This window comes from Pezoporus occidentalis, unplaced genomic scaffold (genome assembly GCF_034315485.1).
Source record: "Pezoporus occidentalis ecotype Australia unplaced genomic scaffold, CSIRO_AGI_Poc_V1 ctg87, whole genome shotgun sequence".
NCBI classification, from domain to species: domain Eukaryota; kingdom Metazoa; phylum Chordata; class Aves; order Psittaciformes; family Psittacidae; genus Pezoporus; species Pezoporus occidentalis.
Window position 1 is genome coordinate 1,983,377 of NW_026916231.1, and position 72,089 is coordinate 2,055,465.

The 72,089-nt window shown below is 39.0% G+C and overlaps 1 pseudogene; it reads right to left on the minus strand.

Annotated features, from left to right (window-relative positions):
• Positions 1-23,110: 23,110 nt before the first annotated feature.
• On the minus strand, positions 23,111-28,744 carry LOC134156503 (MKI67 FHA domain-interacting nucleolar phosphoprotein-like; annotated as a pseudogene).
• Positions 28,745-72,089: the final 43,345 nt, after the last annotated feature.

Genomic DNA, 72,089 nt, shown 5'->3' on the forward strand with positions numbered 1-72,089 from the left:
GAATTTGCTTGGCTTCTGTATAGTCAGCACTAATGTTTAAAAAAAAAAAACAAATGAAAAGCAGATAAGAATGGATAAATAAGGCAATATATATAGCTGAAGAAATAAGTGTTCTGGGGAACCAGTTATAACACAAGTGCATGTCACAGCAAAAGTCCGTTGGTCTCCTCCAAACAGCAAAAAGAAAGGCTATATTAAAGAACCAGGTTTTCAACTGCTGACCTTTGAGATTGAATGCATTTGTAAGGGATATGACCCAAAACACACTAAAGTCGGTGGAAAGACTTTGTTGGCTCATACCTGTCTTTTCTTGACCTTGTTGCTGGTATCTCTGCCTCTTGTTTTCTTCAGCACAGACAACTGCACGGTGCTCTCCACTGCAGGCAGCTTCCTCACAAGTCTTTCCTCAGCAGAGATATGTACTGAGTTTCAAGTTGGCCACTGTTTTTTCAAATTTTTTGATAGCACGGCTTTGGGTTGTGCCTTGCTATTGATTTCTGGGGGCAGAAGTTCACTTCTTTCAGCTCTAACCTTCTAAATTTGCTGCTTGTAGACCACAGGCTCATTGCAGTAAGCAAAGACACAAGAGCTGGAACTCTTTTGGCAAGGTACCAATGAGGATCAGAGCCTTGGAAGTAATGTCCTTCTCCAGCTGCTCTGGAGCAGCCTAATTTGTGAACATCTCTATGATTCTCCAGATCGTCAGATTTTCAGAGCTGGCTATGTACAAGGGCAGCTCTGTTGATTTTGGGGTTGAGTCGGGAGAGCCAGGCTGGCCTTCTTTTCTGTGTCTCACTTGGAGTGTTGCCAAAGCAATATTTGGGTTATTTTCTTGGGTTTTCCTAAATGTCAACACTGTAATAAAAACAATGGGCCAGACTTTGAACCCTTATTCAGAACAGATCCTCCTCCTTGTCTTTTCTGAGCCTGGGGAATTTATCATTCAGTCTCGTAGCAGTGCCACTTGAAAAGTGGTTTGTTTGTTGTTTGCTTTCTTTTTTTTTTTTAAATAATTTGACAAATGTTCTATTTACATAACAGATTGGCAAATAGTTTGGAGAGAAATTGCTTTTGCTAGCTCCTCAGATTTCCTCATCTAATACTGCTTTCTCAGAATATTGTCTGTTAAAAGGATTCCCCAGCATTTTCAAGTAAGAGATAATAACTCATATTACCCAGGGACAATGATGTTGAATTTAAAATAACAGCCCTAAAGAAAAAGGTTATAAAAAAATTATTACATATCTGTAACCAGCATACAATAAGGATAGAAGCTTTTCACTAGTGATTTACCTTATTTTCATCTATTTTCTCCTCTTATGGTTTATTACTACTGCAGGTTAGATTTTTCATCTGGCACCATCATATCCATCCCTGTCACCCTCTTCACCATCTTTAACTTCTTCCTCACTTCTAGTGTCTTCACCATTCAGCTTCTTTGAACTCAAATCATCATTAGCTCCTTTTGTGGAATTTGCAACACAGTCACCATTCAGTGACAACTTCTGGATTTATCTGATCCCATGCTGTCTTAATCCAATGACAAAGCAGTGCTGCTCTAGGACTTCTTTATCTTCCTGGTAGGAGTTACAGCAGGATCCCCTGCCAAGAGCCATAAGGGCTACAAACACTCTTTAAAAGGCTTGTTCTCTACAACATCAGGCACCTGCAGTTCTGACATTCCTCCTGGTACCACTGCAAAAGCAGCATTCATTTCTCCAATCATATCCTTCATTGCTGATATTCAATAGCCTTTGAATGTACCTAGGGCAAGCATTCTCCTTTTGCATACCAGCACACCTGGTCTCCTGCTCCAAACGATGTACAGCCAATCCTTCATTAAGTCTGAAGACATCCATCCTTGGTTTTGACACCTAACAATTATTCCAGTAGGCAGCTGGTCCTTCAGTATTGTTTTCCGCTTCAGGATCACATACGGTGGCAATTTTGTACCATCTGCTAACACTGCCAGCATTACAGTAATGCACATTTTTTCATTCCCCAAAGTTTTGATGATGACGGATTTTGTGCCTATTTCTTCAATGATGTTATTGGATGTCTCATCAAAGGAAACTGATGTCTCATCTGCATTTCCCATTTGGCCCAGCAGATAATCATGACCTTTATGTGATCCAATCACATATTTCTGGAATGTAATGAATTTTTGGTGGAGTCGGAAGGTAGATGTTGGCAAAGCAAAATCCTTCTCTGCAGGCAGAAACCATTATGACACATCATCTTTATGCACCAGCCATTGCTGGTCTTGTTTTTTTGCCATGTAATTTGTCATGCTTGTGCTATTGCTTGAGATTTCCATTTAATGATTTCTTATGTAACTAGTGCTCTAGCCCTTTTTTTTTTTTTTTTCTTTAGTGCACACAGTCTGCAACTTACCATTCTACTTAAGCAGGAGGGCTGGACTAGATGACCTCCAGAGGTCCCTTCCAACCTCAACTATTCTGTGATTCTGTGATAATTCATGGAAGTGTCCTTTTTCAGGCACTGAATAATTTCTGCATTGAGTTAGTGCATAACAGCTTCTGTTTTGATTATTTCCATGTTGGCACTTTTGCCTCAGTAACATTATATTTCCTCTTTGACTCACAATTGTGTTTTTTTTTCCTGCATACTATACCACCATGAGTTTAAAATCTGCATTGTAACTCCTACTTATCCATTTTGGTATGTTCCTTCTTGCACGTGTCCCTCTTATGTCCAGATATTTTGCACTTGGCAGATCACTTAAAAATAAAAAAGTCACAGTGGAATTCGCTGATCTACCCCACACTCCTTCTCTAGTGAGTGAGAAAACCAACAGCAAATCAGTGTATGGTCTTTTTTCAAACTTTGGGCTGCTTTGGTCATGTTTGTGTGTGTAACTAAGGAAACTTCCACAGTGCACTATTATGGTATCACAATAATGCAAAAGGAAGAAACCCTCCAATTTGTAGATTAAATTTCTGGATGACACCCCCCCCCCCCCCACCTTGCTTTTGGGTAAATGGAGTGTTGTTTTATGCTTCTGGAATTGTGGTCAGATTTAGTCAGTGGTTTTTAATAGGCAGGAGACCATCGACACAGTCTGTGTATCCACTGAAGAATAGCTATTTTTATTTATTAAAATACTTAAACCAGGTCTGCATTGCACATGACCTGTGAAATCTTTTTTTTGGCCAGCTAATGTGTGTGCTCTGGCATGGGCAGAGGTTGACTGAGCAATGACTCTCCGTGATGAACAGGCCTGATGCCCTATCACTGCATATATGTCTTTGGTGTACTGGCCAGCCACCCCATTAATGTTTGTGCACCTAGAAAGTGACATCAGGTCTCTTGCCTGGTATTTCCTTGCTGTAGACTATAGGACAGTTATTCTGGCCCTCTACATAGACATTTCACCTGAGTAATATACAATAAATATTTCATACATAAATCATGTAATGCCAGATGATGAATAAAATACTGTTCAAAATAATCCAAATACTAGGTGTTTTCGATGCATAGAGGAAATAATTCAGAAATAGCATTTTAACAATGAAAACATACTGACTCAATATATTTTACTGTATTTTTATATTTTTGAAATTCATAGAAGAAATACAACTGAATGATCTGCATTAGCAAAAAAATCCAAGCAAGCAACTCCTTGTCTTTGCATATAATTGCTTGAAACTAACCACTAGCACAGTTTAAAAATAACAACAAAATAAATTGATAGCATTCTACACTTCTGCTACCTTAATCCATAACAGTAAGCAATGAACTCAAATTTTTTGTCACCTGGTGGCTAATTCTGGATAATAAATTGTGTGTCGCTATGAAGTGCCTCATAGCAATGGAATGTATTTAACTTCTTTAATTAAGCTACAACTAGATCTATTTTTAAAAGAGCGTCGTTCCTTCATTATTTTGGTGTGTCGGATTTAACTTCGCAAGTTACAGAGTAGAACTATTTTATAGACTTTCTTTATTATCTGAGAGGTAGACAAATAAAAGTGGACATAAAAAAGGTTGTTTGTTTTTGAACGTTTTATTGCTCCAGTTACAGATAGTACATAGAAGTGTAAAAAGACTGTGGCCCATATTAGTTCCGCTATATATTTCTGGTTTTGCTCTTTAAATTAAAAAAATGTGGAGGCATGAAAAACAGATGCTTTCAACCCATTTTCCTCCAAAGTGAGAAAAAATATGTTTGTTTTGAGGTGCTTGGAAAAATGTATATAGGGATGGATAATTCTGAAAAGATTCTCTACTTCCTAAACAATTTCTTTGGAGTTGGCATAGACCACATTTTAGTTCAGAGGCTCAGGTCTGCATTTTGAATGAGTGTTTGATGCCTAAGAAAACATAGGTTGTGTTTGGTGCAAAATCTGCCCTGCAATGTAAACCCTCAAAACAAGACTGTATGTACATCTGTTGCATGTTGCTTTCTGGGAAAAATCTTAAAGCTGGAGGCCACTGAACAACTGCAGATCTGCTCCATGCTGAGTACTTCTGCTTTATAAGAATGCAATGTGCTGTGAAGAGGGAAATGACTGGAAGCCTTCACTTGGCAGGTCTGCATAATCTGGCTGCTTACGATTTTAGTCATATAGCAGTACAAGTAGAGTTTAGAATTTTGTGTTCATTTTTCATGAGATATTATCTGTATATTCATAATAATGAAAAAAAAAGGACAGCTTGCAAACTCCTTTGTGGGTGTTCAGATTCCTCTTCTTTATTAGCTTCTTATTCATTTGTATTAATATCGTCTCCTTTCTGGGGGATAATTTGCTAATTTTCCCCTGGTTATTTCTTAAAATTTTAATGTTTATTGATTCTTTTTTAATTTGACTTTGCACTAAGATTATTTCATTTTCAAATGTATTTCATTTTTAATTTTATTTCAAGAGACTTTAGTAATGCAGTGTTGAAAATGAGTACAAGTGTTAAGGATATTAACTGAAGTAAATGTTAGATTATCAGCAGAGCACCAGAATTCTTGCTTAATGTAGTTTTGCACTGGCACATCATGCGCATATGTCATTTTGAGCATTGGCACAAGTAGACACTCTATAAAGTATACAGATACAAAACCTGTTAGGTTTGTGCTGGATTTGTGTGTAAAAATGGGATTTTGCCTGTAAAAGTAACCTAGTTTCCATGCATCTGACATTGTCATACTCAAGTTTGATCCCCATCAGAATCAAAGGCATCATAATTTTTAAATTTGGCCTTCAAGGTGAAGTTCAGCAGGCTTTATATTATCTCCACTGATACCAGTGATGGTGTGTCCGATGGCATTCTTTGTCTTTGCAGTCTAGAAATCTTTACTACAATTGCTTTGATACAATTTCATTTTGGAAACAAGAACATTTTACTGGGAGAGACATATGGGGAAAAAGCTTATCAATACACCAGGTGCATAATTAGAAGATAACATCACAATACAACACACAGAAAAGAATCAATGTAGCAGCCTGTATTCAAAATCAGTCTCCCTCCTTTCAGAGTCATACTACGGTGGTATGACAACCACCGTGGTGAGCTTCTACTTTGACTATGCAGAAACATCCCCTAAGATGTACAGCACTCAGCTTCAAGATAATTTAAATCAAACAAATAGCTGTTTGGGAAATCAAGATGAAAAGAAAATTTAAAATTAAGAAAACATAAATAAAGGGCTAGCTGTAGTTACGTTTTGTAAAGGAGTAGTTAAAAGAAAGACCTAAAATCAAACTTTCCCTCACACGTCTTACCATTCAAAAAATAAACATAAATTTGTCTTCAGCAAAGATTGTCTACAGCTAAGAAACATTATTCTGCTATATCCAAGTCAGTACTTGAAGGGAAGTACCAGCCCCTACAATGTGTAGGATCAGTAATGAAGTCCAACTGTAGATCTGGGAACCTGGGACAAGGGCCAGTCTTCATATAATGAGTCCCAAGATTATTTGGACAGGAATATGGAACACTTACTCATGGAATCAATAGCTCATTACAGTATCAAAGACAGACAAAGAAAATCATTTGGGGTAGGTGATTTTTTTATTATTGTTTCTTCTGCACTGGGAAATTTTATATGACTAGAGAAGGGACTTGCATTGATTACCTGGTCCTGGGGTGAAATGACTTCAAGGTGATGAGTGTTGATGCAGATTTGAATTAGGATAAAATTTCCTTGCTGGTGTGCAGTTATAAAGATATAGAGAAAAGAAGCTTTTGTAGTATTCAGATAAATATATAGTATGGCAATACTGCAAAATCTCCATTGATACAAATGTTTAAACTCTCTCACTTTTAGACCACATATATTTTCTTCCCTTTTCTATTCTTGTGATATAATAGCTTGAAAAGGATTACTTTATAAAGACATGTGGAGGAATGTCTCTTAAAAGCAGTTGCAGTTTTCAGTGTAATATTTTGCTTCAAAAACCTAAAGGAATATTAACAGCAGTGATGGCTTCTGCTTGGACTCATCAGTCAATAAGTAAGTCAACAGAAATATGCCATTTGAGCTGTACGATACACAACTTACACATTGCTTATGAAATACATGCAACAGTGGCTACAGAGTGTAAGAAAGTTATAATGAGAAATTATACAATAAATGTTTTGGAAAAAAATTATAGTTTGTGAAAACAAGCAAACAAATGTATGTTTAATTATTCACATAACTTTAATAAGGATAACAATTCAAAATCCAGAGGAAATGCCCACGGTATTTGAACTATAAGATTAAAAAGCATCTATAAAATATGCAATTGGCTGTAAATATAATTAGCTCCTATTTTAATTGAGCATTAAAGTGGCTCTGAGGACCCAGGACTTGTTCTCTGTTGAGCAATGGAAACTTGCCAGTGGTTCTTTGCATGACAGTCAAAGCACCTAGTAGAAATGACCACCACAGAATGTTTTAGTCATAACTACAGGTAAGAAATAGCTAAGCAGTGACTGCTGTTATCAGAGTTTTCCATGGAAAAGATTCAGCATGCTCTAAAAAAGTATCTATCTGTCATGTGACTACAATGTCGCTAAGTTATGACAAGGAAATATCTGTGATATGACAGTGGCATCGTACAACTGTCAATATAAAGTAAGTGCGATGGGATTGCTCTGTACTCTAAAGCAACTGTCATGTAATGGGGGCTGTGACTAGGCTGTAATAGCAATGTGACTGCAATGTGCCAGCAGAGTGACTGATAAGTAACTCCTAGAAGAGCTGACTCCCAAGTAAAATTGGCTTTAATAGTTTTGAAGTGCTGCGGACCCTATTTGCAGTGACAGCACTGCCCATCAACTTTGGTGGGCTCTCAGTCAGTACCTCATGAGAGGCCAAGCCAGTTTATTGCTGCACATCTGATAGCCTTTAGGGCCATCCTGAGTAAAGTATTCTGCTACTCAATCAGATTCACACCACAGTGAGGGAGCTGACGCTAGGTAGAGCCTCGTGATCGATGATCCCGAAGGCAAAGGCAGGCAACACTGGTGGGTGGACAAAACACAGGGTTGGATCGGGCTCCCTGGATGTGGTGGTGGGAGGCCTTACCCCCAAGTCACCGTCCCCTCACCCCTGGGACGGTGTTCCCTTATGGTAAGCAGGACAGGAGGTCTCCGCTGTCTGTGGATACTTTGGACTAGACCTTTGTGGGTTCATGGCCTCCCTGCTGGTCAGCCCCCTGGCTCCCTGGAATTAGACCTCAAGGATGGCAAGTTTGCAAGTAAGGAGACAGAATATTACCAATTAATTAAGAAAAAGGGAAAAATGATTATGTTCATATCACAGATGGAGATATTGATGTTCAGATTAATTGATTTGCCCTGAAGCTATGCAGCATGTCATTAGCAGCCTTGTGATTACAGTAGAGTTGGTTGAAAAATAGTTTTTGTGGATAGTCTTCAATTTTCCAATATATCAAAGAAGAATTTTTATTTTTTTAATATTTTTTCCAAGAAGGCGGCTGTTAGGGGTTTTCCATTATTTTTAGCCATTCAGATTCCATGTCTCCTCCCCTCCCTCAGATTTCCTTATCTTTCAGTTTGTCTCAAATAATATTTGGAACATTACAACTAAAATGAGAAAAAACAGAAGAAAGGTTAAGGGTACTTTTAATTTTCTTTTATCTTTTGGAAGTGCAATGACTATCTCTGCTTTGGAAGAAGTTCCAGATGGAAAATTAAAAACTACATTAGAAAGCCAAGTTTGCCTTATTTAAACTGAAGGCATGGACATTTTTACATCAGTGAGACTGAAGAAAAAGTCAGTGATTCCATGAGAGGCCAGATGACTAATTTGAATCCTCTTGCTGGTCATTGTTTAACATATAGGGATCAAATCTGTTTTATATTGTAGCAACTAAGAAAGGAAAAATAACCTGTATTCAAAGTAATAGGCCTTAGCCCAGAATATTCTTTCAATGCGAATTATAAATTGTATTCTGTGTCATTTACCAGAGATCTGGCAAATATGTCGTGCAAGTACTTTTGTCAAATTTGCATACCACTGTATTGTTCTGATGATGCATTTTCAAGCCTATTATTTGCTGACTTCTTTTCTGCATCCTATCTATATTCTGGTTTGCCTAATACTCACTGGATGGACCTCAGCAGCTTTGTTGGAGTGTGGTTTGTAGCTTAGCAGGTATTTTAGAGAACATGTTAATTTGGAGAACATTCTCTGCTTGGGAGATTGTGGAAAGTGAACTCTGGACCCAGCAGACTGTTAAAGCTCAGGGAGGAACCGTTACAATCTGTCATGCTAATCCTTGCAGCCTTTTGGGTCAATACTCTGAGCACTAATGTTTCCTTAGATCTATTGTGTCAGTCCAGCTGCCTTGCATTCATATTAAATTTATGTGTTTAATATGTTTATGAGATTTTAATTAAAAAAAGGAAAAGGATGTGCAATTTCTGCCAAAACTCAAAGAAATAATGCAGTCAGATTGCTGTCCCCTTGCACTCCTACCTTCAAGAATCTCAAATATGTTAGCTCATATAATGGATCATTGGTATGTATGTCATTGTATTCAGGTCACAAATCAAACCAACTGTGTTGGAAAGAAATGCAAACATCACTCAAGTGGAGAATAATATTTCATACTAAACAAAGGAGGATGGGAATTGAAGTTTATCCTATCTGAAAATGGTTCTGTTTCTGCATACCAATGCCTTCTATCAGCAGAAACACCTGCAGTTACCGTAAGGTCCACCTTTCAAAGGGAACGTTTTCATCTTTTCCCTTTTTCTTTAATATAAAGGACCCAAGTAAGTATGCTGATGTTCAATTAATTGTAAAGGTTTGCTGCTGAAAAGATTTACTTGTGGTTCAGCAGTGTAATCATCTGTTGGGCATTTGCTATAAATTATGGGTGTCTGCTGTTGTCTCCACTAATTAGTACACTAACTTATTATTAAGTCCCTTAAACATTATATGAGATCTAGGCTGTGCACAGAATTACTGGGGCAATGAGAACACTTGAAGTTTTATTGCACAGCTACAAAGTGTACAGTAAATGTCTGCGTGGTGGACAGTTGTAATGCAGAAGACAAGATGGAATATATCTCCTTTAGTAACTGCTCTACCCATCCATAATTATAAAAGCCTTTTATTTTGAAGCCTTCAGTGTGCCAGTTCAGTCACTCAGGCACCAAATAAAGGTCTTAAGCACAATAATTCAAAGCAACTGGTACAGTAGTAAGTGAAGTTTTAAACAACAGTAGACAAGTTGATTAGAGCCTTTGGAGATGCATGCCCTGAATAAAGGTTAACCTTTGTGAACTTTGAATACAAAGCTTTCAGATGAATTTTATATGAAATCTAGTGACAAAGAAAGGCACTATTCAGGAAGGGCTGATTAATTGAGTTGCACTTCATTGTAAACCCCTGACAATGATGGAAAATAAATTTAGCAATGTGCTTTGTAGCCATACAAGTTGACAGGATCTCACTAAAAAGCAAGAAGCAGGCCACATAAAGGCCCTGTTGAAATACCTCTGAAGATAGTCCGGTGAGTGAAATGTAAAACCAGGATTTACAAATATTACGTAAGTGAGCACTGTTACTGCACTCAGGCTGAAAAATCCTGTTCAAATCCAATAAGTGGTTTAAGATGTGTAAATAGAGGTTTCTGCAGGGAGTCAGGCATTAGAAGCCACCTGGAGCATGTGGTAAAGATTGTATCCATCAATACAGCAGCTGGGCTGAAATTATAAAGAGAGCTGCTTTCCATCACGCTTGTTTTAATGCATACATTTCTCCTGTCACTAGCACCCCAGGAAAACTACTAACTACAAAAATGAATGGTACCCATTACCTGGTATTCATACTTGTGACAACAGAGACAACAATCACAACACAACAGTAAGCAAAAAAACTGATATCCAAATTATTTTTAAGTTGTTGCAGTGGAAAGATCTTGAGAACCAGTTGGTAATATTTTAATAACACCGTAGGTTAGAAGAATGAAGCAGGCATCTGGCATTCAATCCAAAGTTTCCTTCTGCTCCACACATTCCATCAAATCATGCACCAAAGGAGTTTAAACAAAGCAAGATCTGTAAAAAAGAAGGGGAACCCTACGCAGCGTTCAGCTGCATGCCAACACCAAGGAAAACATGAGAGTGGTTTTCATTGTGATTGTTTAAAAATAGCATGGATTTACCATAAGTGTGCTCACTATGCATAGAGTGCTCTTTAACCCTGCATTACTGTGGGACTGACAGTAGAGACAGGTAAAGTAGGCAGCTGCTTGCCCCTGGTAGTAGCTCAGGGCAGCAAATAATCATCTGCAGTTTCCTTCTCAAAATGGCAAGAGATTGGGTCAGAGAAACATGGTCCTCAAATTGCAAAAAGCTACCATGAAACCAATGTGCAAATGAGACTCAGAAACAGGAAAGGAAATCGTTAAATTGCTCGTTGTGAAGTTCTGTTAAAAAATAATAATAAAAAACAAGCGAGCCATATTGCATGTGTAGGGACAGACTGTGCCACTAAGTCACAGGCCCAAGCCGTGGGTGGTGTAGAGTAGCATTGTTCCCCACCAATTAATATGAACATACTCGCCACATGAAACTGCGTGTGTTCCTTCCTTTGCAAGTTGTGGCCTCCTTCTGCCTGCGCTTCTGCTCCCTGACATGGCCAGCCGTTGTGGTGAGTAGCAGCACCTGCTGGTGTTCCAGGGGATTTGGGGGATTGCAAGTGTCACTGACATCTCTTTGCAAGGAAGGAGGGTGAACTGGGCTCCCTGAGTGCTTTCTGTCCCTTTTCTTGTGCATCAGTTCAAGCTTCAGGAACTCCCAATGCTGAATGTACATTATTATCTTATTCCATGTGGACTTGGAAGAAATACATTAATAGTGATGCTGAGTGTTCAGCAAGTAGCAGGTTGTACAGCTAGATGGGTAAGATGCAGGTTGTGTAGCAGTTCCTATGCAAACCTGACACATGGGGTTAGGCAGTGAGGCATCAGTCCTTTGTCCCAGATCTCACACAGATAAGCAGCAGATGTCTAGAGAGAGGGGACCACCTCAATTTCTTATATATTCCTTGCCTGACTTCTGAAGCATAAATAATGCTTCTCTTTACTGTCTATGACGGGAACAGCTAATTTGTATTTAAGCTTTACCAAAGTGTAGCTTTTCCATCAATTAATGCTTTGCTGCATATGAGGAGAGCTGATAACAGCCCAAATTTTTTCACTGTTTATTTGCTTGTTTCCTCAGCAGCCAGTGTGATTTAAATGTGTTAATGAGGGTGCCACAGCCTTGCCCTGAGTGATTAGTGGACCAGACCAGCAGAGATGTTTTATCTGTTCTCCAACATATCTGAGCTAACACCAGTGATAGGGATCTTAGGTGGGAATTTGGTGCATGGGTAATCCCCTGCCAACGACCTCCATGAGCACACAGATACTAATTAACATCCGCTGGGCTCCCTCTAAGCCAAATACCTTTGTTCAATGTCTCTCCCTCACCCCAACTGCAATGATACAGTTTTCAGTCCCTCAGTATTTTCTAAGACTGCTTTCTGTATTGACGGAGGAGGGGAGGGAAGAGTGGGTTTTTTTCCTGTGTCCTTGCTTCCAGTCTGTAGATCCTTTCATTCAATGGAAATCTGTATCTCTTTCTGCTGCCATGGTGATTCAATGAGTTTGAGATTATTTTGCTAAACCTGCCTCTCCCAGGAGACGATGGTTTGATTCTCAGAGTTCTTAGACAGGTCAAGAATCACATTAGCTCAGGTCAAAAATACTCACAGTACACAAGGAGGTGAGTTTCAAGATCTTAGCAGAGCAGCAAAAAGGACTTCCTCTTGATTCTTGTGATAGATGTTATGATGCTGCCAAATAAAAGCAGTTTTGCTGAATGAAAACTCACGCTGGTGCCTGCAGTCAGAGACAAACCAGAAGTGGTGCAAACAGTCCACCCAAGGAGAAGGATTAGGAAGAACATGATACGATAGCCTCAGGCATAATAAAGGGAGAGATGGCAGGTGAATGACATGCTTATATCACATATGTGAAGCCACTAAATTTGAGAAAAAATTGTTGTGAGATAGCTACTTGGTAGCCCAATAGCAGAAGCACATTTATGCTTTGAATATCCATGACCTGTGTTTTACAAATACCACTAAAAAAGGCCACTGTTTTTGGTTTGCGTGTGCACACAATTAAGTCCATTCAGAAATCCACTTTACTCTGACCTGTTATTTATGTATACACCAGTCAGCTACACACTGCAGCACATAGCTCTTTCTGAGCATGCAATCTGAAAGTCTTACCCTTCTTATCTTGAAACAGAACTGGGTAAAAAGCAGAATTTTTAATCACATGGCAAAGATGATTCTAAAACAAGTGCTCTATTTTGAAGTGTAAATAATTAGAAAGCTGCCATAAATTGAATCATTTTCTGAAAAAAAATATTAAAAGGGACTTTGTAATAGTTATTTTAGAGTTAAGCCCAATATTAGAAATAGTCTATGTATGTTTTCAAGATGGCGACTTATTTCTTCCTAGGGAAGATGTACTAAGTGGAAGATTCCACAGAAGTGATACTTGTGAATCATTGTTTTTCATCATCAGAATTTCAGTAAAATTTATTTGACCCATATCTATCTTGGAATGGTCTCAATGTGCAAACTTCATGTTGTGGCTAATTTATGTTTTAATATCTTACACATCAATCTCTATCTAAAAACTTCAAAGCATTTTGCAAGCAATATATTATGCTACAGTCTAATGGTAGATGTTATTATATCAATTTTACAGATAGTTAGAAGAGCCCAGGTTTTACCAACTGATTCGTAAACCTCTTCTCAGTCTCGCTGTGAACATACAATAAATCTTGGCTCATTTTGAAGCTCATTTGTGTGGTTTTATTCATGACAGTGGTTTTCTACAGCTTTAACAATACCTTCAAATTCTTTAGTTCAATGCAAATCCAGGATCCCTTTGCAAGAACCAGGATACATAAAAAAGTATTCACCTGATCAGCTGTTCAGCCTTACTTGTATTGTCATACTTGCGTGCTACTGTGAAGAGAACATTTGGGGGTAGTCTGCACTTCAATTTATAGAAAGTTGGTTACTTCACGGGACTGCTTGATGTCTTTTTCCTCTGTGACCATGAACTTTAACTTTGTATGAATACAGAATATTGCAAGGAATTTTATTTAATGCTTGTGTCATGCCCTGACTTGTTCCAAATGACTTCTTTCTTCTTGTGTTATTTTTAGCTGGCAGCCTTGTAAATGCAGACTTGCCAGTAAGTGGAGTTCAAGTTCAGTCTCAAAAAAGCAAGGCTTTTAAAAATAAATGTTGACTAAATATTCATTTCAGAAAAGAAAACATTCTTGGATGAAGCAATGTCAGAGTTTTTTATTTCTGTGATTTAGAAGATGCAGGGGAAGGAAAGAAGTCAGTTGAATTCCTTCCATGTAAGTTTGCAATTTTGTTATAACAGTTAAAGTCATTAATATGTGAGTCATTCAGAGCTGCAAACCAGATTTGCCTATATATATGACAATACATACCTGAACTCTCAATGGTAATAGTGCTGTGGGTTGCTTGTCTTGGAAAGACTTCTTTTTTTTTTTTTGACATAATTTTTACTATGTACATATATTTTTACAGGAAATTTTCTCTGTTTCTGCTATTCTCAAGGAAAGCTTACAGGGAAAAACTGACATCTCTGTCTAGCCCTGGTAAAGTTATTAAGGGATTAGATTCCCTTGTCTAGGAGAACAGACCAGCTGTCACTCACCCAGCTTTCAGCCCAGCTGGGACTGGGTGCTGTGTCCTGCTGCAGAGAGGGAACATCGTGGGTTTATTCTTCTGTAAATCTGTGGCTGACCAGCACAATGGTCAATATCCACTGTGACACAGCTTGACAAGGGGAAAACCACAATGCATTTCACAGTGGAAAAGGCAGTTCAGAGGTCTATAAAAAGTGTTGATGGCTCCAGCTTACACATTTGGAGGACCCTTAGCAATCAGGTCCAGATGTTTAGATTCATAGTCCGTCAGCCCAGAAAACCTGCCAAACCAGGGATAAAAAATGAAAAGGTAAAACTTTAGACTAAAGCTGGAGATTTGTGGCTAGAATTTTTTCTATAGTTAAAAGTCAGCTTTCATCATCCAAATTACAATAATTTTTAATCCTAAATTATGTTGGGAAAAGATTATCAGAGAGAATCTTTGTTTTCCAGTATACGAATAGCCCTTTGGCTGAAAATTGAACGCAACCAGCCATTTCATTTCCTTATCCGTTTTGCACTGTTCCTTTTCCTCCCTGACTAGTGACTGCCTAGATAAGGCTACACGTGAGCAATTGGTGAATGGCTCAAAAGCTAGGCCAGAAGTAAATCTTTTCTATGCATTTCTTCTCATATTTTCCCTTGTGAAGGAAGGGAAGGAAGACTTTAAAATATTTAGGCTTCCCTTTTCTTCTAAAGGCCCTCTACTCCTGTCTTGCTGGAATGGGATTGACCTGAAGTGTTATAATTCTTCAGTAAAAAGTTGAAGATGGATAAATGTGGCCTTCTCTACTGTAGGGGAGTTTGTAAGGGAGCCTGAACCAGTTCCAAAATTGTTATCTCCGGACCAATGGTCCCACCTGAGCTGAACGCAGTGCTTATAATGCCAGTAACACAGGATCTGATAAACTATAGCCATGATAGTACAATGTCACCACAAGCAGACACCTTAAAACTTGTACTTTACCTTTTTATGAAGGAGTTCTTTGAGAATGTGAATCATCAGCCTGATGTACTTTTTAACTCAGGGGGCACTTCATAACCAAAGACCTGATTCTGCTCAGAAGGAAAAAATTGTGAGCCTTCTTAAGTAACTTCAGTAACAGTTGGATTTTGATTTTTTTCCCAGTTTTTATTTTTCAAGACGAGCACAGCCAATGTGGATATTTGCTTTCTCAAATCTGTAGTATATAGAAGGATAGATATTTTTCAAAGCTGCTATTTTTCTTACTCTATGAATATGTTGCCATACCAGAAAGAGTCACTAAGAGTGGACTTTCCACGAGAAACTCTGTAGCATTAAAAAGTCACAGTCTGTTGGATCATGCTTTGTCTATTGCAGGATTTTGCATAAGCTTTTATATATTGGATTGACTAGAAATGTGATTCTACCTGCTTTGATGTGCATGGTCTATATTAAATGTAATTGTGCCTGTTTTGATATGTATGTTTCAACTGAACAAATATTCTCTCTGCATCTCAAAGCTCGAGATATTTATAAGCAATGTGGTTTGCTTTGTTAGTACAAACTTTTCCTTCTCTCTAGTGTCCCTAGTCACTCATAAATAATACAGACCATAGTACATTTTGATTTTTCCAACATCTCCTTTTTGCATTTATCTAGGTTTATTTTTAGCATTCACAGTGAACTGGTAAAAGTTAAAACTAAAATAAATAATTTCGTTAATGTGAAAGACAATTTTTTAGGAAAAAATGTAACCAGGATTGATTAATTTCAATTGAGGCTGTGTTTTTGTTCCATACACTTTGGTTCTATATTAAAGTACCAGCTTAACTAGTGGTTGTGGCTAGATCTAATTAAATGTAATAAGGACGATGATCCTTTTTACGTTGGCACATAGATACCGGCAACTTACATGTGTATGTTGCTGTATTATGCCTTAGATATCTTGAAGCAGAGGAAATATAAACATGTCTTTACTGTGCATCTGGTACTAATGTAGGAAAACAATATCCTACAGCATGATAAACATGGAGGAAAAAATAAACCCCTTCATTTTATCTATAAATTAAATTTTACTACCATGAATACCAGCTTCTGATTTTAAATTGGGCTTGGCCAATTTTACAGAATCATGGAATACTCATGGTTGGAAAGGACCTTAAGATCATCTAGTTCCAACACCCCTGCCATGGGCAGGGACACCTCACACTAAACCATGTCACCCAAGGCTCTGTCCAACCTGGCCTTCAACACCGCCAGGGATGGAGCATTCACAACTTCCCTGGGCAACCCATTCCAGTGCCTCACCACCCTCACAGGAAAGAATTTCCTCCTTATACCCAATCTAAACTTCCCCTGTTTAAGTTTTAACCCGTTACCCCTTGTCCTGTCACTACAGTCCCTAATGAAGAGTCCATCTCCAGAGTCCCTATAGGCCTCAATCAGATACTGGAAGGCTGCTAGGAGGTCTCCGTGCAGCCTTCTCTTCTCCAGGCTGAACAGCCCCAACTTTCTCAGCCTGCCTTCATACGGGAGGTGCTCCAGTCCCCTGATCATCCTCGTGGCCCTTCTCTGGACTTGTTCCAACAGTTCCATGTCCTTTTTATGTTGAGGACACCAGAACTGCACACAATACTCCAAGTGAGGTCTCACAAGAGCAGAGTAGAGGGGCAAGATCACCTCCTTCAACCTGCTGGTCACGCTCCTTTTGATGCAACCCAGGATAGGGTTGGCTTTCTGGGCTGCAAGCGCACAATGAAGCCGTGTACGACCAGCACCCCCAAGTCCTTCGACCCCCAATCTCATTGACCAGCACCCCCAAGTCCTTCTCCGCAGGGCTGCTCTGAATCTCTTCCCTGCCCAACCTGTAGCTGTGCCTGGGATTGCTTCGACCCAGGTGTAGGGCCTTCCATTTGGCATGGTTAAACTTCATGAGTTTGGCATCAGTCCACCTCACAAGTGTGTCGAGGTCCCTCTGGATGGCATTCCTTCCCTCCAACGTATCAACTGAACCACACAGCTTGGTGTCATCAGCAAACTTGCTGAGGGCGCGCTCAATCCCACTGTCCATGTCAGCGACGAAGATGTTGAAAAAGATCGGTCCCAACACGAACGATGTTTTGCCTCCATCAAGGAATATTCTGTCAGGGTTACTCCTGGAAGCCCCTGAAACAGCACATTTTCTTTCTGTAACACTGAATCCATTGAGGTTATCCATGTATTTACAGTGGTTTTCCTTATGATTCTTTTTCTGGGAAACATGCAGACCTTATTCACTGTGAGACCTCACCTGGAATATTGTGTGCAGTTCTGGTGTCCTCAACATAAAAAGGACATGGAACTGTTGGAACAAGTCCAGAGAAGGGCCACGAGGATGATCAGGGGACTGGAGCACCTCCCGTATGAAGACAGGCTGAGAAAGTTGGGGCTGTTCAGCCTGGAGAAGAGAAGGCTGCATGGAGACCTCATAGCAGCCTTCCAGTATCTGAAGGGGGGCTATAAGGATTCTGGGGATGGACTCTTCATTAGGGACTGTAGAGATAGGACAAGGGGTAACAGGTTGAAACTGAAACCGGGGAAGTTTAGATTGGATATAAGGAGGAAATTCTTTCCTGTGAGGGTGGTGAGGCACTGGAATGGGTTGCCCAGGGAAGTTGTGAATGCTCCATCCCTGTCAGTGCTCAAGAACAGGTTGGATGAGGCCTTGGGTGACATGGTTTAGTGTGAGGTGTCCCTGCCCATGGCAGGGGTGTTGGAACTAGATGATCTTAAGGTCCTTTCCAACCCTAACTATTCTATGATTCTATGATGATAAGCACTGCAAAATGCTTGTTGCTATCTATTCCTGAATTTGCTTCTTCTTCTGTCTAATCTGGTTCTTTTGTTCAGTTATGTATTTACAAGGTATAAATGCCCCTAGAAAGACAAAGCCGGCTGAAAAAAATAAAGGATGTGTTTCAAGAAAGCAATGTTAGTATTAGTTAAAAGGAGCAAACAGAATCAGGGAAAAAATTATAATTTAAAATTAGCCCAAAGCAAGACTAAGTTATGCCAAACTTTATGCAGTTTAGGTGGCAGACACTTGCCATTCTTGTTTTTTCTTGTTATTGTACAACAAAAACCAAGTACTTATTAACAAGTACTTATTATTTTTAATAACAGTGTAATTTATCTTCTTGTAAAATTCAATTAATAAATAAAATGAGTGTGTATGCATCTATTTTTTTATATACATGTGTATATCAATGCACTAATATCTACATACCTATGTGAAGAAGCAGATTATGTTCTCATCTCTACAACTCATTCCCACGTGACTGTGAAGAAGATGTACTAAGCAGAGCTTCTGCACTAATTTGCCTTTTAAGGGGTTTGATCTGAGACAGACTTTTCATGCATGCCCAGAACTCATTGCTCCATGTGACATCAATGATAGTTTTGGTTTGAATGTACCAAGAGCAAGACAATGCGAACTAATCAAAGAAAAGGGTCTTGGAGGTCTCTGATTGAGTACTCAGCATCAGTGCACACTTCTAGGATTAGTGTCTATGCCCCATGTCCCCAGCTGAAACATAAAGAGTAGCCATTCTGTCATTTCACATGGTTGTTATGAAGATAAGTGTGATTGAACAAGATTTGGATAACGTGATGAGCACTGGAGAAACATTAATCATTCTGATTTCAGAAGGTTGTTTGAACAATATGCATCAGGGGGCTGCAAATGGAACAGGAGAAAGAAGGCAGCATAGCTGTTCATTGACTGAGTAAGCGTGGTCTACTTTGTGCCCTAAGTGAAAACAGGACAGATACCATGCAAAACTGGATTGTGGTGAGGTTATTAGAGATTGCTTTATTAAACTTTTTACAGATATTTGCATTTTTTAGCTTTTAAGTGTTTCACTTTCAAAGCAAAATTATCCTCTTCAACTGTTCTTAAAAATATTAAAAAACAGTTATTAGAGACAGGCAATTAAATTGTAATTTCAGTTTTGCAGCTTTGTGATTTGTGTCTGAGTCATCAAACATTGTTAGAAGTATCTTGTCACCCACACTTGATAGTTTTGCTCAGCTGTGCAAATTGTATTTACTAACATCCCATTCAGGCATTTCTTGCCTTGTATATTAACATAGGTTACGACTGGGGCAATTTTTCTTAACCTGCTCTTGAAATATATGCCTTCTTTGTTTAGAAGATGAAAGAAAGGTTTGCTTCCCAAAGTCTTTCTCTCCTAAGTATTAATTACAGTATTATTAGAGATTCGTTTTCCACGAAAATCCTTCCTTACGGTCTCAGACCACCACCACAATGGCCCTGACTCTCTCATCGCTTATCACCTGATGCATTCCAGCTGCTCTGGTCAGTGACTCTGTATACACAGCACCTCTTTTACAGTTTATGAAGGCTTTGGGAAATTAATAGTATGCCACAGTGAAACTGCTTGGCTCATTTTCTTTCTGACCCAGTCTAGGACTGATTAAACGGATACCTAGCTATACATTAAAAAGGACTGAAAACAAGTGGTTTCTCTTTGCAGAACACTGCATGGAAATGAGCTAGGGAAAACAAGATCTTTTATAGCTTTATCATTAGGTGGAAGCTCATCCAATGTGATCAATGCTTTATCCCAGCCCAGGGTGTTTTCCTCAACCCTATTTTGCCAGCACTGCATTTGGATTTCTAATGGGCAGCAACTGGTACACACTGCAGATTACGGCTCTTTGAATTTGTTATGTAATGCGCACACCACCACAGGAGAAAATTGGGCCAGAAATCATAGTCTGGAGGCAAAGAGATTTCCCTTTCATTAAACTAACAGCAGAAGCTGTACTGAGCTTTTCCCTGCAAGCTGTCACTCTTGGATGTTTCTATAGACTTCCCAAACTGCTAAGTTGCAGTAAATAACAAATAAAATAATTTGGCCCAGTCACCATTTGGATCTATGAAATTTTGCATCTCAGAAAGCTTCTAACAATCAGACAAGCTCAACAGATTTTGAAGAAAGTGTAATCAAAAGCCTGGAGGATGTGTTAGAAGTATGAGTTCTGCCTGACTGCGAGTGAAGATGAAGCCAACTGACAGTGTGTTATAAAGAATTATATGTCTCTGTAGTGATGCCTTTCATGGAAGAGCACTTGATACTTTCTGATGATGAGCAAAGGGATGGAAAAGTGTGGTTTTAGTATAGCAGTCATGCACTCCCAGTTATGTGAACTGAACTCAGACAGGTAATGGACAACTGAAATTTTTGACTGATGTTTGATAGTTGCTGTTGGCCAAAAATCTGTGATTTTTGGACACTAGTAGCTAATTTGTTGTTTTCCTGTAACAGGTGGGTCATTAGAACAGGTGAATCATTTGTTAATAAGTTTTGTTCTCCAGAGATAAATATTTGTCATTGCATGTTTGTAGCTTTTTTTATTTCGTTTTTGTTAGCCATGGTACAGTATGGACTTGTACTGTACAGGATGGGTTTATTCCAGGGATGAATCTGCATGAGTCAATGCTGATCCTGTAAAGCATGTTTTAAAACTGTTCAGTTGGACTTACCACCAGAGAAGACAGAGCTGCTGCATGGCAAGGGTGTCTTTGCTGTGTTGCATGTATAGTTCCAAAATCACAGCTTGCTCTTTGGAGCATCCAGAAAGACAGAGGGAGAGAAACTGCTGGGTATATAGACTGTGATTGCTTATTTTAACTCAATATAAAACATAAGAATACAAGACTACTGACAGATTTAAAGCTCAGCAATCTCCAATATGTTGATTCTGCTATTCTATACATTTAATTTTCTTTTTAAAATGTATCATATTTCTCCAAGCAGTGATTTGCTTTTCAAATTATCATTGCCTAGCTAAGACTTGTGTACCAGGTGCCATGTAAAAGCAAGTTAAAAGTAGATAAAAGCAATTTATCCTGCCCTCTAATTAGAGATGTCTTGTCTTTACCACTGACAATAGCAATATGCAGCTGTGGCAGAGGCGAGATAATAGCACCAGAGCAGAGAGAAATTAAAGATAGGTTATCATATGTTGGCTGATGTAGTGTCATCTCTCCATTGCATAGCTAAGATGGTCCTTAGAAAGAATACTACCTTAGCTTTTGGCCTGACTCAAGCAGATTTATTTTAGTTATTAAATTCAAGGTAGGATTTCATTATAATGAGGCAGTCGGCAGAATAATAATGTCTCCGTTAAATACACAGAAAGAGAATGTGACTTGCCATGATTGCTGTATCAATAAATACATGCACACCACGTCCCACGATGTACTGGATCTTTATAAGGGTGTAACTGAGATTCATTTTGCCCTGTGCAGAGTTCCTCTTCAGATGAAGTGAATGAGTGTCAGGGGTGTCATATAATGAGACAGACGACTGAGTGACATGTCGCCTGGATGATATAAATGGTACCTTTAGTTCAGCAAGAGTCTCAAAATGAATGGAAAAAGGGTGGCATAAGCCTGTACAGATATTTTTTTAAAATCCTGGTACCTCTATATGTTATGTATAGGGAGTAAGTACTGGAAAAATGAGGTAGTAAACAGAAATCACCATCAGGGTTAGAACTGAGCAGTCTCGGGAATCACAGAATCATAGAATCATAGAATAGTTAGGGTTGGAAAGGACCTTAAGATCATCTAGTTCCAGCCCCCTGCCACGGGCAGGGACACCTCACACTAAACCATGTCACCCAAGGCTCTGTCCAAACTGGCCTTCAACACTGCCAGGGATGGAGCATTCACAACTTCCCTGGGCAACCCATTCCAGTGCCTCACCACCCTCACAGGAAAGAATTTCCTCATATCCAATCTAAACTTCCCCTGTTTCAGTTTCAACCTGTTACCCCTTGTCCTATCACTACAGTCCCTAATGAAGAGTCCATCCCCAGAATCCTTATAGCCCCCCTTCAGATACTATGAGGTCTCCGTGCAGCCTTCTCTTCTCCAGGCTGAACAGCCCCAATTTTCTCAGCCTGTCTTCATACGGGAGGTGCTCCAGTCCCCTGATCATCCTCGTGGCCCTTCTCTGGACTTGTTCCAACAGTTCCATGTCCTTTTTATGTTGAGGACACCAGAACTGCACACAATGCTCCAAGTGAGGTCTCATGAAGGCAGAGTAGAGGGGCAGGATCACCTCCTTCAACCTGCTGGTCACGCTCCTTTTGATGCAGCCCAGGATACGGTTGGCTTTCTGGGCTGTGAGCGCACACTGAAGCCGCCTCATGTTCATTTTCTCATCGACCAACACCCCGAAGTCTTTCTCCGCAGGGCTGCTCTGAATCTCTTCCCTGCCCAACCTGTAGCTGTGCCTGGGATTGCTCTGACCCAGGTGTAGGACCTTGCACTTGGCATGGTTCAACTTCATGAGGTTGGCATCAGCCCACCTCACAAGCGTGTCGAGGTCCCTCTGGATGGCATTCCTTCCCTCCAGGGTATCAACCGAACCACGCAGATTGGAATCATCGGCAAACTTGCTGAGAGTGCACTCAATCCCATTGTCCGTGTCACCAGCAAAGGTGTTGAACAAGACCCGTCCCAGCATCGATCCCCGTGGGACATCAGTCATTGCTGGTCTCCAGCTGGGAAAAAAAAAGAAAAAAAAAGTAAAATAAATTTCTTTTTGTTTTTTATAACCCGTAATTAATTACAAATGTAAGATAGAGCCTGAATCAGCAAGCTCTGCCTGGACAGACTCAGATAGTTTCAATACAGCGAGTGCTAGAGACAAGTTACAGAATTAGCTGAAGTTCTGGCACAACTGTAGGCATGTCACAGCTTGGGTGCTTGTGAGCACAAAGTCAAAAACATCTTCAAAAGCAGAGGAGACCATGAGTCCAATGATGGATAAACAGAAGGGAGAGGACTTATAAATAGGTCCCTTGCCTAGGAAAGATGGAAACTGCCTAGTCATGACAAACCAAACCAGGTCAGCAGAACCTTTAGAAACACCAACTCAGTCACTTAGAGTTGAGAAAAAACATGGCTACAGCCACCCAAATTTAAGTTTAATTTCTGTTTCTTCAGGTTTGGTCTTTTTTTTGGCTGCTTCTTTGTTCTCAACACACTATTCTTAGTACTGGCAGGGGGGCAGTTTGAGAGTTATTTCGTTGTCCTCCACATCACCATCCACCTGAGCAGCTGTCGCTCAAGCACTGTTGAAGTACAGACTGGAGTAGGATCCTGGCTGCTCGAAGAAATGTCCACTTCTGACTCCTTGGATGTTTTAACTTTCTTTCTCTTTAAGGAACGCGCCTGTGCAGCAAATCCTGGGAAGTCATAATTGAGCCCCTTTTAAGCCACCCTCTTCCATAAGAGTTTCTCCTTCTGCAGCAACCACTTTGTTACCTTTGCCTCCTGAATGAGTGAATGTATCCTATTGTACCTCCCGACAGCGGGCTGGGATGGCTTCCGGAATGTCTTGTTGCTGTTTTTGAAGAGGTTTTCATGGACCCTTTCAGGAGCTATGAAATGACACTTCAGCAGTCTTTCAAAGAACAGGTAGTTGTTCACTGTGTCTGGAACAATTTTGGCCGTGTTGTCAGACTCAAACTCTATAAATCCATAGCTGTGAAGAGAACTGTGAGGAGGTTTGATGTGAGGAATCCAGCAGGGAGAAACTGAGTGAGAGTAGACTTAGATAGCTTTTGCTGGCTTTTACTAGCTTCTTTTGGCTTTTGAAAGCCTATTTCTTCATGCTGTATCAATACTACTGGGGTAAAATTCCTAACTCCTTACCACAAAACCGTGGTTACCAAATTTTTCAGGAGTTACGGAACTTGCTGTTTGTCTTCAGGAAGATGTTAACAGGGCAGTCGTCATCAGTGAACTTTGTCCAGGTCAGAAAAGATCGAAGACCAAGGCCAAAACTCATTTCTGGGGGAAAGCGTGCTTGTGGAGGGAGTTTGTGTTCAAGATGAGGAGTGAGATCATGACCAGGAAATGGGCCAGATCATGCCACAATCCTCTGTGCTCATGCAAACTTTGACCTATGTCTCTGCTTCAAAGTTAACTCCTAGACTGTATGTCCTGAATTCAGAAGATGTCACATTATGCATCTTCCAACTGTTCTAGATGCATGTGCAGACATTATAAAACTGAAAGAATTCATACCAAGGCACAAGAAGAAACTAAATTTTAGTGTACAACATTCAGAATCAACAATGACTTCTGCAGTGACTCCAGAATGAGTAATGCTTTCATTGACATTACTTAAGTTGGGAAGTAAAATATTTGTTTAGAACATAATATATATAAAACCATGAGTCTCCCTCTATTGCTTTTGCAGTGCGATGCCTGAGAGCAGTGCTTGTCACTCACCTCATGCTATGGTATTGTAGGTACACTACGCAGTTTGAGAAGCAGAATTTTTTTGCAACTCTGACCTCTCTAGCTTCCAATTTAATGGAAAATATATTGAGATATACTCCTCTACTTCTCTTGTTGTATCAGATAGAGACATAGTATAAGGTTTGTAGACTTGTTTAGTTGTCTTAACACATTTTAGGAATGCCACTTTCAGTACTTGACATTTTATTCAAGATCGAATGATTAATACTTTAGTAGTACTGGGCAGAGTTGGAGGGGAAGGTGTAGGTGAAAATCAGTTTAACTGGTTTGATATATACTGATACGTTTCTCCAGATTTTTCACCTGAGTAGATCCCAGCAGGGACTGACAAAGTTCAGACTCTTTCTATATTAAATAAAATGCTGATGTTACCTCTGAGTGTAAACGATTCCTGTATCTACCACAGGGACATTGTCACAAAAGAGGACTGGAGATAAATCTATTATGCATACTCACAACTGTGGTACTCACAGCAACAGAGAATGATCTTAGACTTAACCTGAGCTTTGTTTTCTGTTTTCAGAGAATGTGAACTTAAGCACTGAAATCAACAAGTTCATCCATTCCTACATCATAAGTATAATGCAGAGACAAGTTTGAAGGTCTTAAAACTGTGTTTATGTAGTATCTGAAGTATTGCAAAATTTCACCCTGTAATTTTAGATTTATCTTCTGTGGTTCTAAGATTTCAAAATGTTTTTTTGATTTTATAAAAATAATTTTACATGATGCCTAGTGGGATTACAATTCGTACTGCAGGACCATAACTAGCCTTTCAGTTAATGGCCTCATGCTGCTGCTTACTATTGCTAAGAAATTGTTTAGTTTTCCCAGGACCACAGCATCTTCATGGTTTAAATAACAGTCAGGTCACTGATATTACTATGCCTGTTAGGTTACATTGCTTAATAAGGATAATTTATTTTAGGTTATTTCCTTTTGTTTGACAAGTAAATCTGTGTTTATAAAAGTTTGTGATGCTGGAAGCATTGGCAATAAAAGTCTTACATGTATCTAAATCACTAATACTGTGACATACTGTGAACCTCTTAGATATTATGCTTGCCATAGAATCCCTGCCTCCTAAAATTAGTTGAGCATATGAGATAATTGCAGTTCATCCTCTCACCCAACCAATTAAATGACTGCTGGTGTCACTGTGTTTGCTCTTGCAGCACAACACATCTTTATAATACAGGTCAAACACTGCAGTAGCAGGGGAAGGAGGAAAGAGGCGAGGGATGTATCACGTGAACTAAGTGAATGCAATGCCTGCAGCCTCCTCTAGCACGAAGGTGGCTCATGGAAAAGATCTTTTCAGCACTGAACTTTTAGGGAGAAGAAGAAGGGAGGGGGATGGGGAAACCTCAGGTAAGGGAAAATATTGCAGCAAGAGAGAAGTCGGACAGACAAGCACAAGGCTGAAACCAGGCAGAAAAGCCAAGTATGCAAAGCCTGCAGCATGCTCAGTGCTTGCACACCTGGGAGGGTGAAATCCATGAAGCAGGTTGGGTGAGCTCAAAGGACACTGGGGCACAGTAGGCAGAGGGAGGGAGGTGACATGGAGGCCCAGCTGGAGAGCAAATACGTAGAGGTGAAGAGAGTAAAATAGACCTGTGATGGGAGCAGTGGCATGATAGTAGAGCACTGGCAGAGAGACAGGGAAGAAAGGGAGAAAAGTATCCAACTGACTCAGTGACTGAGATAGAGGCAGTAAAATAGATCTATATTCGTGGGCTCGGACAAATAATCCTTGCTGCACAACAGAGACAGTGATAGTTTTGTGCCACCTTAAAATTCCTTAAGCTTGGACTGGCATGTTATTTAAATATGAACTTCCAAAGATGTCAGCAGATGTTTGTCTGAGGCTATATCGACCTTCTGCGCACACCAAACTTGCCACAGATACACAGGAGGTACCTGCCTACAGTAAATGATTGCTGAGGCAGTAAAATAGCTGTGACTTTTGTGGCGCCTTTTCTAGACCTGCAGTGGATGCTGCCACCAGCAGCTCTGGATGTCTAGGGCTGTGGTGACTACTGAAGGGAATCAAGATGAGTGAATCCTCCTGCTAGTACCAGTCTCTACCTCTACCTTTCCCTTGTTCCTAGTAGTAACAAGAATGGCACATTTTCTTCCATGTTGGTCCCACACTGCTGCTTTCAGTCCCTGGTTAGCCCCAGTGATCATCTGAGAAGTAAAACCCAACTTTTCCTACACTCTGAAAAGATATAATCCAGTTTCTGAGCTTCTCACTTTGTGAGAAGACGCTCCTCAGACTTGGAAGGAACCTTCCCTGAGCACTGAAGATGCCTTTGCACTTACTTCATGTTGCTGATGTGGCACAAACAGAAGGAGCTGAGCTAGTTCAAAGGGGCCATCATCAACAGGGTCCACAGTTCTGTAATTGCTAGCAATTTCCTTTCTGCTGTCTGGAATTCAAAACCAGATAATTTTGGATGTGAGAGAAGATGATGCTGCCACTATCACATATATATTTACACTTTTAATGTATATATTGAATCTGGCAAAGAGGAGTCCAAACTGGAGACTCCAGTTCCATCTTTGGCTTGTATTGTGAGTTTGCATTAATCTCCAAAGTCTGGCCTTTTAGAATGGAGTGTGTGGAAATTGCAGATGCCCTTGTGGGCATACAAATGGGGTAACAGCTGACCAGAGATAAGTTGGAGCTGATTGGTTTCATGTAAAAGTAGCAAACTTGTATTTGCAATTCCAGCAACTGCACACTTATCAGGTCTAAGGCTTAATTTTTCTTAAGTGAGAGGCATGACTTTCAAAACTGGATGCTTAATACCATGGATTAAAAGAACTGAGAAATTAAGGTAGCAACTAATTTGCTGCAGTGGTGGGCTTTGAGGTTGGAATAATCAGTATTCATAAAATATTTTAGACTTTTGCATAGAAGTGTAAATTTTACAGAGGAAAGATATGTATATAATTTGTGAAGTGCAGTATTTTTGTGAACAGAATATTTTATTGAACTCTCTAACGGACTAGGTAAATGGATTGCCCCATAAAAAGTTTACCAAGGCAATAAAAAGATCAAAGACATTTTTCACATTGCATCTCAAAACATCCAAACCACTGAAGTTTAAGAGTTGTAATGTGACCTTCCAGCCTTGGAAAACTTGTTACAATGACTAATTGTCCTGCTTTGCACTTTCAAAAGGTGATGACTGTATAGAAGTTGAGATCTGAAGAAGGAGTCGTGTGTGTGTGTGTGTGTGTGTGTGTGTGTGTGTGTGTGTGTGACAGAGAGGCAGAAAACTAACCCTATAAACATCCAAAGGCAGAAAGCTGTAGACACAGGCTATAATTAAGGCCTAATGAAAAAAAAGAATGGGCATGACATAAACAAAGGGCAGAAGAGTTGATAATAACAGGAGGGAGGGTGGAGAATGTGACAATGAAAGGCAATGTCCTAACACAAATAGAATAAAGAACACATATAGAACAGTGGTAGAAGTGGAATGTGGGGAAGAAAGCAAAACGTGTGAAGCTCATTTACATTGCAGGAAATGTAATCAGTACTTGCTTGAGATCATGTAGATATTTTATTGGCGTCATCATCTGGGAGATAAGCAGACATGCCAGTCAGTAGCAAATAAAGTTTTATCATGTACAGTGGAGCGTTATTTTGTCTTTTTCCCCAATACTGTTACATGCCCATATAAAGTGGGTATGCAGGCTGGCACTACATGCAGTGAAGGACAGGACCGTGCAGATGTATAGACGATTGGAGCTTTGGGTTGGGATAGCCCAGAGATTGGTGACTTTCCTCTGCCATGTCTTAGGAAGGAACCCACCAGTCCACATTCCTGGTATGCAGTTCATACCCTGACACAGGCTGTGGGACTCCTCAGATGCAGCTCATGACAGACAAACTGATGGGCTGGTAGTCACCGGCAGAAGGGAGCAAATCACTGCACAACACTGACCTGATGACACTGCAGCGGGAGCTCTGAGCACAGAGGCTCTTCTTGCCAGGCTGTTTTTCCTCCACAGTAAACAGCCAAGCAGAGGGTGTTAAAGCTGCTCCTGGACAGCATGGGAAAAGTGAAACCATTTTTCTTAAGGTTCCCAGGAAGAGATTGGTATCACCCAACAGTTCCCAGAGCTGTTAAGTGCTGACCATCTTCAATGCTCTGCGCATCTTCTGCAAACTCTGAGCTTCCACAGCTCCCCATGGTTTCAGTGAGAGCCAAGAGTTACTTCTTAACATTACTTCTTAACACAAATCACCCTGAAAAGTCAGGCTCTTGGATGCAGCAAGTGCTTCTTAGGCAGCTGTAGGTGTTCCTTCTGTCTGCTTAAACATGCTTGTATGCTCAACAAATCATACATAGTCATGTCAAATTATTAATATCTTGTGAAATTTCTGGAGTGCTGTGGGAATATTTTCCTAATGTTTTATGCAAACTACTTTACTTGTTTTTATGAGATCCTTTATTTGCTTATTGAATCACTGATCATATTCAGGACAATATTAACTATTTAATGTATGAAATCTGTTAGTCCATGCAGTAGGACTTCTAATTTTATTTTATTTTTTTTCCAAAAAGTACAGCATATTTTTGTCTTGAAGGAAAGACCACACAGGCTTTAACCAAGTGAAAACAGCTGTGTACAGTCTCTGGTACTTGCTTTTCAAGATCACATCTGTGTGGTCAGCATGTGCTGCAATACTGAGAGTAGACTATATATAGATCAGCTGTTTAGATGTGGTGATCTATCTGAAAATGTCAGTAGCTACTCTATCTGTTCACTTGATCATGGCTCTATATTTGGTCAAACTGCTAAAAAAACAGCTTGAAGTGCAGCTATGGTTTTTGCTTATTCTCTGTCTCTCAGTGTTCCCTGACTGATGGTCAGATGGAATATTTACCAGCTTTCCAATCTTCATCTGGAAATGATGTAAAGGGTGTGCACTCTCCTTTGCTTGTGAAATTCAGTATACCAGAAGGTCTGTATAATGCCTGCTTCCTACTTAATTTCCATTTAGACTGTAAGTGTCAGGAGGTTTGTGTTGCACAGGCCCTGTGTTCCCGCGGAGGCTAATGCTTACCATGTGTATCCAAGGTGAGTTTCCATTGTAGTCTATCAGATTTCAGTTCTAGGACAAGTATTTCCAGAGCTTTGGCTGCTTCTTTGTATCTAATGAGGATAACTCGTGTACTTTATTAGATAACTGCCTTGAGAAATATACAGTTTTGCAGAATCCCATTTTCTAATAGGCATTATACTGCTGAGGTTGTACAATAAAAAGTTTTAAATGGATAATGGATAGCATACATTTGTGAAATTGCCACTGAAAAAGCATTATTTTTTTCAGGTCCATACAGTAGAGTAAGATGGGATGTAAAGACATCTGTTTTTCTGTTCTCATTTTAACCAAGATGAGAAAATGCCAAGTGGAAGAGTTGCACCATTACTATAAGTTTCAAATTGATGTGGCCACTGTTTCCCACATTGTGGCTCAAAGGTGACCGCACAGAGAAGTGTCACACAAGACAAGGGAAGTCACACATGAAGAATGTGCTTAGATGCACTGAGAAGTATCTCAAGTGTTTCTTCATCAATTGATAGACCAGTATAACGTGAGGATGAAACTATGAAGGTATCCTAGCAACTATATTTTCATAACAACCATGGCCTGTAATATTGTAATGAATGCCAGATGCATTTTATTAATTCAAGAGGGTGAGAGCAGATAATTTTAATTAATAAAACTTAGCTGCAAACTCCTAATGCAGAAATTTGATAAGCCCCCTATTGTGGACACCACCACTACAGTTTCATAGAGCTTTGAGAGTTTCATAAATCTGAAATTATGAACTAGTCCTAGACATTTTAAGGCAATTCTTATGCTATTCTTATTTTGCCACAAAAGCATGTTTTTAGAGCAGGACCTCTTGTCCTTGCTATGAATAACAAACAACAGGGGGAAATGTTTCCTGTTCAGGGGAACTCTTCAGTGACAACCGCCTGTTCCCTCCTGAGTGACCCATAGCCCTGTTCCCTGGGAGCGAGGTGCCGGGGCAGGGCATAGGTTGACTGCGAGCGGGCAGGGCTGTGCCGAGCTGGGGATTTCTGCTGCTGTGCCAGCAGCACACGTGTGTTGCACAGTGGCAGCCAAACTTGTTTCTGGGCCAAGCAGCTGTCATTTAAAGAGCAACAAATGGTTTGCTGTAGAGCAGATGGAATGGAGAATTGACCCTTTAATTTATTTGCATGTCTCTGTATATAGAGACAAAATTCATGCAAAAATAAAAAGTGAGGGGGAGAGGGTGGGAGAAGGGGGTAACAAACTCAAAAACAAAACCAAGAAAGGGTTAAGATACCCAGGTTATTTCATATGAACAATGGCAGAAAAAATAAACCGAGTCTTTCAGATGGTGTAACTCAGGTTAGCTTTACCAAACTTATGTTGCTACTGTGGATTTCTGCCAGCTTATACCAGCTGATGATCTGGCTGATTATGTCTGTTAATTTGTTTGTGACGTCCATAATGCCTTCTTAGACATTTTAACTCTGGAGATGAGTTGTTGGATTCCACATGCTCTGTGATGATTATGATTTTTTATGTTCTGAGTAAGCCAGGTCAAACCACTGCTGCAGGCTTTCCCTGTCAGTGTGTTCTATCAAGACATTTTCATTTGCAGTTCAGCCAGGGTGTACTGGCACACAAGTGCCAGCCAAATTCGGAGGAAGAACATCCTGAGGTCTCTGGAAAAAAATCTTCCTGGATGAAACTCAGCATTGCTTTCTGCTGTAGGTCCTTTAGATCCATTCATCAGCACAGACAGGGGGACTGTTTTATGTGGAAGTACAGGGGTGGAGGGAATCCAGACCCGTGTCAAAGCCACATCTTTCCACAAACCACCATCTACCCTTACTATGATCATTACTTATTTAAAACAGTGACAAAATTGGCATCACTCTGTGGACCAGATCACTGGATGTGACGCTTGCAGTGAACTACAGTTTAGGAGCTGCTGTTGTGGCCGTATTTATGAGGCAGGAGAAAGTTGGGGAACTGTCTGCAAAGCAAGGTTTCTGTGTTGGAGTCTCTCAGAAATCTGCATGTTTTGGAAATACTTAGCAAAGGTAATTTAATTTTGAGAGGTACAAATGGCCCACTGTGTTTGAAACTGACTTGTGGATGAGACAGATATGTGGAGATACCCCATATCCATATGTGTGGGGTTCCACACATATCATATACATGTCTGAGAGAGACTGTAGAAAGAGCCATGACACACACAAGAAATCCTTCCAGTGGTCAGAAAAGCATCTCATTTAGTCTACGCACAGGTCCTGTGCTAGCTGGCATGCTATTGCCACCGTCACAGGCTATCTAATGTAAGAATTATGAAGAATAGAAAAGGAGAGTTTTCTTTTTTTTGGTTTTTTTTTCCACAAATCATCCATGATAGTTTTTTGGTGTGCTGTATGAAAGCTGGAGACAGTTTTCCCACACTGCTGGGAGAACACTGGCGCAAATGTTCTCACAAGTCTATATTTAAATGAGCATTCACATCACTTTCACTTCTTCGGCTTTCTGCAAGTATTTCTTCAACATAAAACATAGTTCACATAGAAATATACAAAAGGGAGGATTTGAACCCAGCCTAAAGATGATGTTCTGCCATATGCAATAGGTGTGGTGGGATTTCATAAAGTCATGAAGGCTCCTACAGTATAAGTCTTAGATTTTGTAATGTCAGAGCTGTCAAGCAGATCAGGCTCAATGTGGTATCCTGTGAAAAAGGACATGCTAAACTGCTGCTAGGGATTTCTGGTATATCCAGAGCAAAAGCAACACTTACTTAAGTTGAAATAAATATCTTCTTTATGGAGATTGCTCATTCTCAGTTCAGAGCACCTAACTCCGACAATTTTCACAGACAAGACTTCTTAAATTTCCTTCTGCTTTTTTCATGTCTTCCCAAAAACACACAGAAATTTTAAAATCTCATAAGTTAAATCATGGAAAACCTACTACAGGCAACAATTTGTCTTTACAACATTGCAGATAGATTGATATAATTTAGTTTCCTGATTTTACATTCTTTGCTATAATGAAAAATGTATTCACATGTGCATTTTAGGAGCTGAGAACTCATTTATTTCTACACTTCTCTATATTTTGGGACAGAGCTTTTGTTTTGGCCAAACCATATTAAACCTTGGAATATTTACCTCATAAACCATTTTGTCCAATTTCTTTCTTTTTTTTTTTTATTTAGCTTCTATCAATCACTTGTGTAAAACTGTAGGGTGCAGCAGTGCAGTTGTGTTCTTTACACTGTTCTGAGCTTCATGGAATCCAGTCTGCAGTGCTTAGACCATTGGCTGAAGTTATGGATGAGCCATTAGAGATTATAGCGGAGGACCTATGGAGGATGAGTGACTTCCAGGGGATGGAATAGGGACAGGGTTGACCTTGAGAAATTAGAGCCATCAGGATAACTTCATGGTTTAGCAAAAGTGATCAAGGCTGCACAAAAGAAAATGCAAGAACTGATTTGCTTCATTATTGTTTTTTAGAGGCGGTGGTCATTTTATTTGAATCAGTTCCCTTGAAGTATATTGGATCTTAATTTTTATGTTATTTTTAGGGGTTTTTAGCTATGTTTTAATTCCAGCTTTTCTCAGGGGAAGGAAGAAACACTGGGGAGAATAGCTGATTTGTCTTTCTCTTCCTAACGTAGACTTTTGGAGTCCTTGACCCTAACTCAAGTATAATTGTTTAAAATTTGCTCTTCTTTGGTAATTCAAACATGTACTTTATAATTGTTATATAACTTTATAAAATTATCAATGCAAGAGATGCCTTCTCAAGTCGCTCTTCCAATTAAGTAGCTCTACAGTTAGTTTTAATGTCAGAAAGCGTCCAGTCTTAATAGCGGGAATAAAAAATGATCTCCCCTTCACCTCCTAGCATTTGTGATACCATAGTTTGATAAAGACTAGAAGAATAGAATTTATAATTTTCTTTATTATGTACAAGTAAAGAATCATTTCATTTGGAAATTAATTATAGTAAAAATATGTAACACTTATGCTTAATGCTTACAAGGTTGTATTTTGTGGCTGCTAAATTGTTTCCTAAACAGAATTGTTAATGCTAGATCAACCAACCAAATGTTTTTGTGAGGCTGAGCATCCTTATCTCTTAATCTGAAAGATTTCCTAAGCCATTTTTATTTTGTTGATTTTCAAAACGGAAGAAGCTTACTAACACTTAAAAAATGTGAATGGAATAATAATGCTGATCTGTTTACAATGCATTTCATCACAAAGTGCTTAACAGCGAGAGAAAAAAAGAAGCTAGAGAAAAATATTTTGCAAATTCTAACAAGTATGGATTATTCCTTCTTATTTTATTCGTTCTATTTTTAAAGTTTCACATATTTTGGTATTTGTTAGCATCATTTAAATGTTTAATAAACAAACAGGTCTATTCCCAAAGTACTGTATAGATTTTGAGGTGAAATTCAAGTTAACACCAATTTCTGCTAAAACTAATCAGTGCACTTCCAGAGAAACACTCTTTCTCTGAAAACCAGTCTTATTAGAAAAATAAAATTGCTAGAAATACAACCAAAAGCACAGAGATTAAATGATTTTCTCACAGCTATGAAAGCATCAGCTGAATCAAAAAGCAAAAGCTGCTCTGCCCATCTATGCAATTTTGCTCTTTACAGCTCCTTTAGAGGGACCCTTGGCACCCAATTAGAGATGGTTGAGGAACAGACAGGTTAATTCCTGCAACAAAGCTGTGAATGAAGAAAGGCTGCTTCAGAGGTCTTCTACAGGTTGCTGAAGAACTGATTCATGCAGGCCCTTTTGAGCAAAGACATACATGAACATGAACTTTTTACTTTATCGATTTGTGGCTAGACTGGAAAAATATTTCTGTAGGTGGTAGTGATTTCTCACCTCAATATATCCCCACTTTGAAGACAGTTTCAAACAACTGTGTGGACAGAGAAAGACAGGGACCCTGTGAGACGGCTACACTCAGAAACAACCACTTGCAACAGCAATTATATTTCCCAGTGAAATGGGAAATAATATAATGTGAAATTAAATTGTGTCAATAGCAAGGAGTGAAGTATTTTGCCATTGGATGATGGCAATATAAGGAGAGGATATTCTCCTGGAAGGGACAGTGAGTGCTGAGACCAGCCCCAGGAAGGGCAGGTAAATGAACCCGAGACCCCCATGTCTCTTTGAGCCATCAGACTCATGAGCAACTGCCCAGAGAGGATGTATCTGAGCTGTTACCTACATTTATAATGTTGATGAGGTCCCTGCTAAACAAACATTACTGGTGATGAAGTCATCAGGAAATGAGACAAAATGCTGGTATGTTTTATCTGCTCCCCAAATTTCCCATGTCTGCCTGGTGTAGGCTGTACACTTGTTATTCCTTCTAAACAGTCACCTGGCTTGTTTGGATGATTTAAGTGTAATAATTATGACATGAAGTAAGTCTTGACATCTGAGTATAGCTCAGCTGCTGGTGGATATCCCTGTGTAAATTGTGCAAAACATGAGGCCTTGAAATGAATTCGTATTTTGAGCTGTAACTGCTGTGCAGCATGATACACTTCACCTGGCAGATGCAGAAGATGCTGGTGTGCCTCTAGCATCTGAATTTGCAGAGAAAGCCCAAGTTGTGTTGTCATCATTTCAGTGTTCATGAGTTTTTAAAAGAGCCTCTGCCCTTTAGTGTTGCTTTTAAAGACACAAGCTATATGTCTTTCTCCCTTCTCCTATGGTCTTCCTGTGTGAGCTAGGGCATGCTTTTGGGTGGCTAAGATTATATTTCCTGCACTTTGTTGTTTACAATTACTATGTTTTGTAATGTTTTATTCTGAAAGGAAAGGGGAAATAAAGACAGCAACCTTTGACTAAGATTTCCAAACAGTTTAGGCAACCAAATCCCATTCAAAGTAACTCACCTCAGAAAACTTCTGTTATTCCTTCCCAGTTTGTGGCTTGTGGCAGAAGTGTGATAGACTGAATTGAAAAAAATACAGATTTCTGAAATAGTCTTGGAAGAATTCTGAGAATTTTGGATGCTGGAACTGCAAGCATATTTAATACACATAATCAATGTTTAATACTCCTCTATATGATGTCATATACATCAGTGCAGCAACTTGCTTTAGCCAAGAATCTCACCAGTGTACTTCTGCTATCTTTGGGCTTTGATGTAAATTTTATCTTAAACTTCAGTTTTTGAGTGAAAATCAAAAATAGATAATCACATCTAATCAAAACATAGATAACCTAATAGATAATCAAATAGATATCTAATAGATAATCTATTCAAAAATAGATACAGTAGTGTAGTGTAATTAGTGTTCTGCTGCTGTACACTGCATTTGGTTTGTTTTGTAGAAAATGTGATTGGTACAATTTTTGAGGAGCACCTAATCAAGATCATAATCACAAGTTCTTGTTTTACACAAAATATAAACACTGATAAAGGAAGTATGTTAGAAGTCACAATTAGAATTCTGGAATAATTGGTTTTGGCTTAATGGAAATGAATGTTGGAAATTGTGTCATCCTGTTAATTAAATATTTTTTTTTTTTTGCAAGAGACTCCCATCCTCAAAATTATCAGAAAACCTAGCAAGTCCTAGCTATTCCTAGTGTGTTGTACCAGAAGATAGGAACTTTCTCTTTAAGACAACTTCTCTTTCAGAGAGAACTCAGACAACTGCCTTTCTCTTTAAGAGAGCTATAACTCTCTGCTAAACAAATAGCTTCAGTAACTTCTCAGAAAAAAAAACCAACCTAAATTAATTAACACTTGGAACATGAAAAATGCTATAGAAATGCCAAGTATTATTAACAAAATGCCAAGTAGGATCAAAAAACCAAGCAGATATGTAATGCAAAGGTATAGAGAGATTATAAAAATTAGCAGCAGCTGAACCCAGGTGATTGTTTCAATGGTACTTTATTATTATATGTTAAAATATTACTTCTATAAAATCTCATTTTCATCTCTTGCTCAAGGTTCCTGCAGTGGGACTCCCTGTAGCTTTGCCATTAAATTCAGCAGTTTGCTTGTGCTCAGATAAGTGCAAATATGAACTGTGTGAAATTGCCATCACAGGAAAGAAAAACAATGAAGTGGCTCATATTCAGTTTTCTGGGCTGGGGGAAGAGTGGCAGTGCACCTACCTGGCTAAACAATAACTTGCAGTTCTCTATGTCAGGCTGCAGTCGCTGCCAAAAAAAGTCTATGCACAAACTTAGTTGTGTTTGTGTGCTCAAACCAAATCCTAGGTAGGAATGCCTCTCGCCTTGCACCAAGGAGGACTCCCTTAGACGCTGCATCAAAGGGAAATATATAGCTTGTAGCTTCAGTACCTGCCCTTTAGCTAAATCTGTGGAGAACTGACATATCAGCAAAAAGACGTCATCTAAATATAAAGGCCAGACAAGTAAATTTGCTTCTGGAGTATGCTGAAGGTAATGAAAAATCTCCCATTTGCTCTAATCTGCTATTTTTCCAAGATTTTTATCTTTTTTCTCTTGATTATATTTTAAACCAGTAAGAAAACTCAGTGACTAGCTCAAAGAGGTGATAATAGATTTTCTCACGTTGTAACAGTGTGTAACATAATGCCAGTACTGACAACCAACTTTATAGTTGTACAAGCTTTATTTTTAGAGTTTCTTGTGAGGAAAAGAATAAATGCTAAATTCCATTTGACAAGTATTTAAAAGTATTATTTAAAACTGTTTCTTTTTTTTTTCTTTAATTTGCAGTAGTACTGTTTAAAACTCATCCTGTTCATCTGTTCCATTTGTTATGTATAAACTGTTCTTTATAATAATTCCATGACAGGATATTGTCGTGGTTTAAACCCAGTCAGGTAACTCGTTCACTCACTCCTCCCCTTCTTTCCCTCCCCCTACTCCTGGAGGGACAGAGAGGAGAATTGAAAAGAATGCAACTCCCACAGGTTGAGATAAGAACAGTTTAGTAACTAAGGTATAACACAAATCACTACTGCTACCACCAATAATAACAATGATAAAGGAAATAACAAGGGAAGAGAATACAACATCTCACCACCAGCCGACCGATAACTCGCCCCCCCAGCCCGACCAAGCACCGACCCATACCTCCTCCAACCCCGCAGTCTACCAGCCCTCTGGCTAACTCCCAGTTACATCCTGGGCATGACGTGCTGTGGTATGGAATACCTCTTTGGTCAGTTTGGGTCAGGTGTCCTGTCTCTGCTTCCTCCCGGCTTCCCCTCCTCCCTGGCACAGCATGAGGCTCACAAAGTCCTTGGCCAAACCAAAACATCAGTGTTATCAGCTCTGTTCCCGAGCTGAAAGTCAAAACACTGCACTGCACCAGCTACCAAGAAGGAGAAAAATGACTGCTGCTGCTGAACCCAGGACAGATATATTACTGTTATTCAGTCAGCTAGATGCTCGCAACAGTGATGGTGTAAATCATTCTGTACTTATGACTGTTTCCTATGAAATCATCAAAAACTTACAGTTCAGAGTTATGACACTCAAGGGATTTACAACCATCACAATATTGCAGAGGACCAAAAGGAGTCAAGAATGACAGTCCTGTTTAGGCGATGAAGCGTAAACAAATTTCTTGATGCTGTAGACCTATTAATCACAAGCAACACTTCCTAAATCAGATTGTTTTAAAGATGAGAAAAAAAGTGCTCCAAAGAGTTTCTTTCTTCTCACATGGCCCAGAACAGCAAATAGTATTCTTTAATAAGAATAAAAAAACTTTCAATGGTGTTTTATGTACTGTAGTTGAATTCTATGCCCTGCCCAAAGTAATATGAACAAATCACGTATAAAGATTTTCATCTGCAAATACTGTCAGTCTCTATCTTCTGATAGAATAAATATATTTAAAGAACATGGACGTTAAATGTACGCTAAGTCTACCTAAATTATATATGCAGTCTACTTTACTTAATATATGCACACACATATTAAATTCTTCCCAGCAGCAGAAAAAAAAAATAAAAAAATAAAAATATAAACCTTATTTTTGCTTCTACATAAATGCTGTAGTACTAAAGTAGTATAATAAGGTCTATAACAGCTAATGAAACTGAACTTCTTATTATAGCAATCATTTTTAACATCTCCTCTATGTAAATAATTCATCCTGTCCTAATCTAGTATCTTTCCTTGCCTGGTGCATTTAGTTTCTATTATTTGCTTTTTCGTTACTGTCAAAAAGGTAAATAGCATGACCTGGAAAATTTTGATCTGGACAATCCAGGTTCAAATCTAAACAAAACGGAAAGAAATTCTAATGGAACGATGAATGTAATTCATCAAGGTTTCAATGCAAATAAATCAGTTAAAAAATAGATTGATAAATCCACAAATTGGATTGATAAGGAAAGTGTGTTGAAATAACAAATACCTGTAAAAATTCTGGCTTAGTTTCCATTAATATTTTGGTATAAAAGAGTATATGCAATATGTACAGCAAGTAGTATACAGATTGAGCTTAGCTACCAGCAGAATGTGAAATGCAACTGTAAATTGAAATCATTGTCCAACAGGAGGTTTCTAGTGTGTTCCTCTGGGATCTATTCTCTGTATACATACACTATCCTTGATGGTGGTAGGAAAAGCAATACAAAATCATTGCTGGTAACATCAGCAAATGATTAAAAAGTAAAAGGTAAATAGAAAATAATGATAGGGGATGATAAGATATGCCAGACTGACATGTTGATAAAATGAGCTCATTGTAACACAGCTGAACTTCAGGTCATGCTTCTAGAAGCAAAGAATACAATCTTAAAACAGGATTTCCTCCTGGAAACCTGTGACTCTTTTTGGACTAGGAAAGACAGAGAGGATACTAGTATAAACAGCCAGCACTACACGAACTACTGGCATGATGTAAAGCTGCTTTGGGATATATGTATTGCCATACTGTGATTAATGCTGGATGTCATTCCAGTATCGTTGACTGTACTTCAAAAGCAAACTTGCAAATTTGAAAAGATGCAGAGAATCAGTACAAAATAATCCTGATACGTGGAATATAGAATTGCAATTATTAAGAATCCAGCACTGCTTAGCATAGCCAGCGCAATTTTAAAGAATGACTTGATATGGTGCAATTATTGAAATTCACTGGACACTGACTAAGTCAGAAGCTTTTAGGCAAGAAAACACTTTATAAAATTCAAGGTAGTGTTTGTAATTGCATTTTCCTTTACATGCATGTTTTTAAAGCAGCTTTAAAAAGTGTGTTAAGCAAAGTACCTGAAGAAAGGGGAGGGATGACCCAACACTTCACCAATAAGATTGTTTACCTCGGGCCAGCCTACCTTTGACTGCAGAAGCAATAGTGGTTTGGTCACACAAGGAGCGCAGGAGTCAATGCAGTGCTCTGTGCTTCTTTCAGCTCCCTGGTCTTGTTGAATTAAGACTTGACTGCCTGTTTTTGCTCTCTTAGATCCTTGGAGACTACCCTGGCTTGCTGGGCTGAGTGTCTGTCTTCAGAGGGACAGAAATTCAAAAAGCAATCCTGTCTTAACACCCAGATATTAATTATAAAGTGAATTCATTTTGAATATGATAATACCAAAACAAAATCTATCTTGAAGTGTTTGTCCTTTGATCTGGTTTTGCTGATTTTTTTTAAATATTCGGTGAGACTGATAAAAACCTAATTCATTATCACACTGTACGGAACATATACTTTGAAGACCCAGTTATAGTAAAGGCTTAGGACAGGAGTGACAGGAAAGGAAAATTTTTGTCTGTACATGAAGTCATGGAAATAAAAACAAGAAACATATGCATGCATGTGATTAAGTCCCTAAGGTGTTTTCGCAACAGGACCATTCCACAAAAGCCTTTTCAAAATGTTTCTTCATGATTATGTCTTCAAATGCCATCTGACCTTAATAAAACTACCCTGGCTCCTTTACAGGGCATAATGTACTGTTCCTAGTGGTCTCTTACAAACAGCAGTATTTTTATAGTGTTTTCTGATAATTTTTCAGAGCTGAGCCCAGTTCCTGATAAATTGCTGTTATTCTCCCAGGCTGATTGTGAGTATTTGTTAAATATGTAACATGGTATAAAACATAACCAGGAGCTTATGTGTGGAAAAATTTAGACAAAGTGTGAAAGTTTATCTTTGCATAGAAAAAAAAAATCTTATTTCATGATCTTTTTCTTTTTTTTAATGGGAGCCAATAATCCTAAGGAGGAGAAAATGTGTTTATTCTAAATATTTTGCTTTTAAATGCACTGATTTTATGCAGATATTTGCAATATTCATAATTATAGGCTTAGTGTCACAAATTACAAGATGGTTTTGCACTGTTTTTCTCCATTTCATGGAATTTTTTGTTTACTCCTCTGTTGTGTGACGTTTCTTTCAGGTGTTATGATTTGCAGAATAAGATGCTGTATAAAATTAAAAGGTATTGTATTATTTTATGCTTTCCCAAGAAGTTTCATCAAAAATAATATTCAAATTCCACTTCCAAATACTGCAGTTTGATAGTGTTCACCTCTAAGGATATCATTTTAGCCCAATATAGATACTCAAAACTAGTAGCGTAGCAACCCATGCAGGGCTTACATTCATAGAACAAAGAGACTGTATTTGTGACCTTATTATTTGTACGCTATTCAGTATTTGTCTCTCCTATGCTTACTGAGAGTTAAACTCTGCAGTGAAGTAGAGAGGGCACCATGCAAAAATTTAATCCCAAATTCTCAATTACTTCTGCATAGCCTCTGCATTTCTGCTTGAAGAGGGATCTGAGGCAAGGCTTGCATAGGTAGCTAGAAATATTTCTGCCTCTGACTTGGTTATCGTTATGCAAAACTCTCTCACACACTTCACAGATCATCTCCTTCTTCTAAATGCCAATTCATATGGAAAAGGTTTACTAATTCCACAGTTGTGAGCTAAGACCTATGAATTCATACCACCTCATTTTGTTTTTGTTGTGTTGTCTTTTCTCGTTGTAAGTGTATATTTAATATTCTGCTCAACCTCAGCCCTCTTACATTATTGCTTTTTTCCTCCTACTACATATCTTGTTGGAGTGTTTTCTCACAGGGGTAATATCCTGCATTTTCCCAGCTTTAATCTTATTTTCTTGCTCATCTTCCTAACCACTTGATGCCATTTTAAATATGTTTTTCCTCACTAGCATTAGCAGTTCCTCCCATCTTAGTGTAATCTTTGATTTTCATTCATATGCTACATCATGAATGATAACATCAAATATGCCTAAACTGAGTACTTACCCCTGCAGTACCCCAGATGAAATCTCTCCCTCCCCTGAACTGATACATGGCCATTTATCATTCCCCTTTGTAATTCTCCTGGAAAGGTTAGATCTAATGGGTTTCTAAGCAAACACATAAAATCTTAACTTCCCTATCAGAAGTGAAGTGGTGGAAGACCGAGTCAGGACTGTCTTTCATCAACATAATATTTATAGCCAACAAAATGAACACTTCAGCTCTGCAAATCCTAAATTTGTTGCCAGACAGTATCTGGAGATTGTTTTGCATGTTTTGATTAAATGCAGATTCCTTAAGCTGCTTTTTTTTTTTTTTTTAACAAAGCCAGAGTCCTGTTTTAGTTCATGTTCTTTGTTTTCTCTGGTAAGGGTCTGTGATGAATGAGATGTCCAATTAATGACCCACGTCAGTGAGTGTAAAAAGTCTCTTTGTTCATGAATATAGCAGTTCACTTAAATTAACTTTTTACAACAGTTCTGAGGGAAAATCTAAACCTCTGCTCAACCCAGGCCCCAGGGGACACATGAAAAAATAGTAATTCTCAAGCTTTAAAACAATTTGGCTTTTTTATACACGTGAAATTTTTGAATGTTTCAGTTCTGCCAGAAGTTGGACCTAAAAAATAGGTAATCTACTTGAATAAATAGGATCTATCATTTAATATGTCCAGATTGATTTACTGCTGATGTCTGTTTCCATGCTACTTGAAAAGAATACGCTTGATTCGCAATTGTGTGGAAAAGAAGCTGGCCCTTTGCAATATTGGTACAACTGCATTATCAAAATTTCAATGAAAAACTCATTACCAGTCTGATTACTGGTTTTGAAAATGTTGCAGTCCTAACTCTACTGCTCTCAGAAATGTTTTTCTCATGGTCTGTGTGACAGACATATGGAAGAAAAGAAACCTTCATCAGGAAAAGGAACAGAACTGAAATAATTACATTTTTGTTTCCAAGATGGAACATCTTTCAGGTATGCATCTTTATGGGGCTCCTGAGAGGCCCTGAGACACACATGTCCCATGGGAAGGTGATGTGCCTTCTGTTCCCCTGAAGAGGCACTTGGCCTGTGCAATGAAACTTTGAAGAAGCCACAGGTTGTATAAGGGTTAACAAGCAGAAGTAATTACAGAATTCAACAGCACTCATCATTGCAGCTTTTGAATTTCCAGTAACCCTTTCATATGACTCTTGCAATCAAAAGCTGGGTATTGGTGAAGGTATTTGCCTGTCATGCTGGAGGTTTACAAGCTCCACTGATGTTTTGTGGTGTTGTAGTGTTAGTCAAAAGCAAATCACCAGCAATTTTTGATTATGACTTGCTACAAAAAAAGTCTTATGTTAAAGAAAAACAGTATAAATTTTAATTTTTCATGGAGCATCCCACTGATCAAGTTAGTGCTGGAGAGCAAACTGGCTCAGTTGCCTCTAGGAGTAGTTTTGCCCCTTTAAGTACTGTTCAGCTCTGAAGGGCTTTGCTTTTTAGTGCATAAATTGGACCTCCTTGTGTCTAAACATCCCTGCATCCTGCAAGGTTTGTCCTGTGTTGCCTTCCATGCTCCAACCAAAAAAGGCACCCAGCTCCCATTCAGCTCTCACCAGCCTCTTGGCAGGGAGCACACAGCAGGTGCCCCTGTTAGCCCCTGGATGAGGCCATGTTGAAAGACTGATAATGCCCATGACAGTTTTCCTCTTGTATGGCAGCAGAATATAGAACAAAATGCATAATGCACCCCAAAGACTACAGTCAGGTGTGACACCTGAATTTGAAAGAGTTTAATGATTAATTTGGATACTTAGAGGACAAAAACTGAATCTTATTCCTGATTATTTTATCTTCTCAAATGCATCCACATGCTTGATTCTTATTACAAATAATAAGTATTAATTATACTACCTTATGATAATTCCTTAATAATTATTTAAGTTCCATTACACTTTTAACACTAATTAGAGCAGGTACTGTATCGCAGTTGTTCCTCTTGCAGCAAAGTGCTGTAATCAGTGTGATGAAGAGGCATTTTCATTCTCTCCTGAACTGGTCGCCTCTGAAAAGATCCTGTACTAGCACATGCCTGCTTGGATAAGCACAGTTCTTTAAGGAGAGCATGGGCTGAGCATAGGTTTCTCACATTCTCTTCCATGTTTTATTCTTTCCAGACCAGACTGAATTCTTTCTGTTAGCTAACAAGACAACCAAAAGGCATGTGCCACCATGCTGACTGTGCCTGAGTAATTTGGTCACTATTGTTTATTTCCTGTTATAAATCTTAAGAATATTTTGAAAATCTTTGAAAGAGTTTATGAACTTGTACTTCTCCTGTGTTGCATGCTTTTGTTTCCAGTTGTAGCAGCAGATGAGCCACTGTGAAAGAATTGCTACATGTTACCTGTTAAGTCTAAACAAAAGCTGAGAGGCAATTTGCAAAACAACAAAACCTACAGGAATATATGTATGGTTGCATTGTCTCAATGCAACAGGGAGTGCAACAGGGAGTACAACAGGGAGTACATCTCAATGCAACAGCAGTACAGGGAGGGGAAGATCAAGTTTAGTAAATTGTTCAAGCTTAAGGTGGGAGATGGTTGGATTGAAGAATAAAATTTTTATATTCTGGATGTTGGCCTTGCCATCCAATCTGGTACTATTCCACAGAGCACATGGAAAAACAGGGCATGAAGAAGCAGATGGAGAATAAGGATACTCCAGAGGTGACTGTTGAAAGTGCTTCTACACAGTGCTGTCCCCAGAAGCAACAGTATGAACCGTCTTGTTGCCTCACCCGAGCTGTACTCAGTTTCTGGATGGTTGGTTGGCTGTGTCTTCCTTTGTAAGACTTTATTTAATCCATTGTCCCAGGCTGTAACAGAACAGCATTTAAATATGAACCTTGCTAGCAAGCTGCTGACTGTGGTTTTCTAGTTCATGTAGGGAGCCATGGAGAGTATTCTAAAGCATTCTGGACAAATAATATAATACTTCACTAATAGGCTCTATATTGGCCAGAGGAAAGTTTTTAGTAACTTGAGAATCCTGTTAGCTAGTACTGCTTGAAATATGATGACGATTGCTCTAAAAGTTGCTTTATTCTGCTTCCCATAAGACATTTCCTGCCCATAGGAGTCACTGGTAGGGTGAAATATCAAAATATCCGTAAGAACTTTCATCAAATATCAAAAGCTCTGTATTTCCCTTGAGAGTCTATTTCCCCTATCAAAGTATATGAGAAATTGTCCAGAATCAGTGTTGCCAGAATAGAGCCTCCTGCTTCTTCCTCTCTCCCTCCCCTCTTCCTCCCAGCTCCCTCTGAGGCTGCAGCTCTCCTTCTGCATCCAAGTGCAAGAGTAGGGGTGAATAACAACAGACTATCTTAACTCAGCCAGGTCTTTCTTCCCCTGTCAGGCTGTTCCCACCACCACCTTTAAAGCCTTACTGCTGGTCTGTTTGCCCTTTTTAAAATTCCTTTCTCGGAGGTGAAGCAGGGCAGTCTAACAGCTCACTGCTGCCAGGAGCGAGGTCCTTTCTGTCTGCTCCTCTCTTGGCCCAGGCAGCCCCTCTTCTTTCTTCAGGTCAGCGTTGGTGCTCATGAGGCCTTTCACTGGGCTGGTTCAACTTGTGAAACCAGAAGAAAGATTGACACATTTTTGGCTACTTTAGCTGTCAGGGAACAGAACTGGGTCAGCACAGTGCTGGCCTTCATAGATGGTACAAGGAAAAGGAGAGGGGGGGAAGGAGAGGGAAAGCAGGAGATTACCATTCAACAGTGGTCTGCCACTAGTTTATTTCAGGTGCTTTAACCCTAAAATTCATCATTAACTTGAGTGAAATTAAAAAATAGTTCATATAAAACCAAGCATAAGAATGAAAAAGCCACATGCTGCTTTGTTGTCCATGCACTGAGTTCGTCTTCATAATAAACAAACAGATTTTGTGCATAAAATCTCATGCTCTCTAAGAGACTTGTTTTTGAAGTGGGCACCAGTGCGTTGTGGCTTCCTTTGGCTCCTGAAGAATCCACTTCGCTTCATTCTGTTGAATATGAGTAGCAATGTTGCCACTTACTTTACCTTAGATGCCTGAGGATTTGGCCTCAGGAAAAAAGTTCTGAAATTTTGGTGCCTATAATGGTTTAACACCTGTTAGTGGTATTAAATAATTAGTAATTAAATATTTAATACCTGTTAATAGTATTACCTTATTCTTCTGTAATGGCTTAATACCTGAATCCGAAATAAATCTGAATAAGTATACAGGGCAATAAAACTTTTTTTCATTGCTGAAAAAAATCCTGTTTCCCACCTCCCATCCAGTGCCTTATGGTGCAGTCTAGGTAGGTGTGACTCCATTTACCATTACATAATTTTTATGTGACTGAGAGATGAATTTTTCCCTCTAGAGTTACGTAGCAAGATTAGTTTCTTTTGCCTAGAGAAATCAGAGGGCTAAGCTGTGCTGCAGAGTTGCTGGCTTGTGTTACAAGTTGTATGGTCATTAATTCCTGAAGAAAAAAAAGTAGCCCCCACCAATCAGTCTCCTACATACATAGGAGACATACCACTTATGAAAAATGCCACTGAGAACACATTTTAGTTGCCTCATATCTCACATCACCATTTTTACATAGCACACTTTAAACTGAAAACCAACCATATACTGCTTTTTTCTTTCATTTAATAATAATGATGCTTTTTGAAGACCGAAAGACTTTTCAAGCCATATCATAGAAGGTTCTTTTGTCTAGTTGCTTTACTCAGAGGTGCAACTCAACACATTCCCTTACAAAACCTTCCAAAGATCTCTGTGCTGATCAGCCGAAGTTTTTATATTTGCTAATTCCTACTTCACATATGTTTGGATCCTCAGCTCTCATGTTGTTCAGATAGGCTCCGTATTTCCTACTATCAGCTTGCTCAGTGTTGATGGCTGTTGTCACGAGAACTTGATACTGAGGCCGAGAGAGCATTGCATTTGAAGTCAAAGTATTTAACATAGCTAACAGGGCACACCTCTACCCTCAACCCCCACAGAGCTGACTTCAACTTAATCATACAATTATAATCAGATTTTTATTGTATAGCTAAGAGATAAAAGAAAAGCACAAGGTAAAATTTGGAAGGTGTCATTATTTCTAAGTCCTATAACTATATAGGCAGCAATGATGAATATCTGGAAATCCTTCTGCCATGAGAGTCCTCTCATTCTGACTAATGTGCAGCCACCAACCTCCCAAGAGGCCCAAACTCAAATAATATCTTAACTGATAAGCTGCAAAAACCCCATTTGTTTATTTGTCTCAGAAAACTGCTGTCTGGGACTGTCATATAGAGAAGTCTACATTCAAAACAGTGGATAGACTGCCTTTCCTTCCAGATTACCCTGCATTTTCTGGAAGTGTGGAAAACAGCGTGAAATGAGGGTGAAAAATATTGTTTGTTGTTTTTGAGCAAGTGTGAGTCTCTGTTCTGCTTCTCAGGTGGGACTGAACAGTGTGTGGCAGAAAGCAAGATACCAACCTTCTTACTCCTGAAAGGTTGCACGGCAATGGGTGCTCAACACCATAAATTAGAGCAGCCTTAGGGTGGCTTCTGTTTGCACTGCCTTCTCCTGATAGACCTTCAGCCCCCGGGATTTGTATCCTGAAATCACAACCCCTACTGAGATGGTAAAGGAGAAAGCAAATCACCATGTGGCCCACTAAACTTAGTCTAGTCCAGGCTAACTTTAACAAAGAGCAATAAGCAGCTTTGTCCCACAGTAGAACCTAGCACAGACAAACAATATATACCTAAGTAGAAGAATTATTTACTCATTCATTTGTATAAAAAAACAAAGACATCCATTGTCCGTGACTGTTCTTCAGATGAAGCCTCTGTAAATGGTGTTCCTAGGGTCAGATCCAGACTCACAGTGCTGTTGTGGAGACAGCAAGGGGGGCGTTCTTAAAGTATTGAATAGTATGGCCTGTTGGCTGTCATTTCTCCTGTGAATAAATGACTTCTTGATCTCATAGAACAAAGTCCTCAACTAAAAGTCCTCAGGCTTCTGAGGGGATCTGAATTCCTCATACCCTCTGAGTGCCCTCCCTGGGGCTGCATGCATCTCAGAACTTTGTAGCCTGGTTTGCTAAACTCACTTGAAGCATTCCTGCAGAGAAGTCATTTAGCCTTTCGCTTGAGGAGGATGGTCTCAGATGGGGGAAATGGCGACAGAGCAGCTGGAGAGGGGCTTGTGTTTCACACTGCAGGTAGGGCACTGCTTTCCCGAGGAAGACACCATTTCCACAGTTGCCCCTAAAGAGGTTTTTAGGAAAAGCTAATAACATTTCAGGTGACTAGTGAAATGAAGGGAAATGTTCAGGCTTGGTTGCAGAGCTAGCTTCAGTGGAAGTTGACATTAGGTTTCTGCAGACTCCCCGAACCACAGGACAACAATAAATCCATAGTCAGACAACACAGAGTTATGTTCTCTTTAGCTCTGGTTTAGTGTGTCCTTCTCAGATCTGGCTTAGCAGGACTTTGGAATTATGCAGTATTTTTACCACTTCACTATTGTGTTGCTTTGATAGAGATATTTTCTTAAGCTGTAAAAATTGCCTGTAATTCACAGTAGTGCTAAAACAGCCTATAAGGCAGGTACTCGTATCTAGATGGGGCTGAGTATTATTTTTCTGTACCTTGTTTCATCCCTAGAGACCAAATATGTCTATAAAACATTAGAAAACTGTGAAAGCAATTTGAGCTCCTGGGGGTGATAATGTTATATAAACTAACCAAGATGAAAGAGATCCTGGTAAGTATACAGACTTGGCTGTATCAGTTACAATGGTACAGACATAATTGCTTACAGTTCTAGCCTCGAACATGAAAAAGGCCTGCCATTTGGTCATTCCACATTAAATAAACTACAGATAGTTCTTTGATGTACTGATCTTCTTTTCCTTTGAGGGTACCTATTTAAATCCGGTAACACCTTGCCTGTAATGATGAACAGTGAGGGTCTGAGTCTGCTTTCAGATTGGTGAGCAAGGTCAGATGGTAATCCCAGTACTAATGAAGTTGCACGAAGCCTTAGTGCTCCTCACTTCAGAGAGAAAAAACACAGCTCTGCCCAGCACCGTCTCACAGCTCTTGGAGTTCGCTTTGTTTCACCTGAAGTTATCTCAAATAGCTTCCCCTACCCCTCCCCAAATGATCCTCAGCTCCACACAGGCCAGATCTGCTCTTAACATCTTTTATTAATACAGTTGTGTGAGCTGGTAGCATAATTTATTTTTTATGACACTTTTACACAGACAGATTCCTTAACATACTCTTAGTTGAAACATCAGCTCCTTCTGCCAGCAGTTTGTTTCATCCAAGAGTGGGTGAAGCATACTTGTCAATAAGCATCACATCTGCACTGGAAGGATCTCTAAGGAAGGAGCTTTACCAGCAAATCTTTTTATTTCATAATAGTGGGTCTTAAGCCAGGTTTGCATTTAGATGGCTCTGTCAGAACAGCAATTCTAGCAAGCCCTGTTGACAGCCCAATAGATACATTGCATATTTGCAAAAGTGAGCTTTCTAGACAGTAAAAATCTTTAACTGAAAATGAAGGCCCATAAACTGAATCAAAGCATAGGAACTGCTGTTCAGAAGTTTGGGCATCACTCCACCAAGGGACTTTTGCAAAATTTACTTGTAAAGACCTGCTTTAGATAAAATATTGTCAAGGCAGCATTTCTGCAGGATGCCTTAAGAGCAAAGACTTCGTATATGTGAACAATGCTTTTCACAGTCTCCAAATGTTCTTGCAAAATTACTTTGGCTTTGTCTAATCTACATAAATTACTAGCTAGAGATAAGAAATAATCTGGGGGGAGTTTATACGATTTATTTTGAATTTGATGATAAAGTGAAAATTTAGGGACAGAACTTTGGTTTAGATCAAGGCAAAGAAAACCTGAGGCATTTCAGCAAATAAAAATAAATATATTATAAAACCTACTACTAATAAAATAATGTTGCCATATACTAAGAAAGGTGAACTGAAAAAACAAGTTATTTCAAAATGCTAGCTGAATCCACAAAGCTGTTGGGGTTTTTGAAGTTTCAATTGAGGTTTTTTTTTTCATCACATTCTTTTCCAGAATGACATTCAATTTCAGAAATAATTCCAGTCTCCTTTTATGGTGAATATATTATTTATCAGCAGATTTGTTTTTTGAACAAATTTTTTTGTTTGCTGAACCCAGGACAAGTACAGTTAGCCTGTTCTTGCTTTCTCATCTGATGTTCAAGACTGAATTAAAGTAATGAAACCAGAAATTCTGCTAGACGTTTGTTGGGTGGCATTTTGGTTGTGGGATTTTTGTTTTGTGTTTTTTTTTTAATGAAGTTTTTTTGTGGTAATTTGTATCTAATTAACAAAAGAGAACAAAAGCAATGACATTTTAATTCTTTTGACCTTGTGAGGCCTTATGCAGGAATCTTTTGTTGCTGACTTTTCTTACAGGAAAGCACACGCAAAGCTTGAGTTGCCATTTTACTTCTCCAGATTAAAAAGCTGTTGTTTGTTCTAAGTATTAACTTTAACAACAATTAATATCACTATTTGTCATGGCAGTAGTATGATTTACTCTTCCTAAGTGCCTAGCACTAATCTATCGGATAGTTTCTTTCTTGCCAGTTTGCGCAAGCAGAGTATCCCAGACACATCTGAAATGTAGAGAGCAGTGAACTTTTTTCAGTAGTCTATATTATTTTATTTAACAGTCATTGGCATAAGAGACTTGGCATAGGGTTCAGGTTCAACTCTATCGCATTTAGCCTTTGGTAAGGTTGCCTGTCACTACAAATTAATCTTTGAGTATTGATTAGATATTGATTTCAGTGAGACTGACTTCAGTCTCATTGATTTTATCGAGATTTGGGCATTTCTGGAAATCCCACTTGACACCTACCTACAAGGTTAAATGACAAATTCCCTTGGAAAACCATGGCTCTTGGTCAATAATATCACATCTTTAAAATGCAGTGTAAGTCCCTGTGTGATTTTAGGCAGTTTTGACAGTTAGGTCCATCTGACCACTTATTTAAGGTGGAATCAAACATATGTTGCCTGTTTCCTTAGACCTTGAACCCATGTAGTAGGACAATATTTGGTCCATCTTCCACCACCAGAAATGATTTGATATAGATCTCGTTCTTGAGTCTATTTTCCAATCTAGACTTATAGTTCAAAAGTCAGACCTGGAAAAGAGAGTTGTTATCACAGCATAAGTACATACAAGTCAGTAGAGATAGACAAACTATGTACATGTATATAGGTCACAGGGAGTGCAAAGTTATAGGGATTATTTTAAACTTCTTCAAACTATTTCACATTTGGTAGGGAATGAAAGCACACATATAACTTGGCTTACTCAGTGTGTAGTGATTTAGTAATTCACAGTAACCTGAGGATATTTCAGGTCTTAAGCTGCAGCAATCAAACTTATATCTGGTTTCCAAATAACTTCAAAAGGTGAGCTTTGGTTTAGAGTTTGACCCAGTGATGATTGATGGATATTTGAATAAGTTCAGAGCAATATGTGAGTTCCAACTTCTAAAATATTCTAAAATATGAGAATATTTGAATCTTGTGTCTGTACCAATCTTTAATTGTTTGCAGGTTTCCTTTCTGAGCTGCATTATTTATCTATTTATTTATATGTTTGTGTCACATAAAGCTAGCAGCCTGAAGAAGGAGGTAAAAGAGCTGTGACAGCTTTCTGTGTTCTTTTATTGGTATGGTAATTAATGCCAGAACAATAAAATTTTCATGTGGTTGATTTTGAATGTTAGGCATGCCTGTGTATTAGCATGAAATGAAGACATTTTTATTGCTTTTCACAGCTCTTGTTGTGTACAAATTGCAGCACAATATTGACAGATCAGCTAGCAGTAGATCTAGATTGCACATCAGTTCAATAGGAAGGATGAGAAAACACCAGTACTCCTGCTGGATTGGATTCCATCCTTTTTAAATATCTGTATTTGATCAAATAGTATGGAAGATTGCGCATCATAGAATCATAGAATAGTTAGGGATGGAAAGGACCTTAAGATCATCTAGTTCCAACCCCCCTGCCATGGGCAGGGACACCTCACACGAAACCATGCCACTCAAGGCTCTGTCATATATACACGGCTTATTCCTGAGGTATGTAAAAAAGAAATTTCTGTTAATCTTTTCGCTCTTGAGAAGGGAATTCCAAGGGTCCAATATATACATTTTCTTCCCCGCAGGAAAGGAAAAGAGAGAGGGAACAAGAGTGAGCCTACAAGTTGGTTAAAATGTTTAAAAAAAATAAAAGGGTTGGGGGAATGGGGAAAGAGTTTACTTTTCCATGTTTCCTGAGTAAATGTGTGATCACAGTCATTCCGCCTGTGTCCTGATGGCTTCTTATGGCCACAGCAGTAGACTGCTTGTAAAACCAACCAAATAAAAAACTTCATATAAAGAAATTAGCACATCTATTTATTTTTTTCCCTCTTCTTTTGCTGCCACTCAAGCCAACTTTCCTTTCCACTTGCCTGGAAGCAGCTGTGCTTCCACTTTTTAATTGGAGAAGCAGTGCTGCTTCATATGAGTAGCATTGGCTTTTGGCAGCTTGAGATGTGTTAAATTCAATCAAAATACCCATGAGCAGCAGAGAAATCAGACATTTTTTGCTTCCCACTCATTACTTGTGAAACCTGAATCTTTTCCCAGGTAGCAAGCCCTTCAGTTTTTAATTTACTTTTTAACATTTTTTGCATTTAACCAAGTTAAGTTGAAGAAACGTAACATTTTATACATTATATGAATTTGTGTCAATGAATGAGATTATTTTGAGAAAACTGCTTATTTCCCACCTATCATTTCCCAGGCTGGTATGTCATTGTTATGAAATGTCATGTCTCTTTGCAGACTGCCTGAAACTGATTGACATAACTGGAGAGGATGCCTTGGAACTATTTCATGGGAGTTGAGGGCATTTGGAAAAAAACTCACTTGTCTAAAAAATCACAGTTTGAAAGGGGGGAGGGAATTAAATGTCTAGGCATAAAAAATATCATGTTTTTGAGGCATGTAAGGTTTTTTAAAAAACTGTTTCATTTCCAATTCAAGATGATATTTCAAATTAGGGGTGGAAGCAGAATGCCCTTATTTCTCATTTTGACACTGTTTTCATGAATAAAATAGTGTATAAATCTAGCCATTGTCTTAATCAGAAAATATTTAAACTGCCTGGAGAAAACAGGTTGCATGATTTTGTCAAGGCCTTCTGCATACTTTATGGGCAACATCTCTACGCATCAATCCAAATATTCTACTCTGCACCCATTTAAGTTAACAAATTTTATCTCTCTAAATAATGTTGAATAATGGAGAAGGGACTGGCAGAAAGAAGCGAAATCTGTATCATGGATTTGGATGTTAAAAAAAGTTGCAAAAGCAAAGTTAAATCATAAAACCTGTCTTGTTCATCCGATGTCAGAGGAACATAAGAGTGGAATGGATTGTGGAAGGGATGTAGTTGAAAGAGACATGGCTTATTAATTAATTTTTTAAGTGTTGTCAGCTGCAGCACCCAACACTCAGATAGCTCTTCTGTAATCTATATCATATCTGAACCATCCTCCCTATGGAATACATTGACATCCAGACTGGCTTAATTCTCAGAAAAATAATCAGTAACAGTAGTGGGGACAGCTGGAGGCACACGAGTGGAAGAGGATGTTTCCATACCACCCAGTGTAATTAGAATGCCTGGTAATGCAGACAATTGGGCAAGGAAGATACAGCCAGACACCCTGGCACGAAGAGAAGGGGAAGTCGAAATACAGACTGTGGTCAGCAGTGGTCCTGGCATCACACAGGGCATCCCCAAGCCTTCAGTATCTTTGAAGCTACCTGTCTTTGGGAGAGGATGTGGAGTGATGAAGCTTGCAGACCCAGTCTACTAGAATATTACCTAGCAAAATCACCATTGCTTTTTTCTCCAGACTAGGACATCCATCCATGCATCAGAAAAGTACTCTTAGTGTGGTTCAGAATCTCTACATAAATACACACTTAAATAATTTATCGAAATATATATTATGTAGCTGTTATACAGGAACAATTTGGTTTGTCATTGAATATGTATAAGGCAAACATTTTCCTTTAAATGATTGCCTGTGGATCTGCTTGGGTTTGTTATACCAATCTGTATTTAGGACATGCTGTCCTGGAGAAAAACAAAAAATCCAAGCTACAAAAAACTAACAGACAAACAAAAAGCTTTTATGAAAATGTATAGGAACTGAAAAGTCATTTCCTGGTACAATACAAATTTGTATATGTTTTAGGTTTTTAATTTGCAATGCTAATATTAATTAGATGAACAGAACGATCCCCATACAATTTTCATGTGTATATATTTAAAGCATCTCAAAAAAGAATGCAAGGATAAGAGGGAGAAAGCAGAAGGGAAGAGATGCAGGTCTTTATGACTCAATATTTAAATTATTTTCTATAATAGCTGCAAAATCTCATGGGACTCTGTGTGTCTGCCAGGGGTGTAAAGGAGGTGAGAACTTGATCCAGACACTTTTCAAACTGATGAAGGGATCTTTTGGGATTGTATACATCAGTGTCTCTGTTCTAGAGGACAATGATTGATTTGGATTTCTTTCTTAGACTAACAGATCCTGGTTCCCTCTAGAATCAATGGAATTAGTAAGACTGCTATCATAAGTATTTAACTAAATGTTGCATCTACCTCTCTTTGGGTGTTTAAGGGGTCATAAGCTAACTGGTCTGGCAAACCTTGAATTAATTGCTCTGACTCATTCAATGTTTTCTTGAATTTCAACTTAAGTACCCACTATTCATTCATCTTAGATGTCACAGATGTCACAGGAGGTAATCTCTCATGTATGTTTAGTCCCTTAAGCATATTCTTTAAAGGGAAGAACATTCACCTACACGACAAGACAGCTGGAGTGAGGTGCTTGGACATATTTGTACTTGGTGTAGTTGTGTCTTCAGTGCAATCTGTAAAACTCACTTTTGCTTCAGTGGGAATAGAGGAAAAGAGGCTGCCAAGGGAAGTGGATTGAGGCTGATGGTGAACTGATCAGGCTGATGAGAACTTTTGCACTGCTTTTCCAACCAAAGATGGAAATTGCTGGAGAGATGGGTGGGAGAGCAACTTTCTAAGCTAAGGCAAGCACACTCAAGCTCTACAGATCTGCCAAAATGAAGAAGTGGCCTCACAAGAAATTAACATTACAGGAATTTCTGAGGCACAGCATTTAAAAATTTTGGCAACTGCGTCTCTGCTCAGAAATTCACAGGCAGTCAGTGTATGTTACTGAGCTCCCCAGTACCTGAAGTCCTGATGAAGCACGAAACGATGGATTACAACATCCGCTGATCATCATACCCGATCTGTTCAGGTATCTGGATGGTCCATAACTGACCTCACACAGAGGACTTGGCTACTGCTGGTGCTGCAGAGATGAAATAGGTCCTGACAAAAATACGGGATCATGAAACAGAGAACAAGATGAAACTTCTAGCAAATAGGAGAGGCCTCTAGAAATATCAGTCCACCACTTGCCTGCAGAACAAGAAAATAAGTAGGTGTGATAGATTTGATGGCTGTTCTGCAACTGGCACCTCCAACATTTTCCACCAGGTGAAAAACCTGACTGTGAGACATTTCTCAGGTGCCCAATAAAACCTTTAAGAATCTTGTTTTGGAAGAATCTAAGCAGAAGTGAACTTGATTTTTTCCAGATGCTTGTTCAGCTCTTTTTCCTGTTCTTTTGATATATCCATATGCAATTTGCTTTCTCACTTTAATCTCAGAGGTTAATTTCTTACTCAGAAACAGTCCAAGAGAGAAAAAGTTCTCTTAGGGTGATGATGACCATGAAGTAGACTTAATTCAAGACTGTTGTTTCCTCAGAGTGGTGTTATTAATATGTATTCTTATAGTGCGCACGAGGTGTCAGTGAAATGCCTTAAATACTGTACTGTACACCAGAGGCACGAGTTCACAAGTTATTCCAGATCTGTGCTGAGGGTTGCTCCCAGTCAATGGAACTGTTAGCAATATTGGACTGCACTGTTCAGGCTGAGGAACCACAGACCATGAGATGTTAACACTCACCCATCATTCTCTTCTATGCTTAGTTAGAGACATTAGCATGCCTTAACTGCACTGGTGGGCAAACAGCACTCATACCAGCCATCTACTGTGTCACACTTTGTCACTTCTGTAGCTATTTGACTTTCAAATAAATAATCTCTGTAGCTCTATCTGGGAAGAAAAACAAAGTAAAAAGAGAACTTGGACATGCCTAAGAGAAATCACGGAGTAAAATTGTAATATTTGAGAAAGAAAGGACAGAGAGAGCTGTCTTTGGAGTACTTTCTATGCTGTATGTTTGTGCTGAGAGTCATTGATATTTGAACAACAACTGAACTGTGTGTGTTCACAAAGAATCTGGAAGTGAGCTGCATGCTCTGGAGTGTTCACTCTTATGCCCAATTACTGGAAATAGTGAATTCAGCATGGGATGGATCATTGTCTTGTACAGCATGAATGAGATTCCTAATTGATTTTGCTTGGTGTGAGGTCATATGCCAAAGACATGTAAAGTAGCCAGGTAAGGATCTGACCATACCCTTGCTAACTAGGACTGCACATGGGTGTGTTATTTCATGTGACTGTGAAGACAGAAATTACACTTCAGCTCTGCATGTAGTCTAGATATTCTAGGAATGATGCCATAGGCAAAAAAAGGGAAGCCCAAAGGGAAGAAAGAAATTATTTCTAAAATTCCATAATTCTTTTCATCTTCTATCCTAAAGTGAACTGTTACCTCCCAGCAAAAGATATAAAACTCCTTTTTTCCTCTTTATATGAATTCATCCATAGAAGAGAGAACAGAATTAATTCCCTCAGAGTTTATTCTAAATAGATAATGACTGGAGAAAAAAAGCCTTAATTTTTTCTTTGCAAGAAGTTCTTCACTATGAATCTATACACTAAGGAGTAATATGCATCTCTTTATTGACATCTGGTAAATATAATATCCATAATCATAAACAAGGGTGTCAGTAACTGCTGGTGGAATATCTTCAGGAAGAAATAAGGAGCTAAGGTCAGCAAATATGTGTTTGACACAAGACAAGGAGTCAAGGTAAGACTTAGAAACTAGAAGGTCTCCAGAAACAATTCTTCAGTTAGTGTTATTATTCTGAAGCAAATAGAGATGCTTGGTCTGTATGGCTGGCTGCCAAAATGTGCCTCAGGAGCACAACTTTGTCTAATGGGGTAGTTGAAGTTTTGAGGTAGCCTAAAAGAGTAGCAGATAAAATTTCATTTAAATATACTTAAAAAAAAAAGAGAAGAAAAAAGAAAGAAAAGAAAATAAAAAAAGAAAAGAAAAGAGAAAAGAAAAGAGAAAAGAAAAGAAAAGAAAAGAAAAGAAAAGAAAAGAAAAGAAAAGAAAAGAAAAGAAAAGAAAAGAAAAGAAAAGAAAAGAAAAGAAAAGAAAAGAAAAGAAAAGAAAAGAAAAGAAAAGAAAAAAGAAAAGAAAAGAAAAAAGGAAAGAGGAAAGCGTAATAGGGTTATACCGGAATGCCAGAATGCTGTGGTATAATCATATTGAGTGTTAAAAGCACTGTAGACCTAGTTCCTGGCTGGAAACTGATGGTAGAACTGCCCACCTAGGACCACACAACTTAGCTTACCTGCTCTGCTGGCAAGAAATGCTGGAAGCATGGGTTAAGACATAGCTATGATGTGGCCTTTGGAGCAGGTGGGGGCACAGCTTAACAGTGCCCATACCATGATAAAGCCCAGGACTTTCCTAGAGAGAAAATTTAAGACAAATTTGTATCCAAGTAGACCTACCTGGATGCTGAAAATCTGTCTTAACATATTAGCCTCTCTATAGGAGCCAGCAGCAATGCATATTTTTGTTTAACATTTTCCCTGGCTTCCTGAGTGTCCTAAACAAGCTGTAATCTAGACTCAACAGAAGTTCTTTGGAAAGCCCCCACAAAAGTCTGACGCAAAGCACTTTAAATGAAATACAGACTTATGTTCTGTCCACTCCCAAACTAATGGGAAATAACTACACCATTTCCTCTTGAGGTGTTTTTCCATGTCAGGATTTTCTAAGTTGCTCATTGCCACCATGCCTGATCTTAATCCACAGCTGCTCGCTGAGAAATGGAGGCATAAGTAAGTGGCTTCCTCAAGGTTGCACAAGAAGTTCAAAGTAACATTTTGAATCAAGCTCAAGTCTTGGGACTCTTATGTGTATTACCCGTCAGGTTTTCTTCCCTCCCCTTACCTCTGGGAATGGAAACAGACCACAAACACCATACTTCTTAGAGCAAATTACCTGCTTTGTTATTCTGCCTTTCAACCTTTGCCATAAATTCCACTTCATTAACGCTGGCTGAAACACCTCAGTGAGCTGCACTACTTGGGCTATAAAATGTGTCTGGCTAGTAGGCAGGAGAATGTCTTTAGCCACGACCACACAAAAGAGCAGGATTAGGAGGCTCTGGCTGTTCTGACATGAATCGTCAGTGGAGAGTAGTGAACAGAGATTTCTATTTTTGTTTTTTTTAGCTGACCACCACTCTATTGAAGTGGTGATGTCTCACCACACACTGTGGAAAAGGGCTTTGCACTGTCTGCTAGTAGATGATGATTTCAAATGGATAGCCTGTGCAATGCTGCAGGTGAAATCCCATCTGGATTAAGTCTTTCCTCTCTGAGGCACGCCTCAGAATGACAAGGTAGCCAGCAGCTCAGCCCATCTGCAGATCATTACTGGTATGTGTGACAAAGGAAACACCTGAGCAGGGAAGCAGAGCTGTGCACGGAGTTCACAGGTGTTGTTGTCTAGGGAACAGGGTGAGTTCTGGAGGGCAGCTGGAAAGCCTCAGACCACCAACGTTTTAGCGAGGTTTGACTGTGCACCTTCTGTGCAGTGCGCTGATAACCTAAGGGTCAGGTGCAGGAACAGGGAGAGATGCTGAACCTTCAGGAAAAATGCAAGAAAACAGATTAATCCTTCTCCCATTTTGAAAGGGTATGTGATAGTTGGATTCTGAAGTATTTGCGTTGAAGTTGAAAATACTCCTCTGGAGAATGAAGTTTGTCCTGGTTTGGTATCTCAAAAGCAGTAAGGTGCTACAACAGAGTTCAAGAGATTCTTGCTTTATTCTGTTGGTAGGCCAATCCACAGAACTGGAGACAGAAATGATCTACTGGATTTCCATCAACTTCAGAGTCTGTAGCAGGCCAAAATAATGAGCAGACCTGGATAATTAACAGGGTTTTTTTTAAAGAATACTTGTAGCTTTCCTTAAGAATATGTTGAAATGCTGGGAAATGAACATTCATCAACTCCAAACAGCTGTTATTTACAAAAATAGATAAACACCTTCCTTCATAGGGAGGTTGTATTTGCAGCTTTATTTATCAAGCCACTTATGAGAAAAAAGGTGGTTTGTGCCTGACAGCACACAGAGAGCTGAAAGGACAAGTGTGAGAGCAGAGATTTTACTTGCCTGGATTTTTCAGGGTAGAGACAATCTAAAATCCAATGCCACAAAACCACTGCCCTTCCAAAACACTGTGGCTTTGTGGAGGTCTCTGGTTTTGTTTCGTTCATCTTCCTACACAGAAATAACAATATATCTGTGTTTTTTGTTCCTCTCCAAGTGAAGCATGGGAAATGAGGTAAGTAAAGGCATTACCAAGGGCAATAGACAGTGGAAGATTGACCTAGGTATGTGTTTAGCTAAAATTAAGGAAAGAGAATGTGAGAAAGATAAACAAGCAATCAGTAAGACAGCTACTGAATTTTGCCACCAGTAACATCTCTTGAAAGCTACCAGCAGCATTCAAATCTCTTTGATCTGAGAAAAGACAAGGCAGAGTGCACAGATTCTTTATGCTACTAAGCGGTTTTCCCTCAGAGACAACTATGTTCATAAGAATATTTGAATGTGAAAAGCACTGGTGAATTGGGTGAATCTTTATACTGAATACCTGGGGCACAAAAGCTTAAATTGCACTTGATTGTTGCTGAACTACTGCTCTTTCACTCATCAGAGCCAGATAAGGGACAGTGAGAGAAAACTGAAGAAGAAAATAAGATGGGGTGGAATACGTACCATGAGGAAAATGAAAACAAACTGTGAAAAGAAACTCAAGGAGGAAAGAACTGGGTCCTAACGCAGAAATAAATAACACAAGGAGAATATGGTCTTCAAAACTATATGAAGCAGGCTGTTATTTCAAAATATTCTACTGCTCCTAGAAGCATAGACTTCAGCATTATCTTTAAAAGAAAAGAAAAAGAAAAAAAAAATAGAAATCTATGATAAATCATTGTCACTTGAAGTAAGAAAGGAAACTCACAGAATTAAAAGTCAGTGAGATTCACTTCCTTTGCAGAGAAAATGCAAACATCTGAGAGACTCCTGTGAGCATCTACAATATACCAGAGCAATAAATAACAAGTGGAAGCAAACAAAACATGCCAGATAACGCATCACAGAAGTAAATTAAGCAAAAAAAGTAGGTGTCATACGTCTTGAATTTAGTAATGTTTTTGACACTGTCTCACATGATATTCAACAAAAATAAGTGAAGGATACACTGACAGAATATAACTGCTTGGGAAACTTTACAGAAAAAGTAGTTACCACCAGTTCGCTGTCTGACCAGAAAGATAGATTCTTCAAACTCTATCTTGGGCCCAATGCTATTATTTAGTTTAATTAAGATCCTAGATGGTAGAATATTAAACTTTCAGATAATAATACTGACCATATAGTATTTCTAACCAGAGTTATCAAAGTAGTTGGCAGTGTTCAAGGCCAGGTTGGACAGAGCCTTGGGTGACATGGCTTAGTGTGTGGTGTCCTTGCCCATAGCAGGAGGGGTGGAACTAGATGATCTTAAGGTCCTTTCCAACCCTGACTATTTTATGATTCTATGACACCAAGCCAGGAAGGATTGCAAAGACTTTGGAGGATGACATTATAGTGGCAAACTGGGAAAAGGACTGAAAGTGAAGAAGGTGCAACTCAGTGTAGAGCTCAAGGTGGTATGCTTGGGTCTCAGACATGTTCTGCAAGATGGCAGTGTGAATGGCAAAGCAGCCATTCTTCATGAAGGATCTGGCTGCCAGAGAGAACATGAAATGAACATGAGTCAGGGAGGTCAGACTGTTGCCAAAAAAGGCAAACATCTTACTGGATTGTATAAACAATGCTGGCATATCTAAGAAACCTGAAATAGTCCTTCTGCTTTCTCACCACAGCTGGAGCACTGGGTCCAGTGTGGGGCACTGCATTTCAAGAAAGATGTGAATCAGCTGGAAAGAGTCCAAGGAGAGGAGCAAGAGCAATCAAGGGTCTGGAAAACATGACCTGTGAGGAGAGACTGAAGGCACTGAGGTTGTTTAGTCTACAGAGAGGCAATCTGGAGGGATGTATGATAACTATTCAAATGTTTAAAAGGTAGCTGCAAAGAGGAAAGTAATAAATCGTTGTGAATATCCAAAAGAAGTAGCAGGCTTAACTTTGAGGAAAAGAGATTAAGGGTAGAAACAATGAAATGTTTTCTGTGATTGTAACAGAATTGATTGGCTAAGAAGCCTATACTAACTCCACTGTATGAGGGTTGATAAACAGGTTGGACAATCTGTCAAGAATAATTTAGGAACAGCTGATCCTGACTTGGTAGAAAGGATGGCCTAAATGATCCCTTGAGATGCCTTCCAGGCTTATTTCTACAACAGTATAATCAATGTGTAGAAGAAAGCTATGGATTGAAATTAATTAGGGCAGGTGATGCAGAAAGGGACCTAGGAACTGAAATATTCATTCATAGAGGTTACGAAATTTTAAGTTACATGTTCATGACCTTCCCTTCCTTAAAATCAGATGTTCTCGTAAGAGCAGGGTCAGATCTCAGACCTTATTAACACTTCAAGCACAGTAGAATTTGGGGATGTAACACCCATGTTGGACTCTACCAGCTAACTTCAGAGATCTCAGGTCCTCCAAATGGGATACTGATGCATTTTTTTGTTGTTTGTTTGTTGGGGGGGGGGGGGGGGGGGGGGGGCTCTGCTTTGGCAGTGAGAAACTTGTTCTTAATCAAATATGCTTTTGGAAAGGTCAGATCTGATAGGAGTGAGGTTACTTACCAGTATATATATATGTATCTCCATAATTTGATTCCAAATCTGGGCTTGTTTAAAATTATGAGTCTAAACATACTTACAACACTTTTCCCTTCATTTTATCCAATCCTTTATTTTGTAAAAGGGCAATAACGTATACATGAGTGTTTCATCTTCTCAACTAAGATAATTTGTAGTAGTCACTTTATCAAAAAGTCCTCCTGATACGTGACCATCATTTTGTATTTTTACCTGTCCTTCTGATTCTTTTCTTGTCTTGAAATCTCTAAATAAAATTCACAGTGCGTATGCTAGAGCTCTAATCAATTAGTAAGTTCACACCATTAGTGTGTTCTAACCAATGAAAACAGGACTTTGTGGAAATTGTGCCAGCTTTTGCAGAATTTGTATCGGTCTACTATTTGACTTACAGTTGTTTGATCTTTAGAAGAAGCCCTGTTTCAATGAAATTTATAGAAATTTAATGTATGCAAGACCTGCAAATTCAGAGCCCTGCAAATGACTGTGTGCTATAGATCTCAGTGTATGGGTCATGTTGGGTGCTTGTGAAATATATCTATCAGCAACAGACAGTTACCTTAAAAGAGATCTGCATCCAGGTAGATAGTTTATAGGCTGTCAGGCCACACTGCTGGTTTAGATTTGAGGAATTACTTTGGAAGAACAAGGCGGGTTCTATTTTTGACATTTCAGCAATGAGACCACTTGTACATTATGACCCAATTTGATTTACTGTAAGAAAATAAGAGTGCTGTAATTTGTAAAAGACATTTATTACATGAGTCAAAAAAAGGAAAAAAAGGGAGGGAAGGGGGAGAGAAAGCAGCTTAACGTCTCTGTCCATCCCCATCTGGTTTTATTTTAATCTCACTCTAGTCACATATGAAATTTTGCTTAGCTGTCTTCATTTTCTTAGTCAATCTTGATTAATGGCCTTCAAAGTAAAAATAATTGGCCTGCATCAGGCTTGTTTTATAACTCTTGTTCACAAAGAATGTGAAAGGCTGGAAAATGAGCCTAAACAGAAGGAATGCATTACGTTAGCCTTTGAGAAAGAGCAGTCCTCCAGTTGTGTTTCACTGTGTATTTTTATAACAGGCGCCTCCTTGACTGTCCATGATATTGCAGATATGCAGTGCCAAAAGCTTTTGTATACTTCATCAGGCTGACCATGTCACCTCGCAATCTCCAGCAGCCGCATGTGCACAGGCAGAAGGAGGGAGGCATATCCAACCCCACAAAGCAGAGCACCTCAACATGGGCTGTGCACCGTGAGGCAGGCACTCTAAGAAGATGAAGGGATGCTTTCATGCAAGTGCCCTCTAGTTGCTCTGGTCCTGATCTTAAACTTCAAGAGAGTTGCCATGCGATATAAGGACTGTGGATCTCCCTCAAGCACAGAAAAGTAGTCATCTGTTGATTTTAGCTGGGGTAAATATGGTCCTGTGGCTTTATAGTTACCTTTTTTTCCCTTCAGTGAATGCAGTCCTGGTAGAACAATCCACCAAACTGATTATAAAATTTACATATTTAAAAATCTTTCATGTTATAAAAGATTGCAGCAATTCAATGAGCTCAATTTATTTTTAGATAAACAGAGTATGTGCTCATTTTTAAGGAAAAAACGTGCAAATTTTCTTTGGCATATCAGGTAAGGGCCTGATATGGAAAGTTAGTTTCTCTTGGGACAAGCATTGTTTTGAGCTTGCTTTATTGCTGTCAGAAAGTTAGGGAGATTCAGTCTAGTACCTCCTTTATGTAATGTATGAAACAGATTATTGTGCTTGCATGATTATGGCAAGATTCATTATTATGTCCCACTTACCAAAAAAGAAGTCAGCTTTCTGTTGCACGTCTTAGGCATGAAAACTACTACTTAGATGTTAACCAAAGAGAAAAAAAGTTTCTAATTTTAATTATTTGTGGTAATGTGGGAATATTTGAGTATCTCATGATAGTCCTGTGAAGTTATTATGACATTATACTTATTTCCTTGTATAGTTTTGAGATAGGAACAGTTTATGCTTTTCCTGATGCTTCTCATGTAACAGCCTCAACATATGAACTGAACTTCCATTAAGCTTCCTAAGATTTCTCTGGAGTATGCATGTGATATACTTAACGATACTTTTGCCAGACATGGCTGGATCCAAACTTGGTCTGGAGAGAAACACTTTTCCCAGAGTAGCTGAGACCAGGTGCTGAGTCCTGTATCTTCTCTTCTCCCAGCAAAGCAAGCAGGGGTTGCACAGATGGTATTTTCATGTCAGTGTAGATCAAGCTGAGCATTAACTTCATGGCATGGACCAAAATCTGTCTGCAGGGCTGCCTGTATTTGGTGGGAGAGGAATGCATGTTTTGTTCTTTTCAGAAACTGGCATGCAAAATGCAGATATCAAGAGATCCTGTTCCCCACACTCCAGCATTTTCTATGCTGTTCTTTTAAACAGTTCATGATGTATTGTAACCCAGACAACTGACCTTCAACAAAGCCCAGCCCCACCATAACACTCCTTTTAGATGCCTCAACAGCTTTTGGAAAGTTGGTTTTACAGCAGCTCCTGTAAGAACCAGGGCAGGTAGCCAAGGTACATGAAGAGCAGAAAGCAGCTTGCTGTGATCTCCCTCCTACTGCAATGTGTCTGATTCTTCAGCTGCAAAGTCTTCTCAGTCCCTAAAATCTTTTCTTCAGGAGACTTCTGGACCTTCTCAAGAACTGAACAGAGGAGAGACACCTTTGCTAGACGTATGCTTGAGAAAATGTCACCAGCTGGAAAAACAATAGTAGAAACTCCTTAACATTTAAAACTAAAAATTATGGCAGTGCCCTCTTTTTCCATGGACATGTTTTTCAAGGATTAATCATTCCCACCATTAAACCCTTTGGTTCAGCTTTTCTTGGGCCACACGATGTCATTGCTCCTACTACCTGTTCTTTTCATTATTCACTCCAGCCACTTGTTTTGCCATAAATTTAATTAAAAGTAAGTTTTTGAGGGTAAACTTTCCATAAATTTCCTTTCAAAATTGCTGTTGTTCTTTAAATAAAAGGAATTTTTTCATCTTATCTGGAAAGATATTACATCTCTTCTTTTTTTAGAACTAGTTTTTTTTGCTTTGGGGAAATAAGCAGTTTTAGAGTTTGTTTGCTTCCATTTGACTTGAAATGAAATTTTTCTTTTGGATTACTTGTTCTGATTTGATCAGCAGCTCTCCCAGTCAATTACTTGCATAGTTCAATCTGTTACTGCCTATGTGAAGCTGTCTGAGTTTTCTGTTACACTGCTCCTATATGACAGTGGAAAATTACTGATAACATCATCACATTATCTTATGAATCAGTGGCGTATTTTGTCTTCTACTGTGTGTAGAAAGTGTAGTAGAATTAGGAAAGATACCCTAGACAAGGGTAGCAGATGGCCACAGATAATGTGTAGCTTTTTTATGCAAAGAGACTAAACAGCCTTTGACTTTTCAGTTTAAAAGAAATAGCATTTTGAGGATATGACAGAGGTACATGAAGTCATGGATGCTTCAGAGAATGTAAATAGGGAGTTCACTATTTCTCACAACAGAAGAATGAGGAGAATCCAGTGGTGCTACCAAGCAGCAGATTTAAAAGAAAGGGAAGTATTTCTTCTGTACGAGCCATTTTGTATCACACTGTGTTGCAGAGACCAAAGTTTGAAGTGGATTAGTAAGAAATTACACTTTCTTATGGTTTGATCAGATTGAAACAAATGTCAGAGGGAGGTGGGCAGTTCTTCCCCGCTGCTGTTGCTGTTTCCCTGCAACTGGTTCTGCTTCGTGGGCAGGACCTGGCTGGGGGCTGTCAGTCCAGTGGACTGTGTGGGACATGTGCTGGTCCTGCCTTGCTGGGAACACTGCTGCCTTCAGACACTGTGCAGCCTAGCATCAGCATCCTGCTTTTCAGATGTCAGAGAGGCAAACCAGTGACTCAGCGACCCATGTGTGGTTCCATGCTGTGCACAAGAGCTTTACACATGTGAGGTAGCACAGCTGTGTTGTAAGTTTTGAAGAAACAAGGGGATAGAAGTACCAGGGGAAAGTAACACATAGTTTGCTATGTTTGCACAATGTTTACTTGAAGATGAAAAATAAATACCTAATTATTGGAATGGGAAATGAGGAATAGCCATACACAGTCTCTGTGAGAGTGCTCAGAGGCTATCCAACTTCTTTATTCTTTGAATAAGAGCTTCTCAGAACAGGCTATCTGAAGGGAGCTGGTGCGCAATGAGGAATGCTGAAACTCATCTACATATTTTCGTATAATCTTTTCATAATTCCAGTGTGGTACATGAACCTGTGATAGAAGTGGGCAGCAGAACAGTTGAAAATGGGGCCATTGTATATTTTATAGTTTATAAATTAATTTTGTTTCTTTTTTCTTTCTCCCCCCCCCCATTCTAATTGGCATATCTTCTTTTCTGGAAATTGATTTTTCAGTTCAAAGCAGCATTCAAAGGAAAACGAAAAAAGAAACTGAGGACATTTTGAACCCATTTACATACTTCTAAAGAATTAATCCACTTTTTCAGAGAAAATGAGAGAGAAGTATTTACATTTCCTTACCTCAAAAGAAGCTATGAAAAAAATAACACTTTCATCCAATTTTACTTATGATGCATTTCAGTTTTTGCTGAAGGAAGTCAGCACTTATTTTACTTCTGTCTTATAGGACAGAGGTAAAAATATCTAGAATTTGCAGGTAATTGCATGAGGTATGTAGGTATATACTTAGAATACTTACAACTGCTTGATGTAGGAGTTGACCTTGCCTTGCTCTTTTTCCACAAGAACTTCTTGAATTATTAAAATCTGAGGATTTTGGTTTTGCAGTGCTGACATACTTACCTACATGTGAGCAATGGACTCTATATAAACACTGTAACATTGCCAAATAACCTGTGATATGCAGTCATTTCTAGTTAATTGAAGGTTCAGAGATGAAGTCTTCTTCGTGCTAGCAGCAGATCATTCACCTCTTAGAATTTAAAAAGTTATTATTGCAGCTTATGGTGTTGGTATAAAATGTCATGATGCTCTCCTTGGATATGAGAGTGGATATTAATCTGAAACTGCTTCTTTTGGTTGCTCAGGTTGAACTCTACCATGTGAAAATACATTTATTTGTTTGTCTAAAAAGATTTAGGATTCCACATCACCTTTATCCATTGTAAATATTTTGTTGCATACAGTATACTAATTATTGCTGAACTGAAGTATTTTTCTAGCCCCAGTGGCATAATGGAAATTATACTTCAAAATGCATAATATTCTTGGAGAGAGAATATAGACTTAGTAAAGAACATCATCATTTTGCTATAATGGTAACGTACCTATTTACATAATGATAATGTACATATTTACTGCCAAGAATGTTTGTTCTGCATTAGTGTTAGTAGTGTAGCAGGGAGAATTGTGAAATGGAACTTTGATTTGTGTCTGGTGGCTGTTGTCTTGCAGGGGCACAAAGAAGGGAGAGCAGGAGATGGGGTGTTTCTGGGAAAAAATAAAAAAGGAAAAAGGAGTAAGGTTATGTGTTAAGCTTGCATTGTGTACGAGATCAGATCTGCACATGCCCATTTGCTTTCCTTTCTTCTTTTTTTTCTGAGGGACCTTGTCTGTTAAGTAAGTGAAAATCCTTTGTGAAATTCCTGGCAGCAGGCATCAAAAAGATGCTAAAAGTCTATGTAAGCTGCGTGCTCTCTCTTTGAACACATTCTCAAGTAATGCCACCCTTGGAATCATTTAATCGAGAGATGAAAAAGAAAAAAAAAATCTACATTTTTGGTTTCATTTCAAAACCTGTAAATCTCTGTATACATCTAAAGAAGTGGGAAATCTTACTTTTGGAGGAGACAAGAAAAAAAGTTAGGAGACACTGTCTGGTGAGCTGTCATATGTTTTCTGAACTTTTTGTAAGAGGAAGAATTCTCTAAAGAGCCCTTTTCTTCACTCCTCTAACAAAGGCATGTCCCAGTTTATTAAAAAATCATACACAACAATGCTGCCTGCCAGGTTTTATAGCCCTAATGAAAATTTGGTCCAGAGCACAAAAAAATAGCTGGAAAAATGCCTGAAATTTCCCTGTCGCAGATGTTTCAACAGAAGGTGCTTGCATGCCATTCGTTAATGTAACGCCATACGGGACTCGGTATGACCACTGCAATAACCAGTAAGTAACACACGCAGTGTGCGCATCACTGCGCCAAATTTTCCGTCTGTTGTGTGGGGCTTGTATCCTGTGGATTGAGACGTACCTTGATAAAACTGTATTGTCATTGAATGATAATATTTGTGGATCACTCTGCTAGAAAACAACCTATCAAGAATGTGGGAGGTCTGTGTAAAGAGTCGGTGCAGCTCATTGGCATTGCAGTCAGTTAGAAAAGATGGGAATGTTAGTATTTATGCCCCTTTTTTTAGCCTATCTTTCGGATGCCAATTTACAGGAGCAGCACTCCAGATATTAAAGCACTTTCTCTCTGAGAGAGGCTGTTGAATTTTAATCTCAGGCATTATGTAATTAAAAGGGGCGTGTGAAATACCGTAATTATCAATACAGTGGAAAAAATTACACAGACATAACATTCTCCTGGGATAATTATATTTTATTTTGCAAGTTTAAGAGAGGAATGGACTGAAAGAAAAAAGGAAAAAAAAAACAAAAACGAAAACTTGAAGTACACTGTACTCCATCAGCTCCAGTTCTGTATCCTGAAAGGCAGAGAAGCACCTAAGTAACCGACTACAAATATTTCCCTGTGCACACAGACAAATATTGTCTTCTGCTCTTGGGATGGAAGGGGTGGAGTATTCTGCTTTGATTTGTGTATGTCTGAAAGAGGTGGTATGGCCTAGTAGAGCTGGGAGTTGTGTGTACAAATCACCCATACTGTACGTAAGAGCTTCTCAAGGACCAAACAGTCACCCTTACAAACATTTCTGCAAGGGTTAAATCTGCTAACGACAAGGCGGGTAGAGAGGTTTTTGTGATTTTTTTATATTCTTCCTCTCTGTTCAACAATAGGATTTCCTGGACAGTTGCTGTCTCTTTTGTACAGCAATGACCAAAACAAGAAAAAAGTGCTGAGTCTGATTTGCCTAAAATTTGAGTTTCAGTTCAAGGTTGAGTAAGGACTGAGATTCAATAGAAATAAGGCTTTTCCTACCAGCTAAGAGAATAATAAAGGTACCATCAGGTTTTGTTAAGCATGTTAGCAGATTTTATTCTTATCTGCAATGAATCTGGAAAATCTCTATGGGTTTGACACAGAAGCAAAATCACTGAAACAAATTCAGTACCTGGCTTGTGAAGCTACATTCAGACAACTTGAGTTTATACTTCATATGAAAGACAAGGCTTTGTCTGTAGTAGTCTTTGTAAACTTATATCCTCCCCCATTAAATCCAGATATTCTATTCATGGTCTTTCACTTCCTTTAAGTGTCACTTCTTTTCTAAGATAGAACTAAATATAGATGTTTCTAAGAATATGTAAACCATCATGAGTGGGAGTAACAGTGGTATCTCCAGACAAATGGAGATCACTACATCACAGTAAAGATTATACATTTTGTATGCTAAGCACTATTGACAGGACAGTGCTACTGGGTTTGGGGTTTTTTTGCTATTTTACTTTGTAAGTGCTTTCATGTACAACTTTTCATTCATAATTCGAATCTTAGATCTTCAGATTAGGTCTCTGCCAGTGGGTTTTCATGACACTGTGGATTCGGGAGAATGCTCAGGACATTCCTATTCAGGAAAGCAATCTATCTTTAATGATCCCATAGCCAAGTTCACAGTTGGGCTTGCTGCTGCTGCCAGGGAAGGAAGAGTTGGGGTGCATCCGGTTTTGGCTCCTTGTGGAGTCATCAGCTGCCCCTGCTGTGATGTCGGCAGCAGAAAGTATCAGGCAGCCCAGCTCTTTGATGCTGGTCTCCATCCCAGTTCAACTCATTTGAACCATTCTTCCTGTGGCAGGAATGCCCTGACCCTCCTCAGATTTGTACCATGCCAATGTTGAAAGATCTTGAGTGTGATCTGCCATCAAAGATAAGGTTTTCAGAGCTCAAGCATATCAATTGCACAGATTGTTCCTGGGACTTCTGCTTGAAAATTATATAAAAGCCAACATAAGCTCATCATGTGCACAGTTAGCCTAATCTAATCTCAGAAAGAGTCTGCAAGAAAGGCAGAGAGAACTGCCTCTAAAGCCTTTGCAAACTGAAGCTCAAGAAACTTGCAAACAAAATGTAATTGTATGAATGGAAAAAACATAATTATCCAACCTTTCCTTTGATCTGGGAAGAGATCAGTATTATTAGACTAGATTAATTTCAGTAAATCTATGGTATCTGTTGGCTGTACAATCATTATTATGTATTTTTCCTGGGTATAGAACTGATTGAATTTGCAAATCAAATTTCCCTGCACTGTGTAAACTTTTTTTCTGGAAGTTAAAGTAAATGGTTATTACAGAATCACTCTAAAGGAAAAGTATGGGGAGGTGGAGGAGGAGGAAGAAAAGCAAAGAAAAGAATAGGAAGTACCTTGATTAATGCCCACTAGGATGAATTATTCTGCAAGGATTTTGTTTTCTAGCCTGGTGTCTCAGAAAAGAGGTGTGCTGTTTTACTCCCCTAAGCATATATTTATTTGTAATTTGTTTTGCCTTTTGTAAGATTTCTTTTTGCTTTTGTAAGCACACACCTGCTCTATTTTCTCACTGGCTTCATCAGGTAGACTCCTTTTTATATGGCCTCTGGAAGTACATCATTTTCAGGTGCTTTAATGAACTTGGACAGCATTAAGGGGTCAGAGAAATCAGAGGTGGAAATGTCACACAAACCATACCACCCAGGGAATTCCTTACCAAGCAGAATGATACTCCTATCCAAAATTGCAGAGCAACTAAAGGTGTCTTCAGCTCCCAATGCTGTTCACAACTAAAGTAACGAAGGACCTAGGAATGATACTCTATGAGACTGAGTCCCTTTTGTGGCAGAATAGGTGCTCCCTTATGGTGGTAAATCTGGCAGCTACAATACTGGGAAAGCGCTGTTGCAACAGTCCTGCCCCACCTGGTTGTTTGCATAGGAGGATAAGTGCAAGGGCAAAGCTATCATACATCCACTGTGCATTCACTCTGGAGGATAACTCAGAATCTGTTGGATGAGTGAGGGCAAGCCTTGGAGGCAGGGTTCCCATTGCTCCTTCATCCTTTCCTTCCTTCTGCAGCGGCTGATCTCTGTGGTGTGACCCATCACAAAAGGCAAACAAGCAAAATCGTCACATAAAGTACTATATTTCCAACCCCAGCTGAAAAAAAGACCCAGACACCTCCCAGAGAAGCTAGACCTTGAACGTATGATTCAGCAAAATCATTCTGTGAGCAGAGAGGTTAAAGTCACACAACGAATCAAGGTCCTTGTTCTGCTCTCACTTGCAGGTTACAGAGCTTGAGAACATTTCTGATGTGTTGATTGCTTTTCTCTTTGGAATTAATTTTTCCCCTGGTGTCTCTTCCACTCATTTGCATTTTTTGATTATTATACACAACTTTTAATTGTGATAACGCAATGCAGTTCCCAAGTTGTTCCTTATTGTGGCTGGTTAGGGTACACTTTTTCTGGGAGAGTGAGTCTCCTAAATCCTCTGTGGTTTATTTGGTACCTGTGTACTTCTGGTGTGTAAATCTGCTTGGATGTTTCTCATTAGCATCACCCTAAGTGGGGTCTTTTGCACAAACTAATGTTCATTCATGCATGTGTGAAAGAGCAAGACAAGGAGAGGGTAAGGTGAGGGATTGGTTTCATTCATTAACCCTGAGACTGCCTTCAGATTTGCCAAGTCAGAGGGAAGCTGTGTTGCTGTTAATCAACAACAAAATATTTACTCTGTGGCAGCGATTTTCTTCAATACACTACAA